This window comes from Megalobrama amblycephala, linkage group LG8, assembly GCF_018812025.1.
Source record: "Megalobrama amblycephala isolate DHTTF-2021 linkage group LG8, ASM1881202v1, whole genome shotgun sequence".
Classification (NCBI taxonomy): domain Eukaryota; kingdom Metazoa; phylum Chordata; class Actinopteri; order Cypriniformes; family Xenocyprididae; genus Megalobrama; species Megalobrama amblycephala.
In genome coordinates this window covers 3,462,590-3,525,000 of record NC_063051.1, presented here as the reverse complement: position 1 = coordinate 3,525,000, position 62,411 = coordinate 3,462,590, and the positions used below count along the sequence as shown (strand labels likewise).

Here is a 62,411-nt window from a genome sequence, read left to right as displayed (position 1 = left end):
TTAAGAAGACCTCAGATGACCAACACCTGTGAAGAGACGGCGCCAGCTCCTGCGAGGACTTCAGAAGACGCAATCATCTGGATCAACATGCACATTGCACAATTTCTATATCCTAATTATTGTTAATGTAATTCATTTTTCCAGGAGCTCATTGCTTCAGTTAAACTGCTAACAGTGATTGTAAATTAATTGCCTAAATTATTACATTATTAGCTAACTGCATTCTTTAAATTGTAATGTTGACGTGCATTCTCTGTAAAGCTGCTTTGAAACGATATGTATCGTGAAAAGCGCTATACAAATAAATGTGAATTGAATTGAATTTACCCCGAATATCAATGTGTAATTAAACAGTCAACAAAAGGTATTAAATTAGACTTCTAGACGTGTTATATAACTTGTGCTCAAAGGTTCAAAAAGAGAAGAAATCCTCTGTTACTATGGAAACGCTGATCCCAACTAGATTCTCTTGCTACTAAACTGACAGTAAGGATGAGCCACGGGCTGTTTACTAAACATCACATGACGCCATCTGAGTATATCATGGAATATTATTTGATTATGAAATGAATTATTGAGTTACTTCATTGTTTTTAAAGTCAAGTGGGCTGGTTGGCTAAAGAAAGGTTAGTTATAAATGACCTCTAAAGTCTTTTCTAAACTCCCTAAACTTCCCTGCTAAAGACTCACATTTCACCAAAACAATTTCAAATTCACTCTTACAAATCAATCACTCATTCTAGTCTGAGAAAAACTAAACTGTTAATGTGAAACTTTCACAAGAAATTAAATTAATCTATAACACTAAATATGGATCCACTGCAGAAACACAGATGGTTGAAATGAAAGGGTTTGTTGGGTGGATCTGAACTGTGATCCATGTTCACGCTTAATGAAATCAAATAATTGAAATGAAAATGCTGCATTATTTAATTAGTCTTCCATAAAGAAAGGAGTGTTTCCAAGTGGAAAACAGCTTGAGATAAAACGCTCTGCTCTAAACGACCTGATCAATTAGCTTGAAGGAATGTCATTATATGAGCGCTTTACTAATGTGCCTTTTGTCATGCCATACATGAGTCGTGACCTCTGACCTGACGCATGATGAACTGATGAACGCGGAAGTGCAGAGGACAGAGCAAAACAAAACACCGGTCATGAATTAGAAATCTAAAACAAGAATTTTAAAAGAAAATGTCAGAGGATTTTGTTATAAGAGGAGCTGGAGTTTGTTGCCCAGCTCTATTTGTGTGAAGCTTACGCTACTCCTACATCCTGCGTCACGTGTGGGGTCAGAGGTCACTTGACTCGTGATTACAGTTTATAATGTTATAAATATGACAATTTTTCTTAAAAAGTGCATGGCATTGCTTCAGAAGGCCTTTATTAATCCCCTGGAGCCGTATGGATCACTTTGATGATGGATGGATGTGCTTTTTTGGGCTTCAAAATCTCGCCCTCCATTCAGTCCCATTATAAAGCTTGGAAGAGCCAGGATATTTTTTAATATAACTCTGATTGTGTTTGGCTGAAAGAAGAAAGTCATAAATTATGGGATAACTTTCATTTTTGGGTGAACTAACCCTTTAAGCCCTCAGTTTCTTCAGTCCTTAGTCTTGCTTTGATGTTGATATTGTTATGCTAGTGTGTTACTCTGTTCCTGTGTTCATTAAATCTCCTTTTCTCATCTTTTGGATTATATCCACAGCAAGTGTGAAACTAACCCATGAGTACAATAAGAAAATACAAGACTTGAATAAATCAGCGCAGCACATGCTGAAGAGTGTGTCTGATGTCATTCTCACTGTTCTTGCTTGTAGAGTCGGTGGGAAAGAGAGAGTAATGAATGATTCTTTGATACATAAAGATTTCGATTGCATGAGAGAGCTGTGACAGAAGAGATCTCGCTTCTTTCTTTAAATTCCCCACATGGGTTATTCAGCAGAATGAAAATGGGTCTTACTATAAGAGACACTGTAAATCAGTGAAGGAAGAAAAGCTGAGTGTGACCTTAAAAGTCTCTACTTTAATAAAATATACATAGGCTGCTCAAACAGAAGGAGTTGAAGCATGACTGTATAATAGCGAGCTGTTTTCTTGTCTACAGTCATCCCTATAATCAAGAAAGCTTCATCAAACAAGACTTTTTCTCACTACAGACTGTTAGTGTGAAGGCAGGTCAGTGAGCTTCGAGAAAATGGTGTAATTTTGAATGAAAACTAACCCATGTGCCTCATGGAAGAGGCTGTAGATCACCTGTGCTGAGGACCAGAAGCATTAGTCCAATATCAGCCGTCAACGAAATCACCATTTGCACACACTCACGTGATACAGATGTTGTTTGATTAACAGCAAAAGTTGAAGGAATGCTGTATTGAACATTACGCGTCAGTGTGAGTGACGTCACTGCGCGTGCAGGTCCGAGCGCGTGAATGATCCCGCCTCTCGCAGAGCTACAGTACAGTCGCGCCACACGTGATTCCCTAATCAAAAATCCAGTATGGCGGAATCTGTCAGGCAGCGTTTCTGTCGCTTCTGCGCGTTCCGGAGGAATTCAGATGTCTGCCGCTGATTCCGCGAGCCTCCTGCGTCTGCTGCGATACGGTGAGTGAACGAGTGAACGATCGGCTCCGCGCACGGACCGAAAGCATCACGCGCACCGCGCAGCTGCAGTGGTTTGTTATTCTGTCGCTGCTTTGAACAGAATGATGTTTCTACAGCAGCTTCCGTCAGTGATGATCGGACAGATTCACCTTCACTGCAGCGAGCACATGTAAGAAAGCCTCGTCTGTCGAATTCAGATTCTATTGGCGTGATGGTTAAGATTAAACCAGCTTAGACTAGAATTGTGTGATTGTTGTGGTTAAATGAGCGATGGCCAATGATGTGAGGTGGCTTGAGATGGGCGGGTTAGACATGAGGCGCCGTTTTTTGTGAATGAGGCTGAGGGAGGATTGCCATGACTCAACTGACACACACACACACACACACACACACACACACACACACACACACACACACACACACACACACACTCACTCTCTCATGTGTGGTGTTTTAGGGAGAAGCTCAGTATTGGCGGTGACTTTTGTTTCAGGATCAGATGCTGTGGCGCTTGACAGCTGGAAGGAACAGCAACTAACATGCATTTAAAATCGCATAAACAAAAAAATTTAAACAAAGCTCCACCTCATGTTTGTTTAGTACACGAGTTAATGCTGCTATGGGCAATCTTCTATTCTGCATACTTTTATGCTTCTTGTTTCGTTACATGTTGATTCAGGACTTCAGGCGTATGGTGCATTATTATGTGTTCAGGCGTCACGACGAGGCTCCGCTTTCTTGCCTGGAGGACAATAGAAGCCCTAGAGTGAACATAATGCCCACATGGGGAAATCACCCTCTTCAGACGCAGACCGTCACAGCAGATTAGCATAGATGTGCTTCATGACCGACTTTCACCAAACAGCCCCGCCAGCGCCGCCCAAACCCTCCAGAGCCCGTCTGGCGAGGGCAGAGACTCGGGTCATTTAGGGAGGGAGAGAAACGCACAAAACCTGATGATCCGAGAGACCTTGATCCCATTTGTACTGCTCTTACTGTCATCCCAAAGAAAGTTCATTCACTGAACCCTAATCGTGACATTAAATACTGATCATGCAGCAGTTCATATCAGATAAGTTGTGCTGTAGTATATGAGTAAAATGAAAAAGCTTTTATTTATTACATATACATTTTATTTTATGTTTTTATTGATCAACCAACAAATTCGACATCATCCACATGAAGATGGAGACTCGTATGAGCAGGTTAGAGTTATAATAACACAGACTGCTGCTTATATAAAAAAAAAAAATTGTAAAAAAATTGTATTTTGAAATTGTTTGTATTATTATTTATCATTTGTTAGTGATGACCTGCCGGAGGACTGCAGATAAAAATTGGCCTTTGGCTAAATCCGGTGCAATGCATGAAATGGAGACATTTATGTTAAAAATTTTACATGGTCCCTTTTCAAATAAATAAATTAAAAACTGTCCTTTGTGGGCAATACCCCAGTGTGTGTGTGTATACGTCCATCTGTCTGTGTTTTTTTGTTGTTGTTGTTTGTCTGTATGTGTCTATCTGTGTTTGTGTGAGTGTGTGTGTGTGACTGTGTTTGCGTTGCCCTTTGAACTGAGGAAGTTCAGTCTGCTACGTTCTTTTCCACTGGCAGATGTGGTTGTTGTGTAGCTGCTCAAGTGTCTCTGTTTCAGTCCACGGGTCTTTTGTGAAGATGTGAAACCATTCATAAATTCCACGAGACACACTCTTTCATTAGAGAAGCACAGCTTCATGTTTTAAGTTTGTCTGATGCCATTTAATCTCGCCGTTCGTAACGATGGCAGACGTGAGGTTTGTGTGAAGTTGATCGTCTCTCTCACTGACGTTTGGCTTGTTGTCTAAGGAGAGTCTGTGAATAATAACTTTATTTAATGGACCTCTCCTTTCTAACAGCTGCTGGTTGAAACCGCTGCTTTCCTGGAAGTACATCTGAAGATTTGAAAACCTTTTTGGGACAGATCGATCGTCAGCTGCTCCAAATATCATGACCTCCCAAAGTCATTCAGGTAAGTGTCTCTCTTTGTGTCTTATGATTCTGACTGACTTCTTCCATTTGTCTGCTTGTAGTGCGTTTTGTTTTTCTGCTTGACGCTTGCAGCGTGTGAGTAGATGACCAGACTTAAAGCCGTTGTCTATGAAAAGAAACAAAAACGGTCAAAGCTTCTTCACCGAAGCAAGCAGATGATCCATGTTTGCATACGAGTTTCATCTTCTGGCCTGAGTGTCAGTAATCCAGGATTTGTGTAATGATGTAATGGGTTTTCCATCAAACACGGCGCAGATCATCAGCTGTTCTCACCTGTGCCGTTAGTGTTGTGATCTCAAACACCGTCATCTGTCAGTTACACTACAGAAACATTGTTGTGGTTTATAGTAATAATAATAATCAAGCATGTTAATGTGTAGTTCATTCATGAGTGTCAGTTGTTTGGATCTGCTCAAGTGTTTGTAGTCACAGATGCCGATCCGCAGAATGATCTGTTACCGGCAGGTTATAGTTTTATTTTAGAGTTTTTATGTGATAATGGTCAGTGTTTGTTGCTGTCAACCACACAAATGTGGCGGTAAATGTTTACCATCCTTTCGGTCTGTGAAGATTTAATGAGCATTTTATGATTTAACAAATTCATTTTATGTTAATTCTTTTTCCTGTTTCTAAGAAACACAGTTTTCTTGTCACACATTTAATAGAAATATCCCCTTTGCTTTTCATGATCATAATAGCTGCTTACAGGTGCTGAGCATCCTCTGTGGATGAAAGAGATTTAATGAATTACATAATATTCATAATATTTGGCATGCATTTATAGTTTCTTCTCATTTTGCTCATCGTTTGATGTCTCCGTCTTCTGTCAAGTCGGCTTTATTTCTGTAGCGCTTTATACAATACAGATTGTTTCAAAGCAGATTCACAGTAATAAACAGTAAAGTAATGATCATGATGCAGACAGAATTCTGCTTTAAAGCAGCTCTAAAAAAAAAGACAATAGTGTCATTGATCAGCTGAAGTCCGTGTTGATTCAGTTCAGTTCAATGACTATGTGAAGTTCATCAATTATGAAATGAGTTCAATTCAGCTATAAAACAGTGATGTCATCATCAGCTCGGTTCAGTTCTCATCCAATAGTGTCAGTACAGTCAGATCAATAATATTATTGAATGCAACTAAGCAAGCCAGAGGTGAGAGTGTGAAGAAGCCAAACTCCATCAGAAAAACCCCCTGGGAGAAACCAGACTCAGTTGCTCAGTTCTTCTCTGGCCAACGACAAACACGGTGTGATTATGATTCAGGCGGCGTCACAAGTCAGGTTGATTGATTTCGTTCAGAATATTTCATCCAGCTCCTTCTGCTTGAAGATCAGGAATATGTTCATTCAGCAGTATTTGTAGGGATCAACCAGTAAATCAAATGCATGGCTCAGCAAGTCATATTCAACTTTGTTTTACTTCATTTCCTTTTCATGATGGGATGTTGTGTCTGTCACTGTTGTCACATCATTGAGCACAACTCCGTCTCATCCAGCCATCATCCATCAGAGTTCCCCAGTGATGTGATCTGACGTAATGTGACAGGCGTATCTGCAGCGCTCGGATTGTCCTGTTTTATCAGTCCCGTCCCTCCTTATCCCTCTTTCAGATCTGTTTCTAATGTGTGTGTTCATCTAAGCGCTCACTTCAGCACTGAAAGCCTGTTCTGCTGCAGCAGCTTAACTCGGTGATATTTATAGGTCCGCACGGATTCTGCACGTGCGCCAGACAAACGAATGTGCCGATTGTCTCTGTCCCTCCAGACGCCCGCAAATCCCCCCAATCCGTCCATCCGACTCCCCGCTCTGTCTCACATCTGTTAGTTCCTCCTGTAAGGTGTGGCGGCAAACAAATAAAGGCTTCCCAGAGCCTGAGTTTTCAGATCACGCATGGAAGCTTGCTGATTTTAATTGCAATCGGTCCAGACAAACAAAAGAGCGAAGCGAGCCAGCGGGCAGAGAGAGATACTGGATGTTCTGCCAGCATCCAATTACAATCTACACAGGAACCGTCACTGCCGTCCCACCTTTAACAATTTCAGGCATTTGTCTGTGTCCATTCCGGACACTGATGTAAAGATCCTAATGATATTGCATCTAATTAAAGTGATGATGCGGTATGTTCCCAATTTTGCCTAATTGCCGCTTTCAGAAGTCCTTTCATTTTTCAGTGTTTTCATGTCTCTCAATGGCTTTTGGCTGTTCAAGCGTTACCAGAATAGCCATGATCATCGCCTGACAATAAACTATTTTACTAGTTTTCCAGACCATTTTCTTGTACATTGTAATGATTGTTGTCATTTTTACACACACCTCAGGAGGTTTTAAGATGCTGCATCAATTATGGAAAATACTGTAAATTCATGCTAAAGTTTTCTTACATTGTAGGTTTGCTGATGCACTTTAGAAAAAGTCAGTATGTTTCATAATATTTGAACACACCCCTGCTGTGTATAATGTTTTGTAGCAAACAAATTCAGACACCCACGTGATCTTATTCCTAAATGACAGCGATTCATCTATGACTATTAAACCTTTGACAGGTATGATCACAGTGACCTTCAGATCTGCATTCTGAGCCAGAGAGATGTATAGGTCATAGGTCCTATATAGGTCATGTATAGGTATGAAACAAACTTTCTTTTCACCAATCTTTTCATGGTGTTTTCAACCACACCGTATCATTATTCTAGTTCATTCTATTCTAGTCTTACAATAAATCACAGAAGTACTGGAATAAAAGTTTTTATAGTTTGGATATAAACACTGATTTCTATGGTAGTGATCAAAATAGAGGAAATCACCTTTATTTGTAAATAGTTCCCTCAAAAGTAAAAAATATATGCTATAAGTTCGTGCCACAATGCAGCTGGGCGAGCACGGTAGCTCGAAATAATGTACATCCAATCGTCTAAAATCGCTTGAATGTCCAAACTGGCAAAACAAATACAAATGACAAAGTTTAGCGAAAGACGTAAGGCTCACCGCTCGTGCGCCATCACTATGTGTTGAACCAGCGTTCACCTCCGTGTTGCTTTTATGCTGCTGACTGGACGGGGCAGAGTCACGTGGCTACGCATGTGGTAGTATGTTTTTAAGGGGGAAGTATTAACAGGATAAGGAGGAGTTATAGACCACTCTCGTTGCAGAACACACAATCCTTGTTCCTCGCGTCTCCCCAACCATTTCCTCCTCGATATTCATCGTTTCTTTTTCTTGTTTTCGCTGAAGTTTCGATTACTTTTCGATTAATCGTGCAGCCCTAGTCTCGTCCATCTCATTAGTAGACCAGAAAACTGCCCCATTTGAAGGAAAGTGAACAGCACAGTTGCTAAATCAGGATCTGTCCCAGATCAGTTAGGATCTAGTCATATATGACCTCCATTAATGTCACTGTCATGGTTTTTTTTTTCTAGCATATTTTTAAGTCTGTCATGTAGATAATCAAAGTGAGCGTACATTAATATAACAAAACTTTACCAAATTAATTGGACTCTACAAAATGGCATAGCAAGAAGTCCTGTTCATAACTGGCATGAGAGTTTTGTTTTGCCTGCAACCAGCGACTCTGTGCCAATGTGGAGCTGCTCCAGTGTACCAGAGGCCGGATGAATGGACTTTGAGCACAGAATGCACGTTAGCCTTTTAAATGGATGTTGGCCACTGCTTTCTGCTCTCCAGCGCTTCCAGGTTCTGAAACCTATGAGAATGACCCAGAAGAGATTGTTGAATAAAGACATTAGTTTTGTTTTTGCACATAAAAAGTATTCTCGTCTCTTCATAACATTAAGCTTGAACCACTGCAGTCACATGACTGTTTTACTTGAAAGTATATTGCTGTGTATGGGCGAGTCATATACTACCTCTCGGATTTCATAAAAAATATCTTAATTTGTGTTCTGAAGATGAACGAAGGTCTCACGGGTGTGGAACGACATGAGGGTGAGTAATAAATGACAGAAATTTCATTTTTGGGTGAACTAACCCTTTAAACTAACAGAGAACAAAGTCTGATTGTTAGTCTGCCTTGGAGAATGCCACCGTGTGGAGGAGGCCTTTGTGAGCGCCGTTTCTTTAGGTCACGTCAGCTGGATTTGCCCTTAGTGACCCTCTGACAGAGTGACTGTGTTTCAAACGTGTGTGTGTGTGTGTGTATTTGTCACATCAGTATGACTTGGGGATGAAATAATCCACCCAAACCACAGCATCTGGACATATGGCCACCTTCAATTCTTTCCCTGCCAGCAAACATCAGCTCTCAGTTTAATGTCGCAGTCAAAGCCTTTGGTTTAAAAGATGTTGCTGTGGACAAAAGCAGCTGCTCAGTAGTTGGGTGAATGTTTGTGTTGGAAATTGCCTTTTTGCATGCCACTTAGGAAACTTGGCTCAGTTGTGCTGTCATTTTCATGACTACAACAAGGCTGACATGTAGTTTTATTGTCTTGTGGTTTTCTGAAGGTGCTTTGCTCTATGAAACGGAGCTCAGGTTTCATACCTGTTGCTGTATGGGGTGATGCCTAACCACAGCTCTCTTATCAAGTTAGTAGTCCAACACATGGGCATGCAAAGTGATCCATTTAGTCATTTTGGTTTAAATAACCACAGCATATCAGTTTCACGGATCAATTTCAGGCTGTGTTTGTTCCTCAAGCATTGCATTTCCCATGCAAATCACTAGTCCACAAGTTTTTTTTTTTTTGTTTTGTGTGTCTGTATGGTCTTATGGAACAGAGTGGCACCTCTTGCTCTCGGGCTGATCCATATGGAAGGAAATACCTTAGATTAATGGAGCCCCTCAGCCCCACATATCTCCTCAGATCGATTATTTATATAAAGTTGTATATCTAGTTGGTGAGCCACCACTTTGGTGCTGCTTTGGGAGGTTAGATCTATCTGTAGTTACAGACTTCTTTAGCTGCTCATTGTGTTTGACTGAAGAAGAAGTAGTTTAGCCTTTTATTTTGAACTATAATCATATGCATGTCGCAACCCTGACATGTCCATTTACTGCACGATTGGCTCGTTTGTTGAGAGTAGATAAGATCATCATGGACTTTTTTTCTGGGTGGGTTAGTTTGCTTTTTTGGCTCCTGCTGTTTTACGTTGTAAATGCTAATGTCTTATTTCATGTAAATACTAACATTGAACTTTGTTTACCTAGGGTTAACAATCATAAACACCTAAAACGCGGACGGAATCACGGAATCCAGTCATGAATACGGAATTTAGTATATAACGCGGAATGTCACATTTGTCAAATTTTAGATGAATGAATTAAAAGCAGGTCAGTACACTTAAATCAAATCGCGATATAGACTGTTCGTGAATATTAAAGCGCAAAAAGACTATTTAAATATGAATCCTGCATGCCTGTGTACCTCACGCACACACCTGCGACACTCGCGGTGTTAACGCACGAAATTCATCTCCAGAGTCTCTTCATCAGCATCTAACCGCTTCGCTTGAGAAAACTATCGGCATAAACGCAGAGAAACTCAAAGCTCAAACCCGTCAAAATAAAGTCAGATTTAACTTGACAGAAACATATTAGTGTTGTACAGTAGAATTTAGATAAATTTAATTTAATAATAAATTATTAAAACTATATTTTTAAGGAATAATCTCAGTTTTTCTTTTGTGATTTAATTTTAACAGTAAAGCTCTGTTGTGCAGCACATTTGACAAAAAAGTTTAATTTCATGATTAAAAGATGAATTAAATGGCATTAATTTGATTGCCGGAAAAATTGAAACGCGCAACTTTTCTGAAAAAACAAAACATTTCATAAAAATACATTTTTAATTAATAAATTTTGTTGTTTTTATGAATTCAATTAGTTAGACATTTTTGATTGTTAAAATGTAATTAAACCATTAAAATGGAATCCAGAAAAGTTAAAATGGAAAACAGAATTTGGTAAAAATAAAACAGAATTTGAGGGGAAAGAATAAAATGTATATCCTAGGGCCCTAAAAAAAATGTAATTTTTTGTTAAACTCTTAATAAATTGTTGGTAAATTGGATGTTTCATTATTTCAATTAATTAGACATGCTTTTTGATTACAAAAATGTAATTTAATTTGGAGTCAAAAAAAACTGGAAAATAATAATAAAATAAAAAAATGGGATCCAGAAAAAGAAATTTGGGAAAAAATAAAATGGAATTTGGGAAAAAATAAAACGTATTTCATAGGGCCCTATTTACCCTAACTATTACAGTTCATATGCAGCCTTGTTGTTATGAACTGTACTGTTTTCCAGCAAACACAATCGGGCTCAGCTGGAGACGGTGGCGGATCTGAGGCGAAGCTGCACCTGGGCTGCGTCCTTCTAAAAATAGATGCTTGCATATAAACAGAATTCCCTGATGCGCGCGGCTGCGATGGGGCCTAATTAGATGAACATCAAAGCAGTTTCCAGGGGTTGTCTAGTCCTTAGAAATTTCCCAAAAATAGAAGCTTGTGGAGGATTTGCAGCCCTGGGGAAATTTCCTGTTATTTTTCTCCTTATCTGGATGGAAACCCGTGTCAGTGCTTCTGCTCTTGTGTTACAAAGGAATCAAGGTTAATGAGCTGGTAAATATCATGCCAACGATCGCTGGTAAAAATAACCAGATATTTAACTGAGATGTATGTTGTTGCGTGTCACATTGGAAGGAGAAAACCGGTCTGTGTCTGCTTGCGTACTGATGACTCCCGCCGTACTGCTTCATGCCGTTGACTCCATCCATCCCTCGCTCTCTCTGTGTCTCTCAGGGGTTATTTATAGCCGTGTCTTGCTGTGTTGGGCTGCTGTGAAGAAGTGAAAAGCCTTTTCATGTTCTCTGTAATTACCATCTGCTGCAGGGGGTCGCTGTTGCAATGTCTGTTGCATTGGTGCTTTACTCCTCATTTACACTGTTATTTACCACACTCAGCTGCCGTCATTGGACCACTTTACTTGTAGTCTTCACTTGTAATGTCTGACTTTAAAGGCCTCCGTACTTTAAAAACCTACGAGATTGGCTCAAAAGAACAGTTTAACAAACAATGACCAGTTTAAGTTTAACGAACAATAACCACCATCTGTGCGTTTTCAGGTAAAAGGTGAAATATCTGAATGTTAGAGAGGTAGAAACTTTTTTTTTTTTTTCTCCACTGGTTGAACATCTACTGAAAATAAGAAATATTTATGATTTATGTGTTGCTTGCAAAACATATATTTCCTCCGAAGGACAGTGGAGAATATTTAGCCATTGAATCATGTTCTGTCTCTGTCTTTTTGTCTCAGACTCTCAGATGGATCAGACTGTGGAGCTTTTGAAGCCGTCGGCGTTTGACCACATTCCCGCAGGTAACTGAACCATTTCATGGCGTTTCTCCAGCTGCAGTGATCCTCAACCGAGTTAAAACATGATGTATACAAATATTAAAATACAATCAATTATACAGAGTTGGATAGTTAGAACACAGGAATAAATTCTTTACGTTCTGAATGGTGGAAACACGCTTCCCATATTTCTAGTTGTTGGTGTCAAGGTCTGTGTGTGTCCAGTCAAACTGTAAGTATATTGGCACAAATTCATCTGTCATTTGGTAGAATCTCGTCAAATTAGACAGATTTTATTATTAGACTTTCCACTGTTCATCTGCCAACTGCCAGTGTGGCATTGTGAGGACGTTTATTCAGTTTACTTTAATATACATTTTTTCCAAAACTGGATGATTGTGAATCAGTTCAGTGCATCACACAGATCATTCGAACGTGTTGTGACTTTATCTGTTGTGTCTGTTGGTTTGTTTCGTGTTCTCAGCACTTTTAATGCCGGCTTGATATATTCATTTCATCCCAGCGTAACGCCTTGATTTAGCACACTGAATTATAGATGAGGTCTTAGGTGGCGTACGGAGATGGAGACAGACGAGCATCAGGGTTTCAAAACAGCAGCATGAAAATTACAATAATGCTTAAACCAGCTCTGTTTTGTTGCGTTTGGGTTCAATCTTCATGTAGATAGCGTAGCACTAGATCATGTCGATCATGTTTAAATGCTCTGTGAGTGTGACCTATTAATATCATCACCTGGACATGGTGTTATGACTGCTAATACATCAGAGATGATGGTGGATTGATGCATATTAAGGAATAAACAACCTAAGCTCTTTGTTCTGCGTCGGTGATCAAAAAATGTGCTGTGTCCCTCGTCCCTTAGTTTGTAATGCGGTGGAAATGTGTTGTGCGGCGAGGGCTGGAGGACGAGCACGTAGGGTTGTGTAGGACTCTCTGACTAACGCAGGCCTTGTCCAAACCTGCTCACCTCTGATCAATGAAACACACGCCTCTTCTGTGTGTGTGTGTGTGTGTGTGTGTGTGTGTGTCTGGTTGTACTCAGCCACAACAGTAAGTTTGTGCAGTTTGCAGAGCAACTAAGGATGCTGTGCACAGGTTCACGTCCTTGAGACACTTCTCACAACACACAAAACAACACAGTCTGTGGAACATGTATTTCTGTCTTTACACTGTCCTGCAGAAATGAAGGTGTTTCTTTATTCACTGGTTCTAATGGCTCGCTAATGTTGTGACTCGCTCAACAGTTTAGCCACTTGTTTAGTTCCCTTTAGCTGAGTCTTCACAGATCTCCTGACACAAATGACATCGGGCATTTCACAGAACATCCATTAGCGCTAACGAGCAGAGATCAAACCATCAGGAAGGCACACATCAAAACCACAGTGCTGCGGCATTGTGGGACAAAAATAGCCCAGGAATATGAAGCGGCATGGCGGTGGAGCTCATAACCGGAAGAGAGACTGAGACGAGACGGACGACATGCGGCGTTGAGCCCTTAAGGTGACAGACGTATTGTGAGCATGATTGATGATGCAAGGGATTGTTTCGGAACACGACAATCCCAAAATCCTGGAAAGCCAAAAGGTCTGAAATGTCTAAATGTCCAAATGATGTCGCCGTCATTTCAGATCAGTTTAGTCCTATGAAGTACATGGTTAAGTAAAGTATAAAGATATCTTCGCGCTGATCATTTGATCTCTGAGGGTCTGTGAAACGGTCTCGACTCGGATGAGCCGTACATGTCTCCGATCTCACGGTGTCCCGATTCGTCACTTCATGTCTAAAGCTGAAAATAAGCCATAAGATGATGAATAACTAGCAGGAGGGATTGAGAATGAAGCATTGGCCGTTTAGTGTGTCTCACTGAAGATCACTGTCCACGCTGATGGCCGTCTGTCTGAAATGTCTGATTTGCAGGGAAGAGTTTATCTCGTGTGAGTCGAGTTGCTGTGGTCGGACGCGATACGAAGCTTTTGAGAGCTCATCAAAGCTGCACTGCTGCGAGACTGTCTGGACGCTCTGCTCTTGGCAGCAAGTTTGTCTACCTGCTCCAAAACCCATTAGTGAATTAGTGAATTAGTGAAAGCAGGAATGCGCTTACGTAACTAAAACTCAACAAGGATGCTAGTATCAGTATTTAATCACTCACGTAAGGAGAGGTGTTTTATTTTGGCTGTCGTAGCAGTGAAACGCACGTCTTTTATCGCAATGATCTCTGAAATGAGCAAAAATTCTTAGTGAGATTTATTTTTGTGCTCATCTGTAAAGTGCATCTTTACTCTCTGATTTCTGATGACTGATTAGCAATAGCTATTGATTGTGATGTGTGTTCTGTGTATGTGGCATTAAAATTAAACTCTTACATTTCAGATTGATGCGCAGCACGTCATGCTTTACAGAAGCAGATGAGGGTGTAACATTAAAAGGGGGTGGTGTGTGTGTGTCAACAGTCTCCATATGAGAGAAGAGCATGTCATGTTTGCTCTGGGACGGCCCTGTGATGTCATCAGAGTCAGAGAGACAGCCGCGCGCTGAAGATCAGTGTGTTAGTTAGAGACAGACTGCAGCGGAGGCAGACAGGAGCTGTGCCACAGACGGGCCGGTGAGCTCCGCTTCATTCTGACGTGTGTCGCTGCTCTTTATTCTTCTCATGTCATCAATGCGTTTGGTTTTGTCTGTTTTCTTGAGTTACTTTTTATTTTCATGTGGTTTTTGCTCTTTTAATTATTCTTCATATTTGAGGTTTCAGTGCTGCTGATCTGACCATGATCTTGTGTGTGTGTGTGTGCGAGTGTTTGTGTGTGTTTGTGTGTGTTTGTGTGCGAGTGTGCATGTGTGTGTGTGTGTGTGTGTGTGTGTGTGTGTGTGTGTGTGTGTGTGTGTTTGTGTGCGAGTGTGTGTGTGTTTGTGCATGTTTGTGTGCGAGTGTGTGTGCGTGTGTGTGTGTGTTTGTGCATGTTTGTGTGCGAGTGTGTGTGCGTGTGTGTGTTTGTGTGCGAGTGTGTGTGTGTTTGTGCGTGTTTGTGTGCGAGTGTGCGTGTGTGTGTGTGTGTGTGTGTGTGTGTGTGTGTGTGCTAGTAGTCTGTCTCCTCCTGTGTTTGGTTGTGTTGCTGCTTGTTTGTCAGTAGTGTTCTGTAATTCTGCTCGTCGACACTCTACAACAGTGAAGCTGACGTCATCATGACAGAGACGGACACTTGAACACTCGTGTTGTTAGGGTTTAGTGTGTGTTTGTGTGGTTGTGTATTGTGGCTCTAATGTCGTAACCTCTGCACTGCAGTTATTTGAACATGAAAGCAAAATCTTAAAGTGCCACACTGTTAATTTCCCAAGAGCCTCAGAGCTTGAAAATTTGTTACAGCATCATTTTGTGTGTGTTGAGGCACATGCTCTAGATGGAGTTTCCACTGGTCGCGTGTCTCTTGTATCTGTCCAGCTCTCTGCTCGTTAGAGCCTGGACTCTGCTCTCATCTCGACACTGTGTTTTTGTCTTGTTTTCTGCAGTGGAGTTGAGTTCGGCTCTGCCCGTACGAGTTCCTCCTGCCGCCATCCCCATGGACCTGCGCGTGGAAGCGTCGCCGGCGCTGGATTCGACACGCCGTGAGCAGCAGCTGCAGCAGGAGCTTCTGGCGCTCAAACACAAGCAGCAGGTGCAGCGGCAGCTCCTCATCGCTGAGTTCCAGCGGCAGCACGAACAGCTCTCACGCCAACATGAGGCCCAGCTACAGGAGCACATGAAGGTCCAGACTCGTTCCTTTCATCAGTGGATCTAGTGAATAAAGCTCAGAGTTGCTAATCAGAAGTTTATGAAAGTCTGTTGAGAGTTCATGGATGATCAGCACTGATCCTTCATCTCAGGTTCCTCCAGATAGGATAGAAATGTTCTCAGAAGTCACTGACTACTTAATGAATGTCATGTGATACATTGAGATGTCTTCATGCGATGCTCGGCAAAGCCGTAACCCTGTAAAATATATAAAGCATAAAGAACAGAACAGTGAAGCAAATGTTTCTAACAATTGTTAAAAAAAAAAAAAAAAACATTGTGATGTCCAGAAATCACTTTTAATAGTACATTGAGAACTCATCTTTATTGTCCTCCTATATCAACAATACAAAATATTGTTAGTCCTGAGATTCTTCACGTTAGTGAATAAATACATAGATCTGCAATTATCATTTGAATTCCCTAACGTTCCGGTGGTAGAACTTTTGTTAACCGTGTCAGAGGTTCCGGGTTCTAATCCGCCCTCGTATAGTTTACAGCCATTTTTGAGAAAAATGTCTCTCTTTCAAATGTAAACTGATGCTTAGCGCGGGAATTCACGCTCTGCTTCTGTGAACAGTAAACCCCACCTACTTGGTTTGATTGGCCATCTCAATAATTTTGACATTGACTGACCACTGATGCAGACCAGTCGCCAGTATAAAAATGAGGGGTGGGGGGGTGCCATTTCACCCTCAATGTCTGTGGTGGTTATAGCCCTGATGCTTGGTGTGTGAATCATATGATATACAGGTGCTGGTCATATAATTAGAATATTGTGAAAAAAGTTCATTTTTTTTATTGTAAATTGTTTTTAAAAATGAAACTTTCATATATTCTAGATTCCCTACATGTAAAGTAAAACATTTCAAAAGTTTTTTTATTTTTTTTATTTTGATGATTAGAGCGTACAGCTCATGAAAGTACAAAATCCAGTATCTCAAAATATTAGAATATTTCCTAAAAACAATCAAAAAATGGATTTGCAAAACAGAAAAGTTCAAGTTCTTTAAAGTATGTTCATTTGTACACTCAATACTTGGTCGGCAGCACATATTACAGCAAATGACTTGCTCCTAGCACAAATTACAGCATCAGTGAAGTGTGGCATGGAAGTGATCAGCCTGTGGCACTGCTGAGGCACTATTGAGCCTTCAGATCATCTGTATATTGTTGGATCGACTGTTTCTCATCTTTCTCTTGAAAATATCCCATAGATTCAGAGGTCAGGCATGTTGGCTGGCCAATAAAGCTCAGTAATATCATGGTCAGCAAACCACTTGGAAGTGGTTTTTGCACTGTGGGCAGGTGCTAAAGTCCTGCTGGAAAAGGAAATCAGCATCTCCATAAAGCTTGTCAGCAGATGGAAGCATAAAGTGCTCCAAAATCTCCTGGAAGATGGCTGCATTGACTTTGCACTTGATAAAACACAATGGACCAACACCAGCAGACGTCACGGCCCCCCAAATCATTACTGACTCCAGAAACTTCCCACTAGACTTCAAGCAGCTTGGATTCTGTGCCTCTCCAGTCTTCCTTCAGACTCTGGGACCATGATTTCAACATGAAATGCAAAATTTACTTTTATCTGAAAAGAGGACTTTCGACCACTGTTCACTGTCCAGTTCTTTTTCTCCTTAGCCCAGATAAGATGCTTCTGACGTTGTTTCTGTTTCAGAAGTGGCTTGGTAGTCCTTTTCCTGAAGATGTCTGAGTGTGGTGGCTCTTGATGCGCTGACTCCGGCTTCATTCTACTCATTGTGAAGCTCTCCCAAGTGTTTGAATCGGCTTTACTTGACAGTATTCTCAAGCTTGTGGTCATCCCTGTTGCTTGTGCACCTTTGCCTACCCAATTTCTTCCTTCTAGTCAACTTTGCATTTAATATGCTTTGATACATCACTCTGTAAACAGCCACCCCATTCAGTAATGACCATCTGTGACTTACTCTCTTTGTGGAGGGTGTCAATGATTGTCTCCTGGACCATTGCCAAGTCAGCAGTCTTCCCCATTAGTGTGGTTTCAAAGAACAAGAGATACCCGGAATTTATACTGTAGGGATGGTCATTTAATGAAACTCAAATGTAAATATTCTAATATTTTGAGATACAGGATTTTGGACTTTCATTAGCTGTACGCTCTAATCAACAAATTAAAAAAAAAAAAAAAAACTTTTGAAATTTTTTACTTTACATGTAGGGAATCTAGTATAAATGAAAGTTTCATTTTTTAAAATAATTTACAATAAAAAAATTAACTTTTTCACGATATTCTAATTATATGACCAGCACCTGTAGATGCACATTTGTACAGGTTTGTTGCTCGGTGGTGATGCGTCATGAATTGCTGCTTGCTGGTTATGATCCTGACACCTGACACATACTGTCCTTGTCCCTGAACTGTAACCGCTACAGCTGTTCACCTGTGCGTGTGTTTCTTTCATCAGCATCAACAAGAGCTTCTGGCCCTCAAGCATCAGCAGGAGCTCCTGGAGCATCAGAGGAAGATGGAGCAGCACCGTCTGGAGCAGGAGCTGGAGAAACAGCAGCGCGAGCAGAAGCTTCAGCTCCTCAAGAACAAAGAGCGCGGGCAGGAGAGTGAGTTCATTACGTAACCGCTCTGAGTCTGACGTCGCTGTTTTTCACTGTCGTACCTCTAATTTAGAGACTGCATTTGATGCCAATAATAATAGACGGTGAAATCTAAACCGAGCGGTGATCATGCTTTCTTTGACGGCGCCGGTGCGTGGATCTTTCGTAATTCCTGTGCTTTGCTGTGAACAGGTGCAGTGGCCAGTACTGAGGTGAAGATGCGCCTGCAGGAGTTCGTTCTGAATAAAAAGAAAGCGCTCGCTCAGCGCAGTCTCAACCACTGCATCTCCAACAACCCGCGCTACTGGTACGGTTGAGACACGTCTCGCACAGCACGACTTCTGATCTAAGAACATTTGCTGTAGTTATTGATGCTCACACTGTTAGTTATTCAGGCTAAAACTGATCAAAACATTTCAATCAGAGTGGGAAAGGTGACGAGATCAGATCCATACAGACTAGTTTTTCACACCTTCACCAGGAGTGGTTAATCCTGTGATGCCAGCGTTCAGAATCACAGACTGGCAAAGGTTACAGGTCTCGACACCATCTGTAAGTTTGTCACGTTCTTGTGTGACGTCAGTTTAGTGTCAGTTTTCATCAGCACAGCTAAATGTAAATGTACATTATTTACCAAGAATAATTTCTAAACAATTAAGTGAGGAGGGATCCAGCAACACTTGAAAACTTTTCTTGTGGATCACAGTGTTGGTACAAGTTTCAGCTTGAAAGCCTTCATCAGGATATGTCAACGATTATGTTTTTATCATTTTACCCATTGGCTTATTGGCGTTATTGTGTCAGGGAGGTGAGAGCAGATGGGGAATGTGGAGTTAAACTTGCAACCCAAGTGTCAGGATCATGTTCACTACTCGCTGTGTATATTTACAATGATTCACAATATATTTACAATGATGATCTTTACTCTGATGTTAAAACTGGAGAAAATCTTACAGGTCACAGTTTATCATGTTCATGTTTTTCCCATCGCTTGATTTTTGATTACTGCTTTCCTCTTTCTGTCTGTGTGTCTCTTTCTCTGTTCAGGAAAACTCAGCACAGTTCTTTAGATCAGAGCTCCCCTCCTCAAACCACCGCTAGTAACTACAACCATCCTGCCATGGGCGTCTACGACTCCAAAGACTTTCCACTGCGCAAAACAGGTACTTCATGCAATACAAACACTCTCATTCTGTCAAGTATTTGAACAGGATGCAGGAGACGTGTGGGGCTCACTGCAGAGATGAGAAATATATATCACCTCATTCTGTTGTGTGTTATCAGTCCTTTTGCAAGGTGACAGAAATAAGGGCTCTGTTTTGGTCAAAATCTTGTCTTGAGTGACTTTTGACATGAACGGATCTGAACCCTTCAGAGGAACCGTCACCGGGTGCTGCTTGTACTGTATAATTATTCACTTAGTGGTGAAGCCGGTGCTGGAGATCAGCCACGGTTTACTCTGGCCGTCAGGAGCGCATTCCTGTGTGTGTGTGTGTGTGTGTGTGTGTGTGTGTGTGTGTGTGTGTGTGTGTGAGAGAGTGTGTGTATATGAATGTGTGTGTGTGTGTGTGTGTGTGTGTATGTATATGAATGAGTGTGTGTGTGTGTGTGTGTGTGTGAGCTAATGGAACATGATAGACGGCGGTTAGCGTGTGTTTTGCCACAGACAGCAGCTTCTGCCGCTCTACGCCGATATAAGATGAAACTCTCCGGTAGCTGGAAATGATCAAATGTCTCGTCACGAGCAGCAGCTCTCCTCAATAACCTGATTCATTCTCTGCGGTTTTCCCATCTAGTGACGCGTTTGTGGAATTTGCTTATGTTAATGGAAAGCCGTTCGTTGAGAGCCTCCTGTATTTCACAGGCCATCTAAGCCATGCGCATCATTTCCAGCAACGCCGAATGAATCGACAGCGCAGCCTTTTCTTTCAGATTGTCCCACAGCGATAAATCTACTGCAGGGTGGAGAGTGACGTCTGTCGCATGCACTGACTGCAAACTGTTGATCACCTTCTCAACTGAGAGAATGTCACACATCATGATCTGACCCTTTGTGTGGTGAAGAAGTGCTGTAATAACTCACTGCTGGACAAATGCTGTTTCATCAGTGTCTGATGTGCAACTGTGAATGGAATGTATTTACTGAAGTCTTCGCCTTCATGAGATGTGATGTTGCTCTGTATTCAAATGTTTGTGTTTGTTCTGTGATGCTTACCGAATCTCTCTCTAGTTCTGAATGAAGCATGCACTCTGTGAGGCCGCCTGTGTAAGCAGTTCCCTGTTGTCTTTGCAGCGTCTGAGCCGAACCTGAAGCTGCGCTCTCGGCTGAAGCAGAAGGTGTCGGAGCGCAGGAGCAGCCCGTTACTGCGCCGCAAAGACAGTCCCATCAGCACGCTCAAGAAACGCTCTCTGGACACGACAGGTGACGTGAGAGACGCGCTCTTGCTCGCTGACACCTGGACACCTGGGTGTTTTCACACAGACAAACTCCTCTGTCTTTCTCTTCTTCTGCTGGTCTGTAGATTCGGCATGTAGCAGCGCTCCTGCTTCAGGACCCAGTTCCCCAAACAACAGCTCTCACGCAAACCTGTGCGAGAACGGCATCAGTGTGACCGAGGTGAGACTCGTGTGTTTGTGTGTGTTTTTCAGGTGTGTGTGTGTGTGTGTGTGTGTGTGACTGTCACAGTCTGTCACACTGATGATCTAAATCTGAAGTAAGGGAGACGTATAAAATGTCAAAATGTATAAAATGTCAAAAAGTGCTGTGCATCCTCAGGACCAGGACTGAAAACCACTGAAGAACACTGAAGAACATTGTGTATTACACACACTAAAAACAAAATCATCTTTTTCTCTTCTTTTAACCTCTGCTCTAGCTTGTTTCCTAGTCTGTCTTTATAATAAAGCTGACATTGTGCTCTATGAATACTGCTGGCTCTATGACAGGTTGTTTATGTTGCTCTATTGTAAGTCACTTTGGCTAAAACGCATAAATGTAAATGTGCTTCAGTCGTCTCACAGGCCATCTGCTCGTGATTCGGTCAGTCAGCTGTCGCTCTACACGTCTCCTTCACTACCCAACATCACCCTGGGTTTGCCCGCCAGCGCTACCAACAACGTGAGTTTTCAAACACGGCTGTCCATTACTTTTGTCTTGTTTACTAGTAATAATATGCTTCCTTCCTAGCATCATTAAAATGAGATACATTTATTTGACATAAAAACAGAAAACGTTTCACAGAATATTTCTAGAAACGATTAGCAAACTAGAAGCAGATAGTTTTCTCTTAGAGACTTTTTGTTACAGTGGTTTGGAAAAATGCACTTAATTCAGAACAGATGCTCTGAAGTTTTGGATTTGCTTTTTAAAGGATGTTTAGATATTTTTACTGGAACATAAACATACTAATTAGAGTGTAAAATTTAAATGAAGAAATATTATTCACAGTTAATGCCAATCTGATCTGTGTGTGAGAAACTGTCACGATCAGTCTGAGGCGTGTGTTTGAGCTCTGCACTGGTTTGGTCAGCGCTCGTCTTCCTTTTGCTTCATTATGTGATGCTTAGGAAAAGATTGAGTTTCATTTTGTCATTTCTTCAACAAGGTGACGTCTACTCAGCCGGACAGCGAACGTTTGTCCGTGACTGGTTGTCCCATAAGCACTCCGTTCATGGCCGCCTCTCACCTTCCGTCATTCCTTGGCAATTCAGACACTGCAAACTCCCACAATGCACTGCTGCAGCACATGGTCCTTCTGGAGCAGTCAGCCCCACCAAGTCCTTTAGCCGCAGGTGAGTAGAGCTCTGTGGTTGGGTAAAGATGATGCAGCCCATTACAAACCTCTTGATTTGTGCATTTGTCGCTGAGCGTTTCCCAGGGCCGCTGTGAAAGCATTACATAAACCTTGAGATGTGTGAACAGGCCGCTCTTCATAACCGTGTCCGAGTCTGGGGTCCCTCCAGTTAATTAGATCAGTGTTCCGAGTCGCTCGCGGCAGGAGGTCAGAGTTGAGGAACACGGTGTGCCGCGGAGCGACGGGTCTGTCTTCGTGCCAGCGCCGCGTGCCAACGAGGTTCGCTCGCGCAGGCCCAGAAGAATACGTCTCTAATTCCCTGAATGGGAGCAGGAGTGAAACAATGAACCTCTCCGAGACCTGGCAGAGCCGAAGCCGTTTTCAGCTGCCAGGTCGGCCACGCATGGATCGTTGTGACGTCTATGGAGAATCCTGAATGAATGAACGTATTTTTCAATGTCAAGTGCTTTTGGAGGCTTCTGAGAATCCAGCTGTCATGAGTGTGTGTGCTTGTGTTCACGAGGAGTGTGTTCTGCGCAGGTATGGCGGCGGCTCCGCTGCAGTCCCCGTGCCTGCAGAAGCTGCGGCAGCACCGGCCGCTCGGACGCACGCAGTCGGCTCCTCTGCCTCAGAGCAGTCAGGCGCTCCAGCAGCTGGTCGTCCAACAGCAGCACCAGCAGTTCCTGGAGAAACACAAGCAGCACTTCCAGCAGCTTCACATCAACAAGGTCAGATATCAGACTTTTCACCCTTTTCCTACCATGACAGATTTAATGTCTGTAATGTGATTCGTGTGATTCGTGGAAGCCTAACATCCTGTATGGGTATTAGGCGTCTGAAGCTAATGTGCAGGAAGTCATTAGTCTTAAACAACCTGTGAAATCGGCTGTGAAATTCTGCTGCACACGAGATGTGGCCAGATGAGGTCAAGGTTTCATATCGGCTTGTTCAGTGTTGCTCTGCAGCGTCACTCGCTGTGTGCAGAATACTGGAGTGTGATTGGCTCTTGCTGTGGATCCGGAGGTAAATGTTCGTGCCACTGAACATCAGTCTTTCGGCAGCTGGTCTCCTGCCGGGAGCTTCTTCTCACTCTGGGAAAATAGAAACGCTTGTTTTAAAGAAAAGATAAAGACGAGGCAACAAAAGAGGCTCTGACGTTAATAATGTTCCTCTAGCATTCGTGAGCTCGGGCCTTTGATTTGGGATATGGCAGCCGTGACGACAGGACTTCAGCTGGAGCTTTTCCAGTGTTACATTTTTTTCTTGATTCATTTATGAGTTCAGCAACATAATCAATGAAGTACTGCATGAATAAAATATTCGGTCACTTGATGTTAAAAATTCTTGTCTTTATTGAATAGGAAGACCATGGCACTAGCAACACAGAGGTCATGGGTTCAATTCCCAGGAAACTCACATAATGATAATGAGGTCACTTTGAATAAACCGTTCTTGTCAGTCCCGCTCTTCGTTACGCCCTTGATTGAACCAGAGCGAGTCCGTTCACTCAGCGGTCAAGGCAAGACTTTATTTCTCGCTGTCCTGAATGGAGAGCAGTTGTCTTGCCTGTCTAACTGAGCAAACACCCGGAAACTGTGCAAGAAACCATGGTGAAAAAGTGGAAAACAGTTAAAAGGTAGAGTGGCGCTAGCAATGGCAAGGTCATGAGTCTGATTCCCAGGGAATTCATGAAATGGCAACATGCAGACCTTTAATGCAATGCAAGTCGCTGTGGATAAAAGCATCTGCTAAACGACTAATAAACTCAATATGTTTTCAGCATTAACAGATTTATCTTTTCTCTGCCTGGCTGTCTGTTAGATGTTGAGTAAACCGAGTGATCGGCAGCACCAGAGTCACCCAGAAGAGACGGAGGAAGAGCTCCGAGAGCAGCAGGACGCCACACAGACGGAAACACTTCCCATGAACGTCTCCATTAAACAGGAACCTCCTGATCTCACAGAGGAGCAGAGACAAGAGGAGACAGAGCTGCTCTTCAAACAGGTGAGAGAAACGCCTGGAGTTCAAGGGGAGAGATGGTGTGTTTGCTGTTTCTGTCGCCCTCTTGTGGTTGTTGTCAGTGCACATACCTATAGAGTGTGTGTGTGAGTAGCAGGCCCTTCTATTGGAGCAGCAGAGGATCCATCAGCTCAGAAACTACCAGGCATCAATGGAGGCGGCTGGTGCGTCAATCAGTTTCCCGGGGCACCGCCCCCTCTCCAGAGCCCAATCATCTCCTGCGTCTGCCTCGTTCATCAGCGCGCAGGAACAGCCTTCCAAAGCTCACTTTACCACAGGTGCATCGCTCCATCCTGACACTTTCTCTCTCTCTCTCTCTTCCTCTGTGCAATTTTAAAACTTTAAAATTCAGATTGTTGAACTTTTAAATGAAAGTTTCTGCGTGTGCATTTATTTATTTTTGTTTTTAGGTCTGGTGTACGACTCTCTCATGCAGAAGCACCAGTGCATGTGTGGAAACACCAACACGCATCCCGAACACGCTGGGCGCATCCAGAGCATCTGGTCTCGGCTGCAGGAGACGGGTCTGCGCAGCCAGTGTGAGGTGCGACACGCCCGATAACATGATTCCGCCTACATCACTCATGTTTATGCTGCGAGCCGTCGGTCTGGGTCCAGTATTCATCTTTGATCACAACTTTGGTCAAAATTACTGGCCAAAAATATTTTTTGCTGGCCATCATTTTTCTTAAAAGAAAGCTTTATATATTGCTGTCTCTTTGATATTGGAGTCATTTGTCTGTTTTTGATAAACGCCGCCAGCTGTTGCTTGATACATGAGCTGAGTCCGTCTCCGTCTCTCACTGAAACTCACCACAACTTACATAACAGATAATCGTGTCCTAACCAGACGAGATGTGATAAGATTCTAGCGACAAGCAATTTGTCTGTCCACACCAGAAACGACACGACAACGAGACGTGACAATATCAGTCAAAAATCACAGCCAATCAGAAGAGAGTGTGGGCGGAGTCCCTCTGCAAGCCACTGCACTCGCAAACAAATTGATAAATAATTAAATTAATAAATATTACATCATTTTAACATTATTAAAAATACATACTCTGTTCACAGTTTGAATGTGTTTAATTTATTTTCAAGATCTGAGGTGAATTATCCATGTCAGTACGGCTACAAATGATATTCATACTCACATTAGATGCTTTCAACATTAAATAAAACACATAATCAGTAGCTGAGATTATCACCGTCATACTTTGTATGTTGTTGTTCCAGCCATGACATCGCAGAAAGAGAAGCCGTTTCTAAAATAGGATAAAAACTGATTAACATGGAAGAGACGTCTTTTATCACGTGTCGCGGCGTCACGTCTGGTTAGGACACACTGTTGCAGTTTAATTCAAACACTGTATTGTGTTGCGATAATAAAGTTGATCTGGCGAGTAATGCTTTATTGACGAGTGTTCATTTTGGAAGCTGCTGTTGGATTATTTACCCTGAGCTACATGAAGTGCACTTCCCATGACGTGTCAGCAGGTGGTGCTCTAGTGCTCTACTGAATCTCTCTGTCCTTTGATTTTCAGTGTATCCGTGGAAGAAAAGCCACATTAGAGGAACTGCAGACGGTTCATTCTGAAGCCCATGTCATGTTGTATGGGACCAACCCACTACGGCAGAAACTGGACAGTAAGACTTTTACAACTCTAAAATAAAGATCTTGTCCTCATGACCGAGACAGAGACAGAGAGAGGTCTGTAGTGTGATGAATCACTGATGAGTTGCGCTCTCTGTCTGTCTCTCTCGTCTCAGGTTCGGTCATATCCATGTTCGTCAGGTTGCCGTGTGGCGGTATTGGGGTGAGTAGAGACATAAACCTCGTCTGTCTCAAGAATCTCTTCATCATTTGTGCACAATTAAAGGACGGTTTCTGGGTTGTTTCTCGTCTGTGAAGGTGGACAGCGACACTGTCTGGAATGAAGTCCACTCGTCGAGTGCAGCGCGTCTGGCCGCCGGTTCTGTGGTCGAACTCGTCTTCAAAGTGGCATCAGGAGAGCTGAAGGTCACGTCTGCCGCTGTCTTTCGCTCTTTTTTCTCTGTATGTGCGTCTGTATTATTTGACTTACTGTGTTTCTCCCCTCACTGCAGAACGGCTTCGCTGTGGTTCGGCCTCCGGGACATCACGCGGAGGAGAGCACGCCAATGTGAGACGCACCTCTGCGTTTGTGTGTCACTCTTTCCTTTCTTCATTTGTCAATAACGTTGGTGCTCTCATCCAATCACAGGGGCTTCTGTTACTTTAACTCTGTTGCCATAGCAGCAAAACTCCTACAGCAAAGACTCAATGTCAGCAAAATTCTGATTGTTGATTGGGTGAGTTCATTTTGAAAAATTACTTTGCACTAAGATAATATTTTCTTTTCTCTCCGTTTAACATTTAATGTTTTTTTGTTCAACTACATTCAGGACGTTCATCACGGCAACGGGACTCAGCAAGCGTTCTACAACGATCCCAGCGTTCTGTACATTTCCCTTCATCGATACGACGATGGCAATTTCTTCCCAGGCAGCGGCGCTCCTGAAGAGGTAGTGCCGATGTTATGAGCGAGTGTATTGTGGGAGTTTTTCTTTTCCTTACTTTTCTTACACTGCCTTTCAACAGGTGGGAAGTGGGCCGGGAGTCGGTTTCAATGTCAATGTGGCGTTTACTGGAGGTCTGGAACCACCGATGGGCGACCCAGAATATCTCGCTGCCTTCAGGTAATGGTGTTTCTCAGTGGCGCTTGTGCTAAAAAATAAAAACACACTGATTTAGTAATGCAGGACTGAATGTATGCTAATTGTTAAATAACCCTTTAACAAGTGATATAATAACGTATCTTTACTGCTTAGCTAAAACATGGAAAATTCAGCGTTTAAAGCATGCCATAAGGTAGGGCTGGGCAATATGGCCAAAAACTCATATCTCTGTATTTTTGGGATGAATAGCAAAGCAAGATACGTTATAACCTCAGTATTTTCTAAAAAATTTTTATTTGAAAAATATGTATTTAATTTAAAAAATGTTATTTCACATCCTGCCCAATATTGTCCTACAAACAATGTTCATATTGAAGGCTATAAAAACAAACAGTGAATGTAACAGTGTATTTATTATGTGTAAAAAAACTAAAAACTAATAAAAACTAATTAAAGACTAATTATTAGGCTATTTTACTGCTATCATAAAAATACATTTACTTGTAGGGTTAGAATTCTACATATGACACATTTATGTTCACCACCAACAACAAATATTTGAGCAAAATGTATATTTTAGTCAGAACTATTTTGCTCCATCTGTTTCGTGCTCATTCACGGCTTCGCTTTCCAACATTTACAGAATATGTGTGTGAAATGTAAGTTATGCACTGAGGAAATTATTGGATGTCACTTCAGCTTAAAGATTATTAATAGAGGTATGTTTAGCTGCACAAGTTAAGGTTAAGAATGATGATGAAAGCACATTAGTGCGAACCCTCCGGGAACCCATAGAGATTGTATTTCAGTGCCTGCAGTTCGAAAAAAATTCTTTGTATGGAAGTCTATGAGGACAGTCTGGGTGATTCTCGGCCACAGTGAAATCCCCCAAAAAGAGGCGGTACTCCACAGAACGTGACTTGACGCTGATTGGACTATATATCCAGAGGCAGTTTCTCATCAAACATGATCTTCATTTGCATAAGTTCATCAGATCATTTCATCATGGATCAGTTGTTTCTGAGTTCGACTGATGGGTTCAGACTTCAGGATGTGCTTAGTGTTTAAGTTCATGAAACACACACACACACACACACACTCACACACACACACTCACACACACGTCTGGTTCACTATCTCAGTGAGGACTCTCCATAGGCGTAATGGTTTTATACTGTACAAACTGTACATTCTCTCTCCCTACACTAACTCTGCTCCTAACTCTACCCATCACAGGAAACTGTCTGCATTTTTACATTTTTAATAAAACATTGTTTAGTGTGTTTTTAAAGCTATTTTAAATATGAGGACTCATGAAATGTCCTCATATTTCATGTTTACATCGTAATACCAGTGTAATACCCATGACATTATACACATTTGTGTCCTCATAAATCATGAAAACAAGCACACTCTCACACACACACACACACACACACACACACACACACTCTTATACACACACACACACACACACACACACACACACACACACACACACACACTCTCACACACACACACACACACGTGTTGTTTGTAGAGCAGTATGTGGACGGATCAATGTTGAGCACATGTCCAACAGGTTTGTCAGACCAGATGATAAATCCACAAACAGAGTCACATCTGCATCACTGTCATTCCTGCTCTTGTGGTTTCAAGGGCAGAAATCTGATCTAGACTGTTGAACAGAAAACAGTGTAAATCATCCCGTGTTTCTTGCACACGCACCGAAGGCTCTCTCTATAATGCTGGAACAACACGTGTTCGTCTCAGCCGATTCAAGCGCTTTGGCTGGCGATGGCTTTCTGCTCAAATCACATTTTTAACCAATTCTAATGTAAATTTAACAGTGTTTGTTCTTCACTCTGTCCTGTCATGAAATAATGTCATTTATGCGTGAATATTTAATGAGAGAGAATTCACCGCAGTGTCCATCAGAAGCACTCTCTGACCATGAAAAGAAAATCAAATTTAATCCTATCAACGGAAGATGACAAGCCTTTGAACACTCTGTCAAGAACCAAAGACGTCGGGTTCATTTGACTCGAGCGTCGACCCCTCAGATGAAGTCGAATCACTCGCGCTTTAGCCAAAGCTTGACCGCTGGTTATGATGTTGAGGAGTTTTATTTTGAGCGAGCAGAAGGAGAAGCTTCCTGTTCCAGATGTGGAAGAAAGCGAGTCTCATCTGTTTCACATCAGAGCTGAAGATTCACAGTGAAGTTTGTTCATTAATGTGAAGGTTTGTGTCGCAGGACGGTAGTTATGCCGATCGCTACCGAGTTTGCTCCAGATGTGGTGCTGGTGTCGGCAGGGTTCGACGCTGTGGAGGGACATCCGCCGCCGCTGGGAGGTTATAAACTCACCTCCAAATGTGAGCGCCGCCTCTTTCATCACTATGACCAAGAAACCTGAACTCAGCTTGTCCAGGTATATTCATCATTCGGGCCATTTCAGAAAAGCCAACATCGTTTTGAATTGTGACAGGTTTAGGTTACCTGACCAAGCAGCTGATGGGATTGGCTGGAGGTCGCGTGGTCCTGGCGCTGGAGGGAGGTCACGACCTCAGGGCCATATGTGACGCCTCAGAGGCCTGCGTCTCAGCGCTCCTGGGAATAGAGGTAGTACTGATTGCCCATCATCCTTTGCTTTGTAATTTTTCATTTGAATGAGGTTGTTACAGGCAGATTTGTGGTTTTGATCACGTGTTTGTTTTTGTGTCGAACAGCTAGAGCCGTTTCCAGCAGACGTCCTGAAGCAGAGACCCAATGAGAACGCGGTCAGATCCATAGAGAAAGTCCTAGAAAGTCACAGTGAGTCTCTCAAATCTTCATTTCTTTTCACAAAGAATCATTGACTTCTGTCAAATGTCTGATCCCTCAATGTTCGAGGTTCAATACATCTTCATCTGTGTCAAATATCATGTGCACATTAATGTACTTACAGTAGAAGTCTACAGGGCGAGTCAGAAGACTGTTAACGTTACACAATAGTTTGATAGAAGCACCTACTGACGTCTTGACTGTGCAAATCAATCAATCAATCAATCAAATTTTATATACTATATAGACGCCTTTATCCAGAGCAAGATGTACATGTTTTCAAAACCCGGGAATCGAACCCATGCTGTACAGTTTGATCTACAGGAAGGAGCAAAGTTATAACCCAACTTGTTAGCCTGATAACCTTTGCATGGTTTGCCACAAGAAAGACTGTTTATGTTGGGAAAAACACAGGATCGATGACAGTTACTGTGTCATTGTGTTCAAACAGTGAAATTTATGCTAAGGATTACATACAAGCGCTTTGACAAAAATTATCAGCTGCTTGTAACGCCGCCAGAATATTCCTCACTCCATAGACTTTGATTGGAAGCAGGACTTGACATTAACTTTTTTGCTCACCAGCCACTGTGGCTAGTGGTTTTCCAAAGTTACTAGCCAACTATTTCATGTGTATTTGACTGTTTAAGCAGCGAAAAAAAGGAACTCTGTTTAATACTGAGAGGCGGCTTTATGTGTGCAATACGCGCAATCCCACTCCCAAATTCAAGACCTGTAACAACAATATTCATCCTGAGCAAATGAAACGAGTGAGTGAGAGTGAGTTTGATATGTATCAAAAAAAGTGGCTAGTAGGAGTGACTGTGTTACTCACCACTGCTGAAATACACACACTTTTGATTGGCGTTCATGTCAAGCCCTGGCTGGAAGAATTCTTGCTTCTTTTTACAAATTGTTGAAAGTATTTTAACCACACATGCTGTCAGTAGAGCTGAACTGACATTGGATCCTGTACGGTTGATCTATTTGTGTGTTTGTGTAGGTAAGTACTGGAGGTCCGTCCAGCAGCCCGTGTCCGGCGTCGGCCTGTCTCTGCTGGAAGCTCAGAGGGGCGATTCTGAAGAGAATGAGACGGTGACAGCAATGGCTTCTTTATCTGTGGCGGTCATGGAGAAAAGGTACAAGTGTTTCCCCCTCCTTTCATGTCATCATCTCATCTTGCCTTTCGTCCTCTCACACCATCCGTGTTGCGTTTCTTCTCAGAACGGAGGATGAACCCATGGAAGAGGAGCCGCCGATGTAGGGGACGTGAGTTTACCAAACCTCCGAGCTCTTCTGGGTCTCGTGTGACGGAGGCTCTCGCCGAGGCCGGCGTCGAGCAGCAGGAGAGCAGAGAGAGTCGTCAGGGCGCAAAGGCTAACTCATCGTGTTAGCGCTGTAGCCCGCTAGCACTGTGGCCCCAATGCTACGCGTTCAAGCTGAAGTCACTTGAGATGTTTGTTTTTGGAGATTTCTGTCTTATTGGCCCAATATGTCGCAGATGTCGAGGGCCGTTTAAATCAGCCAGCAGATCATTCTGACAGAAGGATGGACGGAAAACAAGGATCCAAGGAACCCACCACAGGCTCTGGAACACGCTGTTTGTTTAGCACTAAACGAGACGAACGTCACCACCACAAGCACTACAGTGATTCACCACACGGTGGCGCCGTGACTCGTCTGTGCCACTTTACTGAAGCTTCTGTGAGAGGGAGTGCCTTTGTTGAGATCGTGTGGAACTACGAATGAATTCTGAGAAACGTTGCCTTAAGTCAGTAATGTAATGAACACATTATCCACAATTCCAGTGGGTTGATGTTTGGAGGAGAGAACACCTTTTTCAGCATGTTTACTTGGACAGCGGTGTTCACGCTTCAGTCCTAAACACTTTTTCTAGCAATGACTCTTTGTTTGTTGTCCGATGATCTGTACAAACGCTGCTGTAAGTGACGCCCCAGAACTTCCTGTTTCTAGTGATGCTTTAACGCCAGTGGCTCAATGTCAGGCGACGGAGCTGCGTATAAAGCAGCTGAAGGCAGGCGTTGTTTTTTCAGAGTGGTTTATTGACCTGCATGTGCATTACAGGAAAAAGCTACAAAACAACTGGAATGAAATGGAGAACAGAATTTCTGACCAAAGCATGAGTTTGCATCTTGTCTTGCACCTTTTTCTACACAGTCTTGAAAAGTGAGGTGTTCGACACAGATTACAAGACCACAGTATGTTAAATGGTTTTGCCTCTGTGCTCAAACTCATTCTACTGGATTTACATGGGGAACAAACATCCAGACTATAGACTATCATGTACCAAATCAGCTTGTGTTCGTAACCTCTTCAGCTCTCCAAACAAACCGTTGCAACTTCGATAATGTTGGAAACCCCCAAGCATGCGGTGGGATTGGTACCTACAAGATCAATACAATATGCATGTGAAATGTTCATTTTATTTGCCTTCCAGAGCGTCGCTCTCAAACGAACCTTGAGCCGTGTCTCTCACAACAGTTTCACCTCCAAAAGAATTGAGTTGGTTCGTCTTACTTGTCAACTGTTAAAACGCTAATTTTTTTTTGTCAGTTACTGGTTATTTTTTAGGTTTTAGAAATTAATTCCTTTCCTGTCATTCCTGCTTTGTACAGTTTTTCTTTATTCAGAATATTTGTATTTTCACTTGATTGATGCTTGTTATTGTTTGTGCTAGTGGATTTTAGTTCCATGCATTACTTTTGGTACCATGTACTTTGAGCTACATGATGAACACTTTTTAAGCGGTTCATGGGTTTTCATGCATTATCACAAAGACTGATTGTGTACTTCTATATTCTGTTCATAGTAGATTTGTATATGAAAGGAAATCTAAATATATGAATATGAAGAACTGACATTCACCTGTGTTTGTGTGCATGGATGTAATATTTTGTAAGCAGCACATGTTGGTCTCAAATATACAAAACCTTGTTTTGTTTTTTTAGGATGGTTTAAGAATGTATAACAGTCAGCGCTGTCAGTGGAACTAATCTGGCAAACGCACTTGGTTGATGGTCAGTGATTCATTCATTCATTGTTTTTTTGTTTGTTTTTGTTTTTTTTAGATGAGACGGTATGTCTATGACAGTAATTGAAATAATTAAAAAAGCATTAATTCAAAGAATTTTGATTGTTTCTTTTGTCAGACAGTACCACAAACAAAGGATCTGTAATACACATGGTTTGTTTAATTGTATTTACAGTACATGTTAAAACTCCTTCTACTTTGTTAGTTTTGAACGACGTTGAAGAATAAATAATCATAGTTCATGACCTGCAACAATACACACGTTCAGTGTGTGATGAATTTCTATATAATTACATTATATAGAAAATGTCTTGAGTTTATATTGGCATCCTTTTGTAATCAGACAGTTCAGGTTTAAACTACTGGACTGTGAATGCAGGTCTTCACAATTACACATCTATCAGTTCTGTGAATTTTTAACCAATCAGTTCTGGATGAACGTACCTCCGTCACATCAATGATCATGTGAAATCATCAGACACAAAAGAAACAAAAGCCCTTCAAACAGAACGCTGCATCTCTCCTGACACGTTCAGTGATGCCACCACATATAGCCAAGGATTTGAGATGCCCGTTTATATTATTACTGCAATATACAATATACAGTGGGTACGGAAAGTATTCAGACCCCCTTAAATTTTTCACTTTTTGTTATACTGCAGCCATTTGCTAAAATCATTTGTTCATTTTTTTTCCCTCAATGTACACAGCACCCCATATTGACAGAAAAACACAGAATTGTTGACATTTTTGCAGATTTATTAAAAAGAAAAACTGAAATATCACATGGTCCTAAGTATTCAGACCCTTTGCTGTGACACTCATATATTTAACTCAGGTGCTGTCCATTTCTTCTGATCATCCTTGAGATGGTTCTACACCTTCATTTGAGTCCAGCTGTGTTTGATTATACTGATTGGACTTGATTAGGAAAGCCACACACCTGTCTATATAAGACCTTACAGCTCACAGTGCATGTCAGAGCAAATGAGAATCATGAGGTCAAAGGAACTGCCTGAAGAGCTCAGAGACAGAATTGTGGCAAGGCACAGATCTGGCCAAGGTTACAAAAACATTTCTGCTGCACTTAAGGTTCCTAAGAGCACAGTGGCCTCCATAATCCTTAAATGGAAGACTTTGGGACGACCAGAACCCTTCCTAGAGCTGGCCGTCCGGCCAAACTGAGCTATCAGGGGAGAAGAGCCTTGGTGAGAGAGGTAAAGAAGAACCCAAAGATCACTGTGGCTGAGCTCCAGAGATGCAGTCGGGAGAAAGTTGTAGAAAGTCAACCATCACTGCAGCCCTCCACCAGTCGGGGCTTTATGGCAGAGTGGCCCGACGGAAGCCTCTCCTCAGTGCAAGACACATGAACGCCCGCAGGGAGTTTGCCAAGATGGTGAGAAATAAGATTCTCTGGTCTGATGAGACCAAGATAGAACTTTTTGGCCTTAATTCTAAGCGGTATGTGTGGAGAAAACCAGGCACTGCTCATCACCTGTCCAATACAGTCCCAACAGTGAAGCATGGTGGTGGCAGCATCATGCTGTGGGGGTGTTTTTCAGCTGCAGGAACAGGACGACTGGTTGCAATCGAGGGAAAGATGAATGCGGCCAAGTACAGGGATATCCTGGACGAAAACCTTCTCCAGAGTGCTCAGGACCTCAGACTGGGCCGAAGGTTTACCTTCCAACAAGACAATGACCCTAAGCACACAGCTAAAATAACGAAGGAGTGGCTTCACAACAACTCCGTGACTGTTCTTGAATGGCCCAGCCAGAGCCCTTAAACCCAATTGAGCATCTCTGGAGAGACCTAAAAATGGCTGTCCACCAACGTTTACCATCCAACCTGACAGAACTGGAGAGGATCTGCAAGGAGGAATGGCAGAGGATCCCCAAATCCAGCTGTGAAAAACTTGTTGCATCTTTCCCAAAAACACTCATGGCTGTATTAGATCAAAAGGGTGCTTCTACTAAATACTGAGCAAAGGGTCTAAATACTTAGGACCATGTGATATTTCATTTTTTCTTTTTTAATAAATCTGCAAAAATGTTAACAATTCTGTTTTTCTGTCAATATGGGGTGCTGTGTGTACATTAATGAGGAAAAAAAAAGAACTTAAATGATTTTAGCAAATGGCTGCAATATAACAAAGAGTGAAAAATTTAAGGGGGTCTGAATACTTTCCATACCCACTATCAGACAAAATGATGTATGACAGAATCTAAACACACCGACACGATGTGGATGAAGTTATTGCTTTTTTAAGAATGGAGGACAAATAGTGGAAGAATAGTGGAAGAATAGTGGGGGGGGGTTATGTAACTTCAAAATTGTGACAGTAAATGGTTACAGTACCTGAACAACAAGCTGTGAAAACTTATAAATGACTTTCATCCAGAGTAACAGACAGACAGACAGACAGACAGACAGACAGACAGACAGACTGACTGACTGACTGACTGACTGACTGACTGACTGACTGACTGACTGACTGACTGATTGATTGATTGATTGATTGATTGATTGATTGATTGATTGATTGATTGATTGAAGACAGCAGATTCTCCTGAATGGTCACTGTATAAGAGTTGTGTGAGGTTAGTCATAAATCACTGTCATAATCACAATATCCATCACATATTTTATCAAACATTTTCTCTTTTCTTGGGTTTACATGAAGTCAAACAATAAAAGAACAACTATAAACATCTCCATAAAGAGTGTCCACATTATTTTCACATTGTAATAAGCTCTTTTTAAACGGCACTAAATGTTGAAGAATTGATTAATTCTGATGTTTAAACCTGCAGGAAAACTCTGTTGCCCTCATCTGGATCCAATATAAAATTGCACACTGATGTCAGATCAACATGGAAAGACTGTAGGCCTGTATTGGAGGACATTGAAAGTATCTGAACCATCTGAATCTAAAGTCCTTGAAATCAGTGTAAATAAAAGACAGGGAGAAACTTTCAGATACAATGATTTTCTATACAGAAATTACAAAATCTTGTAGCTTGAAATTGTGACATCTGTGATTTGCAATGATTGCCAGATTGTTTACAATCTCTGCATTTGGATTTGGATAATAGAATATGCATATTTTAAACTTACAGCCCATATGATACATGTGTTGACGGCTGATCGCTTGATATACAGACAGCCGCATTAGATGAATATAATGGATCCTCAAAAAAGTGAAAATGAAGCGAATGACACACACACACACACACACACACACACACACACACACACACACACTAATGCAGCTCCTAGCAACAGCGCATGCTTTCAGTCACAGAATGTGTTAGAGAGAGTGAGACTTCATCAGTCAAATATAAAGCGCTGCTGCACAGATAATGTTGCAGACTTTTTATAGCTCAGTATTCTTCACTAAAGCATTTACAGATATTTAGCAGTTTAGATATTTTGATAAGAAATCAATAATACACATCTTAGACATGCAGTTATCATGAACCAAACAGTTACTGAACAGATGCTTGTTAGAAAGCGAACAGAAGGAAGTGACAGCAGGATAAAGCCACACTTTCACACACTTTAGTGAAGCTTTATTAGAGGGTTTCTTCAAGGTCGTAGTTACTGGAGTTGAATATCTGTGATAAAAAGGGTTTTTAGGCAGTAATAAAACACAACGATAGAAAGAATCCTCTCTCACACACACCAGCACATATTCAGTCTTCAGTCTAGGGTTAAGGTTAAGGTTAGGCTTTCAGTGGAGAAGAAATGCCACAAATGAGCATAACTGTAGACTGAACCAAACCCTAACCCTACCTCTGAAAGAAAAATTTTGAGCTGTTTCACATTCACTTTATACTGTATATTCATAATATATTTACATAACATATGAAATTATTTTATTTCATATCTGTCATACATATTTTCTGGTTGTTGCATCTCAAATAGACCACAATATCCCAGTTAAGCCACTCGACAATGACTCATAATCTTCCTCAGAACTCACTATCAGCTGAAGTTTCCAAAAAGGTCAAGAAAGAGCGGAACGCTTTCAACAGCCTCAGATGCTTCCAGCTCATCGCTGAGATTAAACAAATGATGAACAATCAGTCAAATTACTCTCTCCAGATCAGCTCAACTGAGAATGTTTTTCCATCCAATTAGTCTAAACAAACAATCCAGATGTGTGTCAGAGCGCGTTACAACTGAACCTCAGCGCTGAGCGCCGGGTCGAGCTCCCAAACACGCAATTAACCACCCACACTCATTTTACACCGCTAATTAATGACAGACACTAGCACTCACACACATCTATCTAAATGAAGACACAACTAAACATTAACTTATTTAGAATTGTAAAATATTTTATTGATGAATAATTTTTCCGAATGAAGGCGTTCACTAACGTCACCAAAAGAAAGTATTCAACTGAAGATACATTACAAACTACCAAACTAGAGCTCACACACACACACACACACTGGACCTGGTTCTGGATGGGTTAGTAAAGAACTCTTCAAGCTCTCTCTACTTAAGCGCTCCATTTGTTGCCATGGCAACGGCACCATTCCTGGCAAAAGTTCTGCCTCAAACCGCTCTCAACCTCCATTTGTTTAACATATGAAACAAAAAATACAGCAATCCCCCAAGGTGCCAAGTGCTGACCCTTCATTAGGGTCATTCTACTGCCAGTAAAAATAAACAAATCAATTTAGCAGGGGATGTCAGTGCATATCTGAGGGTTTATTGATTCATATCTCTGTTTAAGCCTGAGGGCACATCGAGAGAACGAGAGAGAAAGAGAGAGAGATGAGGATTTGAAAGAAATTCTTGTTTTAAAAATGATTGAACTAAGGGACGAGTCGAAACATTCTAATGTTCCCTCTAAAGGCCCGATAAACTCACGGCAAAGTCCTTTTTCATTCTTCGCTTTGGGGTGAAAAGAAGTTTGACATATATGGGCAGCGATATACTGCCAATGAACATCCAAACGCCATCCACACTGATGAGAATGACCGTTAAATGAATATGTTAATATATGCTGTGCTCTTTCCTCTCAATAACACAATAAACACACAACAAAAATGACAGCATGGAGAAAACACTAGCTAAACATGTAACTGTGGTTCTGTGAATTCCGGATGACTGCCAGGGGCAGTGTAAACAGAACCACAGTTACATGCATAACTAGCGTTCTGTTTCATTCCAACTGACCACTAGAGGCAGTGTAAACACTATGGATGACATACACCAACAAAGTCATGAGGAATGCCACCCACCTGATGAAAATTAAGGCCGCTCCTGAAGAACCGCAGAACTAACAGCATGATGAGCAGCAACCTTGACTTAAAACCGTTGATAAAACCGGGCAAACATGCATAGAGAAGCCCAAGTAGTGGCAGTCAGATATCCACCAAGGAAACTCCTCTAAAAACAGCCCATGAAGATGAGATGGCCCTAGTGGAATGACAGGTTAGTCTTGAGGACAGTGGTCTCCCTGCTGCTTTATAAGCCACCATAATGCCCTCCACTATCAGATTTGACAATTGACAATGAAGCACCTTTCTTCACACCACCATAGCAGCGAAATAACTGGTCTGACTGTCTACTGAGCAGTAAAGTTCACATAACACTTCAAGGCACAAACAGGACACAAAAGTTGGGCACTTGAGTCAGACCCTGAAGAAGTCTGAAAAGAGGCCAGTTCAATGTGCTGGTTTATGAAGGAAGGAGGACTTTCAGAAAAAAGAAGGATTCGGTCATAGGACCACCTCGGAGTCATCCGGCATCCAATGTCAGCACAATTCACTAACAGACAGTGCGTGCAACTCACTGATTCATTTTGCAGAAGCAATAGCCAACAAAAAGCAGTCTTCAAAGACATCCATTTAATGTCAATGCTTTACAAGCATTGCAATGCTTTACAAACTGGGATAAGCAAAGGAATGCAAGCACAAGTGGCAAGTCCTACACAGGAAAGTGAGGATTGCAATCCTTCCTGAGGGGAAGCTTCCATGGATTGCCTGTCAGAAGTCTCAGCAACAAAGGAAACCATGGTCTGGCTGGCCAACGTGGTCTCACGAGTAGCACTCTGTGCTTGCATAGGGAGATCCTGTGTAATGTCTCCTATAACAGAGTGATAGGTGGGAACCCATATAGTAGACAGTTTGGCCATTCGTGAGACAGTGGATCCTGACCCAAGGGACTTTACACTTCTGTCCTTGTGAACCATAAGCGACAATGAGTGGTCATCTCTGAAGCAAAAATATCCACCTCTGCTCTTCCAAATCATAGCCAGATCTCCTGCACTACATCTGGATGAAGCCTCCATTCTCCTGGATGTACTTGATCCCTGGAAAGAGCATCTGCCGTCTGGTTGTATGCTCCTGGAGTATGAGTTACCCTCAGTGAAGTAAGTCACGGCTGACACCATGTCAGGATCTCGTAAGTAAGCTGTAGAGACCTGCAGGATTTGTGCTGCCCTGGTGGTTCAGATGGAACACTCTTAAGGTATTATCGGACCGAACGAGAACATGGCATGACTGACATGAAATACTTTAGAGCCAAGAACACTGCACGTAGTTCCAGCAGGTTGAAATGTTCTGTGGCCTGGCTCAGCATCCAGCGCCCACAAATACCCCTCCAATTCCATGTTGACCCCCCATCAGTCAATGACGATGTCTGGTGTGATCTAGCCACAAACTGTTGTTCCATAACTGTAGTTGTCTGAGGTGGAGTAAACCCAGGGGAATTGGAGGGGTATTTGTCTATTAGTCATAGGACCACCTGCAAAGACACATCCGGGCGAAAGTGAGCCAAAAGTTGCAGAACGTTCGTCACATGTTCCTGAGACAGGAAGGCAGACATTAGGCAGGAGTTCAAGGTCAATCCTATGAACGCAGTGGTCTGTGTTGTAATCTTTTTCCCATTCACAGAAAAACTCAACTTCTGCACATCTCAAAAGTAGTCTGGAGTCTTGTACAGCCTGCCTTTTTGAGGGGGCACAAAGAGGCCAGTCGTCCAAATAAGGCAGAATATGCATGCCTCTCATCCAAAGAGGAGACAGAGCTGCACTCACACACCTTGTGAAGATTTGAGGAGCAAGGGAAAGACTGAAAGTTAGAACTTTGAACTGGTAGGCTTGATTCAGGAAACTGAAACGCAGAAACTTTCTGTGAGGAACAGCCACTGGGACGTGAAAGTATGCTTCTTTCAGGTCGACAATTATGAACCAGAACGTCGTCTGTGACCAGTGGTCTGCTGTGTTGGTCCTTCAGTACTCCAGCTGTTCTATAGAAAAACGATCAACCGCCAACCTGAGGCTTTATGTGTGCAACTTTTAGTGGTCGAGGGTGAACGCTGCAATTGTCGATGAGGTGGCCGAAAAACTCCAGCATCCTCAGTAACACAAGGCCTTTGAAGGGGCTGTGACTGAGGTATAGCGTGCCGGTGGAAATGTTGTTCCAATATGGCATAGTGATGTCGGGTCTGAACTGCTGGCATCCTAAAGGTAGGGTTGTGCTGCACCTGCGTCAGCTGACGCGTGGCCTCAGACAGCTTTACCCTCTTTTCCAACATTTCCGGAACATTAGGACCAAAAAGATGTCCAGGAACAAATGGAAGATCTCTCAAGGTTTTCTTACAGTCCTCAAGTGGCTGTGCTTGGACAAGCCACACTTGGCGGCGGGCTGCCAGAAGCATGGCTGTAAGACTACCCAGCTTGTGAGTCACAGGGCCCATTGACCCATTGCCAAAAGAGCAGTTTGCAGAAACTTTGAAATAGAGGGATCAACATTTGCTGGTTCCAGCGTACTGGTAGCAGCAAGAAGTAACTGACAGATTGTGTTTTCCACACGAGTAATGTAAGCAACAGACACAAATGCCTTTTTTAGCAGGGAATCTGTACAACCACATTGAGCACTGGGACATTGCACATTCCCTCGTAGAGCCTCGTCAGAAGACACCACCAAAGCTGCAACAGGCTGCTCTATTTCCGGAACACGACTCACCCGATGGAATCTGCTTCAGCCATAGATGCTAACGTCCGAGCAATCTTTGAACGCCGCTTATGTGGACCAGAACCAGAACCAGTGAGGATATTTGAAAATTCAGCCACAAAATTTTTACATGTGACATGGCAAAAGAAGCCGCAGATTTGGCCTGTCTGAAAAAAACATTTGTTTGGGCAGATTGGACTGTCAAGTCCTAGACAAGCAATTGCCATTCGAAGTAGAGCCAAAGTATCTTCGGAGGAGGACTAGGCTTGTCCAGACGACTGAACTGACCCCCCACTAGACCCCTCCGCTGCTGGATAACTAGTGAAAACAGGTGATGGTTGTGCAGCAACATCTACAGCATCCCCATGATCATGAAAAAAAGAATCTGAAGCACTCGTATAAAGCACATCCATATCAGAATGATGTGAAAAACCAGGGGAATCAAGAGACTCTTCCCCAGCTCCCTGATTCTCAATTTCATCCTTCTGTGTCATTGTGACGTCCCCCAGCCTACTAAACCTACTGGTGCACCTACCTTCTAATTGGTTCACACCCATTAATTACCAACCGTATAAAAAATGGTGTTATATTCCTAGAGGACAGGCACTCTCTGGGGAACATTCCTCAGGGGTGACTCATTTTTGTGTTGACCTGGTGCATGTAGCATAATTCACCTTCAAGTCAAGTCACCTTCATTTATATAGCGCTTTTTACAATGCAGATTGTGTCAAAGCAGCTTTACATTGATAATTGGTATATAATTTTTCCTTTTAAAGAATAGTGTCAATGCAGGCAGATCAAAAGCACTGTTGAATAAATGTCAAGGATACTGTTGAATATCAAATGTCAAGTCAAATTAAATTAAATTAGGGCTGCACGATTAATCGTATTTTATCACGATAACGATATCTGCTTCTCTCGATTGATTTTAAATAATCGTCACGATATTGGCCCGCTCTATGAAAATGAACATAATTTGGAAATATTGGAAGTAATATTAGGAATTTCGCTGTTTTATCTTTTGAAGTTCCTAAAGGTTTTACCAGTTTTCATAATGTTGATCAGCTAGAAATGATTTTTCTTTGCTTTACGAATTTGCCGGGCAATTTGAATCTGGTTTGTCTTATTGCAAACGAATTGTGTTGCTTTAACATCTAATGTGAATACATATTACAAAGCGCTCACCAAAACCATGTTTTGTATTGATTTACCATCTAACGAAGTTATCGTAGTTGGTTAAATTTAAGTCTTTGTGCCACCTACAGGCTTTTTGGGTGAAGTGTAGTTGGTAAAGAACTTGCAAAATAGCCATAGTTACATTACTCTTTTGATAGAATAAACATGATTAATAATCGTGATTATAATTTTGAGGAAACTGTGGCACTGGCTGTCGTGTCGATGATGTCTTCACAATGGATGATCTAGTCGACTCGATCTCTGCTGAAACAGGGCTGCGTTGTGGTCGTGTCAAGGCACCGGTCCTCGGTCTCATCTGGAAACGGCCCCGAATCCGGTTGGCTACGGTAAACCTCGGGATAAACAGAAAGACTAATATTAGCGTAGATGCCATTCTTTTTCTGATGTAACAAGTACATCTGGTGTTATAGGAAGTGTTCCTGGTTCCGGCTGAACTAATTTATGCAGCCTAATAATCCTTTAACGGATTTGAAAATATAAATATATAATGTGTTATGTGTATGCCAGGTTAAAGAGATGCGTTTTTAGTCTAGATTTAAACTGACAGAGTGTGTCTGCATCCCGAACAATGCTAGGAAGGTTGTTCCACAGTTTAGGTGCCAAATAGGAGAAGGATCTACCACCTGCAGTTGATTTCGATATTCTAGGTATTATCAGCTGGCCTGAATTCTGAGATCGCAATAAACGTGAAGGACTATAATGCATTAAGAGCTCGCTTAGGTACTGGGGGGCTAAACCATGTAGTGCTTTGTAAGTAATTAGCAAGATTTTAAAGTCTATACGATGTTTAACAGGAAGCCAATGCAGTGACGACAGAACTGGGCTAATATGGTCATACTTCCTAGTTCTACTAAGGACTCTAGCTGCTGCATTTTGTACAAGCTGTAGTTTATTTATCAAGCGGGAGGAACAACCACCCAGTAGAGCATTACAGTAGTCTAACCTTGAGGTCATGAACGCATGAACTAACTGTTCTGCATTCTTCATTGAGAGCATATGTCGTAGTTTAGATATATTTTTAAGATGGAAGAAAGCGGTTTTACAGATGCTAGTAACATGGCCTTCAAATGAAAGATTGGTATCAAAGAGCACACCCAGGTTCCTAACTGACGACGAAGACTTAACAGAGCAGCCATCAAGTGTTAGACAATATTCTAGGTTATTACGTGAAGAAGTTTTTGGTCCAAAAATTAGAATCTCTGTTTTTTCTGAATTTAGTAGTAGGAAATTACTGGTCATCCAGTTTTTTATATCAGCTATGCATTCTGTTAATTTTGTGAATTGGTAAGTTTCGTCAGGGCGTGAAGAAATATAGAGCTGAGTATCATCAGCGTAACAATGAAAACTAATGCCATGCTTCCTAATGATATCTCCCAAGGGTAGCATGTACAGAGTGAAAAGCAATGGTCCTAGTACTGAGCCTTGCGGTACTCCATATTTAACTTGTGATCGATATGATATCTCATCGTTTACTACTACAAACTGATAGCGGTCAGATAAGTATGATTTGAACCATGCCAATGCAATTCCACTAATGCCAACATAATTTTCAAGTCTATTTAAGAGAATATTGTGATCGATAGTGTCAAATTCAGCACTAAGATCCAGTAACACTAATAGAGAGATACAACCACGATCTGATGATAAGAGCAAATCATTAGTAACTCTAATGAGAGCAGTCTCAGTACTATGGTACGGTCTAAATCCTGACTGGAAATCCTCACAGATATTATTTCTTTCTAAAAAGGAACATAGTTGCGATGAAACTGCCTTTTCTAGTATTTTTGACAGAAAAGTAAGATTTGAGATCGGCCTGTAATTGACTAATTCTTTAGGATCAAGTTGTGGTTTTTTAATAAGAGGTTTAATAATAGCCAGCTTAAAAGTTTTTGGTACGTATCCTAATGACAAAGATGAATTAACAATATTAAGAAGGGGATCTATGACCTCTGGAAGCATCTCTTTCAATAGCTTAGTTGGTATAGGGTCTAACATACATGTTGTTGATTTTGATGATTTAACAAGTTTAGACAATTCTTCCTCTCCTAAAGCAGTAAATGAAATGAATTTTTCCTCAGGGACACTACAATGCAATGTCTGACACGATACTGTAGTAGACGGTTGCATGGTTATAATTTTCTCTCTAATATTATCAATCTTGCAAGTAAAGAAGTTCATAAAGTCATTACTGCTGTGCTCTTTGGGAACTCTTTTAGCCACTGTATCAAATAAATACCTAGGGTTGTGTTTATTTTCTTCTAAGAGTTTTGAAAAATAGGCAGATCTGGCAGTTAAGGCCTTTCTGTAATTCCTTTGTTATTCTTTTTGTTTTGTTTCTGATATACCCCTAGATTTTTCTGTTTATTGTTTTTGTTTGTATAATTTGTTGAATTTAATAAATCTTTTTCTGGAAATTTGATTTCGTGGTCTAATCCCTCTTTTATGTTACGGCTTATAACGAGCAGGTCGTAACATAAAATTGGGGGCTCGTCCGGGATTGCTACATGTTCAGGTAAATGCAGAGTATGAAGATAATTTGAGGAATGGCTTGGGGTAAGTCTTTATTTGTCTCAACTACGGTGGAGTTTTTCACCCCGGAGGGTGTATGTGTGACAATCCCTGGCGAGGTGGCTGACGGGATTTGTAGTTCTAACGCTCTAGTTTGTTGGCGTCTCACGCTTCAGTTTAGCGGCGTCTCATGTGTGTTTGTATTGTTGTTGTGTTTGCTCTGCTGCCTCTCTTTATAAAGATGTCGTCGGTGATCGAGGATTTCTTCGCATTTCCTTCAGAAATCTTGTTGGATAGATGTACGAAGGAAGAGCTGTTGCAGATTGCCGAGCTCTTTGGTGTTGAGGTAACAAGTAATGATAAGAAGCTCAAAGAGACGCTGATGAAAGTTGTGAAAGACGCACTTTACGAGTTGGGAGTTTTAGAGGTAAGAGCTCAAGCTATTAATCCTGATGTGTCTTTAACCTCTCCTCTTTATGATGCCGATCAAAATGCAAAGTCTAGTGAGATGTCTTTGCAAGAGAAACGGTTATGTGTTGATGCAGAAAAACTTTGTGCCGAGCGTGATGCATGTGCACTGAAAGAGAAGGAGTTGGAAAAGGATTTTGAGATTAAGAAATTACAACAGCAATTAGGGTTGCGTAAAATGGAGTTACAATTTGAAAAAGGGAGACAAGAACGAGAGTTCCAGTTAAAGAAACTTGAGTTAGAACTGAATGCAAAAGCAGTTGAAATTCCTGTTCAAGCTTCATCTGATGAATTCGCGCACACTGCACCTATGTTTGACGTTTATAAAAACATTCGATTAGTGCCGCCGTTTTTAGAGAAGGAAGTGGAGAAATATTTCCAACATTTTGAACACGTTGCAGAGTCGTTGAAATGGCCAAAAGAATTTTGGACCTTACTGTTGCAGTGTGTTTTAGTGGGGCAAGCACAAGAGGTTTATTCAGCGCTGACTACTGAACAAAGTGGTAATTATGAAATCGTTAAGTCTGCTATTTTGCATGCTTATGAATTGGCACCTGAGGCATATTGCCAGAAATTTAGGAGTCATGTTAAGTTTGAGAAGTGCACTTATCTTGAGTTTGCTAGAGAGAAAGATAACCTGTTTGACCGCTGGTGTTCTGTAAAAATTACAACAAAAGAACAGCTTAGAGAGCTAATTCTTCTAGAAGAGTTCAAAAATTGTGTCCCAAGTGCTGTTGCTATGTATTTCAATGAACACAAAGTGACTAAATTGTCTGATGCTGCTCTAATGGCAGATGAATTTGTCCTTACTCATCAAGGTTCTGTTCATTTAAATGAGCTGACTAGGTCAAAGTTGAGCATCTCTGTTAAAAATAAAAAGATGGTTGCACGACCGAATGCTGTGTCAAATTTTGCTGACAATACTTCGGCAACGCGCACAAAAGGTGAGATGGTTTGCTTCTATTGTAGAAAGCCAGGACATAAAATTTCAGACTGTGCTGTTCTCAAAAAGAAAGAGAGAACAGTTAAACCTGTTGGTTTAATTTCTAGGTCAAGTGTGAACTATAGTCCTGACAAGCAGATTGGGCAGGTGAATGTCACTGTAATGGAGAAAGTTAAAAACAGTGTTGACTTTGGACCATTTTTCACTGATGGAAGTGTTTCTTTGCCTGACTGATGAAATGGCTCCTGTTCGTATCCTTCGTGATACTGGGGCGGGACAGTCGTTTTTGCTGGAAGGACTTTTGCCTCTGTCTGAACGTACTGCCACTGGGTCTCATGTGTTGGTTCGAGGGCTTGAAATGGACTACATGGAAGTTCCTCTACACCGCATTCATCTTAATTCCAGACTTGTGTATGGTGACGTGGTCGTAGGAGTTCGTGCAATGCTTCCTATCCCTGCTGTTACTTTTATACTTGGCAATGACTTAGCTGGGGGGAATGTTTGGGAGAAGTCAGATGGTGGTGTTCCACCTATATTAGTTCCTGTTGTGGATAAATTGAATGGATCTTCTGACTGTCCTAATTTATTTCCTGCTTGTGTAATAACTCGAGCAATGGCCAAGAGACAAATGTTTGATGAAACAGAAAATGTTCTTACTGATACTTTTCTTGCTTCTGCAAATTCCTCTCAACCAGGACCCAGTACTGTGTGTACTGAAGTTGAAGATGTGAACCCTATGCATGAGTTACTGTCTGATGGTGAACACTGGAATTAAGATGAATGCGGTGTAGAGGAACTTCCATGTAGTCCATTTAAGTCTGACTCCGTGTCTCCTTCACAGGTGTAGCAGATGTGACAGGCTGAAGCAAGTGAAGCAGGCGTTTTAGCTTCTGCCATCTCTGAAGAAAGCACAGAAACCATCTTAGAAAGTGAATTTTCCTCAACACGCGAATGTTCATCACTTCGTGATGTGGCCCTCTGAAATGGGAGGGGAGCGCCGGCTGCCACAGACGGCTTGCGCTTCCGAGTGCGCAAAGGGGCTACATCCAACTGCCCAGGTTTCAACGTTGAATTAAGGTCTAACTCAGCAAGACAGAGCCGTTGTTCTGACATAGGTAAAAAAGTCTGGGTCCATGATAGCCTCTCTCAGACGTTGAACTGTTTGGGAATTAGGGCACAGCTTACAAGTCAGTGGAAAACCAGTGGCAATAGAGCTGTGAGCCAAAGTTACTTGCTAATAACACCCTCGGATAACACCGTAAGGTTTCAATTTTAGTGGTATGATGGTAAGGAAACAACAAAGACAGTCCGGAAAAATGATTTTAAAAATTATACGATTCCCTCGGATGAACCAACAGGTAATGCCAAGTATCTCACAAAAAGAGAAAATATATCTAAAATGGCTGATGGATTGAACCGAGGGGCACAGAGTATAACATAAATTTGAGGAAAAACATTCAGAACAGCTGAAAGAGATTGTTAACTTATTGTTTCAGAAAAACACCAGCCACCGGATTGCACCACGAGGCACAGAGTCAAGTCAAGTCACCTTTATTTATATAACGCTGTTTACAGTGCAGATTGTGTCAACTTTACAGTGGTAACAGGTATATAATTTTGCCTGCACAGCAGCTGTTAAAGAAAATGGTGTCAATGCAGGCAGATCAAAGCACTGTAGAATATCAAATGTCAAGTGTCCCCAACTAAGCAAGCCAAAGGCGACAGCAGCAAGGAACCCAAAACTCCAACAGGTGACATCAGGTAGCAAAAAAGTGTTAAAATGGAGAAAAAAACCTTGGGAGAAACCAGGCTTAGTAATTTTTTATATCAGCTATGCATTCCGTTAATTTTGTGAACTGGTAGAAATATAAAGAAATATAGAGCTGTGTATCATCAGCGTAACAGTGAAAACTAACGCAATGAATACTAACAGAGTGTTACCGACAAAGCAATAGAAAATCAAATAGAAAATCAAAACTCACCAAAATACTGCTAAAATACTCCAAATCCGTTGAAGTGGTGTAGATGCACACTGACACAGCTTGTAAGGATGATATCTCGCTGCTCTTGTAAGCTACACTTAACAGTGCAAATATATCACTCAACCAAATACAACCTATTTCAACCAGGCGAGAAAGCGAAAGAGGCAGAGTGCTGAGCTACTGTGGCTTATTCTCTCTACCTATCTAGCTGGCACTGCAATAATCCATAGTGTTCACACTGCCTCTGGCGGTCAGTAGGAATGAAGTCAAGTCACCTTTACTTATATAACGCTTTTTACAATGCCGATTAACAGGAAAATAATTCTGGCTGCACAGCAGCTCTAGAAGAAAATGGTGTCACTGTCCAGCTTAAGTAAGTTCAGTAGTGAATCATTCCTTTGTAAAAATCAATAGTTATTAATTTAGTTCATTTATCTATACAGCGGCTCTGGAGAAAACAGTGATGTCATCATCCAGCTCAGTTCAATTCGCATACAATGGTGTCAATGCAAGCAGATCAAAAACATTGCTGAATATCAAGTGTCCCCAACTAAGCAAGCCAAAGGCAAAGGCGACAGTGGCAAGGAATGTAAGAAAATGGAGAAAAAAGCCTTGGGAGAAACCAGGCTCAGTCGGGGGGCAGTTCTCCTCTGGCCAACAACAAACAGTACATGATTATGATTCAGGCAGCGTTACAGGTCATAAGTCAGATTGGGATCAGAACAGTCAAAATATTTAATCCAGTTCCATCAGGTTGAAGATTGTATTCTTCACGCCAGTATGGATGGTTTTGTTGAGGACCTGTGCCACTGGCTGTCATGTCGATGAAGCCTTCACAGGGGATCATTGACACAATCTAGCTGACATTTCAGGGATGCGTTGTGGTCGTGTCAAGGTGCAGGTCCTCCATCTGATCTGGATACGGCTTCCTGAACAATGCGAGGAAGACTGTTCCAAAATTTAGGTGCCAAATAGGAGAAGGATCTACCGCCTGTGCTTGATTTTGATATTCTACGTATTATCAACTGGCCAGAATTCTGAGATCTCAATACACACGAAAGACTATAATGTGTTAAGAGCTCGCTCAGGTACTGGGGAACTAAACCATTTAGTGCTTTGTAAGTAATTTGCAAGATTTTAAAATCTAGACAATGTTTAATAGGGAGCCAATGCCTTGTTGACAGAACTGGGCTAATATGGTCATACTTCCTGGTTCTAGTAAGAACTCTAGCTGCTGCATTTTGGACCAGCTGGAATTAAGCATGTTTATTAAGCATGCAGGGCAACCACCCAATAGAGCATTACAGTAATCTAGCCTTGGGGTCATGAACGTGTGAACTAACTGTTCTGCATTTTTCATTGAGAGCATATGTTGTGGTTTAGATATATTTTTAAGATGGAAGAATGCAGTTTTACAGATGCTAGAAATGTGGCTTTCAAATGAAAGATTGGTATCAAAGAGCACACCCAGGTTCCTAACTGACGTAGTAGGAGGAGTAGGTAATTACTAGTCATCCAATTTTTTTTAATCAGCTATGCATTCCGTTAATTTTGTGAATTAGTAAATTTCATCTGGGTGCGAAGAAATATAGAGCTGAGTATCATCAGCGTAACAGTGAAAACTATCGCCATGCTTCCTAAAGATCTCATCGTTTACTACTACAAACTGATAACGGTCAGATAAGTATGATTTGAACCATGCCAATGCAATTCCACTAATGCCAACATAGTTTTCGAGTCTATTTAGAAGAATATTGTGGTCGATAGTGTCAAAAGCAGCACTGAGATCTAGTAACACTAATAGAGAGATACAACCACGATCTGATGATAAGAGCAAATCATTAGTAACTCTAATGAGAGCAGTCTCAGTACTATGGTATGGTCTAAATCCTGACTGGAAATCTTCACAGATACCATTTCTTTCTAAAAAGGAACATAGTTGTGATGACACTACCTTTTCTAGTATTTTTGACAGAAAAGGTAGATTTGAGTTCTGCCTGTATTTGATTAATTCTCTAGGATCAAGTTGTGGTTTTTTAATAAGAGATTTAATAATAGCCAGCTTAAAAGTTTTCGGTACGTATCCTAGTGAAAAAGATGAATTAATGATATTAAGAAGAGGATCTATGACCTCTGGAAGCATCTCTTTCAGTAACTTAGTCAGTATAGGGTCTAATATACATGTTGATTTTGATGATTTAACAAGTTTAGACAATTGTTCCTCTCTATAGCAACGAATGAATGGAATTTTTCCTCAGGGACACACTGTCTGTACAGTGTACTGTATGATGTGATACTGTAGTAGATGGTTGCATGGTTATAATTTGCTCTCTAATATTATCAATCTTGCATGTAAATAATTTCATAGTCATTTCTGCTGTGCTGTTTGGAAACGTCAGATGTTGAAGCTTTATTTCCACTGTATCAAATAAATACCTAGGGTTGTGTTTGTTTTCTTCTAAGAGAATTGACAAATATTCAAATCTAGCAGTTAAGGCCTTTCTGTATGCAAAAATGCTTTCTTTCCACAAAATGTGAAAAACCTCTAGTTTTTTTTTCTTCCAACTGCGCTCCATTTTTCTGGCTGCTCTCTTAAGGGCCCAAGTGTGCTCGTTGTACTACAGTGTTGGGCTATTTTCTTTAATCGTCTTTAAGTGCAAAGAAACAACTGTGTATAATGTGCTGGAGAAAAGAGTCAATAGTTTCTGTTGCAACATCAAGTTCTTCTAAGCTATCTGGTATGCTAAAGTGATGAAACTGATCAGGAAGATTATTTATAAAGCAATCTTTTGTGGTAGAAGTGATGGTTCTACCATATTTGTAACCGGAAGTCGGCTTTGCAGCCTTGGATAAATGTAGTATACTCAAGACTAGATAATGATCGGAGATTTAAAAGCAGCAGCTTTACAATATAAATCATGAAAAAAATAGAAAATTTCAATTAGAATCACAGCTTCAGTTTCTACTATAAAGCGACTCTCCAGTGTGTTCATGTTTTCACTCACATCTGACCTGGACAGACTGAACAGAAGAAATACTGGAGAAGATTTACACCTCAAAGAAGGCGGAGCCTCGGCGCCACACCCACTTATTGCATCATCATCACTGACCAATGGGAGTTCAGAGGTGTTTACCAGCCGGAGCAAACTTTTCCAGAATGTTCTTTTGGCAAGCTGTTTTAAACTCCTGAAACAAACACAAAACGAACTTTGTTTTGGCCTGATTTTTTTCAAAATTAAGTCACACAAGTATATCGGGTCCTTAAGCAGTTCACATTTCATTCACTAATAAATATTCACTGCTCCAGGACGGCTGCTGCCTCCGTCAGTGGGTCCTTTTAGTGTGGTCTATTACTTATAAAGAGACACAACAGATGTATTGTGCTTTAACAAATAAACACTACCGGGAAATGAAGCACTTCAACCTGATACTCTGGAGAAAGTGAAATGCACAATGCTGCCAGAGACACCCCGATGGTCGACAGAATGGACGCCGTGGTCCCATGAAAATAAACGAATGATACATCATCGTTTTGAACTATTTTCAAGACATTAAACATCAACAAGTGGTGTTTGTGTCAGATTCATTTCATGAGAGCATACTAACATGCAAACCAAGATGCTTATGAGTGTTTTTGCACAGAAGCAGCTCTGCAATTGCGATGGCGTCTTTCTTCCCGACAGCAGCAGGGACAGTTTGCAGAGGCGTCGACTCATGACTATTCATCAGCACTCAGATCTCGCCAGAATATCCAAATGACACCACTGATATTCTCCAAACCTCTTCAACAGACTGATCTCTCCTCGCTTATGGGAGCTTTTGAGTGTGTGTGTGTGTAAAAAGAGAGTTATAGAATAAAAAGGATGGAGACACCTCCAATGGCTGTCATCCACCTCCATCAGTGCTGAAGGAAAAGAGGAGAGCGATGATGGAGGATAAAGGAGACGCTCGTGAGTCACAGAGACACAAGCAGAAGCAGCTGCTGCACCACAAGGGAAGGTCACTAAGGCTGGGAACTGAAAATGCATTTACTAACAAATGTAAGAACGTGAAAGAATCATGTCAAGGCCAGACGTCGTGGCCTCCGTTGCGATCGGCCGTCACAAACCCACGCACTCCTGCCCACCATCGCCCGTCCCCAAATGAATGGTCACAGCTTCACTGAATTGAGTAACCCTGAGGTGAAAGGCATGAGAAGAGTTAAAGTCAGCTGTGAATTTACAGCAACAGTCACAAATCCCTCCCGAGCGGTTACAGCTGAAAGGTCCTGTCAGCCTCTGATCAGTTTCATGCTGAATTTGGACCGTCACCAGATATGACATTTAGATGAAACATAACAACAGGGAATCTCTGTAAACATGTTTGTATCAGCAGAAAGCACCTCAAAGGCAACTGTACGCGTTTGTGGGGACGACAGCCTCGGCAACATGATAACGCTGCTCTGTTGCCTGGCGACAAAGAGAGGGCCGAGCCTCTCCAGACTGTCACAGTTCTGAAATTCAAACTTCACAAGCTGCTCTCCTTCTGAACTCAACAGGGCTGGTTTGTTCCACAACTGCACTTTGACATTTCTAACATTTCCGGTCATGAGACCTATAGCTTTCTTTTAGGACTAGTGATGGTGCTACAGATGTTCTGAACGCTGAAGGAAGCACATGACTTCATGACTTGAGTTCATCATCAGGGCTCATGGGACCTCGACGCGCACATTCGTCCTTCTGAGCTGCGCTTCATTTACACTACTCTGGGTTGCCATGGTTTCTGCAGTAATCTTTGAGTGAGTCCTGGAGCTTCCTGCCAATCAAGGTCACGGCGCGACAGAAGCACGAGTCCCAGCGGACGACAAACCTCCCGTTGAGCTCAGCACGCCACATCTGAGATATAATAGCAGTGGAAACGGGCTCTAAACCCTCAGAAAGGCAAGATCCACTTTCCCTGAAATGAGCAGAAAAGCAGATTCAATGCGAGGGATCTGCTCTGAACTCTGAACACTATTTCCACTGTCTCTGCATGTCAGTAGTTTGTTGGGATGAATAAAGCACGATCTCGTCGCCACCTCTCATTCTCTCGCAGCGTCGGCTTCATGCCAGCGAACGCCCACACAATCCTGTATAATTCCTCACTCAAACACACTCAAATTCACTCAAACCTACAAAGCTGCCACAGCGAGACCCCGCAAAAAACACGGTTATGCTTGAAAAATGGGGTCATTTTGAGAAACATCAAGCATTTAATTCATTAACATCAGTATAATTCAATTATTGCATTCAAATGTTCAGAGTAAACTAGCAGGTCTGCTACTAACAGACATGAAATGAACAAATAAAAGACGTCTTCCTCTTTTTCTTTTTTCCTTTCTTAATAATGTTATGTTCATTCGTAACATTGAAATAATCATGCAAAATAAGATTTATTTGCTCATATTTTTGAGGCTATCATGATTACTATAATTGGTCCAATCAGAGCGATGCTTCAGCGAATGTGTACTTTGTGTTTATTGTGTTGTTTTGCCTCTACAGCAGACTGAACCGTGAGTCAGGTTCACGTACGCCTACGCAGTCGCCCACACACACACCCACGGGCCGTATGCACACACGCACACGCGCACACACACACACACACTACACCCTTCAGCCATGTGAGAAGCCCTGCGTCCATCACAACAGCAAAAACAACCATCAAAACCTGCAGCAGAGACAGAAGCAGGAAAACGCTGCTCAGACACTCCACATTCAGAGATTCAGAGTCTCTCCACTGAGAGACACAGAGCAGGTGTACGGGAAGACGGATAGACCGATTAGGGCGACAACCCAGATCCCATCCCACTTTCTGCTCACTTTCACACTCTTAATAATGTCTGTCTTCTGAAAGCTCTGCCTGCATTGTGCGAGTTGTTCTCCTCTTATCAGGGCTGGTAATTATTTAAAAGCGACTGTAAGTTGACTAGTTCTCCTCCCCTGCAGTCTGAAGTGTGGAGCGACAACATTCATTCTTCGTCTCCCACTCAACATTTTAATGTTAACCAGCACCAGAATGCTAATGAACGCTGACGTGTCGCACTAAACGGACACCGATGATGTTTTTCGGACTAACTTCATGTTAAGAATCAAACTGGTTTCACATGTGATCTGAGCCTGTTAGGGTTCATGGCCGAAACGAGTCACGGAGAATCGTTTCCCGAGCCAAAGATCTGTGCTGGAGTTCAGCTCTAAAATCTGCAGGCTGCTTTATTTAGTCCTGCGGCGAAACATGCAGCTGCTGGCAGGTTGAAGGCGGCTCCGCTCTTCACGCTTCTCTGGTGAAACAGAAACACTTAATTTATTCTAATTTGATTTGACCTCAATGATCCTGACACTTGGTGAAGCTGCTCGCTTTGAAGAGAGAACGGACGCCAAGTCTGATATCGAAGGGCTACAGACAAAGTCAGCGATTAGACACGACCCGGTGTAACGTTCACCGAAACGCATTAAAGCCTGTGTAAGATAATGCCTCTATTAATTAATGGAGGGTGAAACATAATTAGCTGGGGCCGTCCTCCGCCGCGGCTCCATTAGACGGGCGATGTAGGAATGGAAGTGCTCTCGTGGGCGGCTGTCTGTGTAAATGTGCTGTTGTATGTGTACGTTGAGTGTGAGTGTGTGAATCAGGCTATTTGTGAGTGTGTTGGGGGCTGAGAGCCCTTGAGAGAGTGTGTAGGCAGGGGTCCACACACACACACACACACACACACACACACACACACACACACACACACACACACGGGGGTGGAGAGGTATATGGAGTTAAGCCTGTTCACTGCCTGCCGATTGATCACTTGTGTGAATAAGAGAGAGAGAGAGAGAGAGAGAGAGAGAAAACGCTTGACAGAACAAGTGATTTTATATCATGGTGAGAAATACGTCTGCATGTAGAACGCAGCTCACTACAGATCATGCCAGTAAAGGATGACAAGAGAAAAAGAAAAAATGAAAAATAGAGGGCAGTGAAAGGAAGAAGAAAAATATGGAAAGTAAATGGGATGATATGTGTTAGTGCTGATGTCTCAGGTAAGATCTTTGTTTTTGTGTGTGTGAGATGGATTCAGTCATGACACCGTGTGCATCACTCAACCTGAGACTTCATGAAGTCTGTGATTCCAGAGTCAGGAACAGAAAACGATGCAAGAGAAAGAAAAATCTGATTTCTGGGAAGTGCAGCAGGTGATGTGATTCTGTAACTTCACAATCAGAAACACTGTCTTACAGCTGAAGACCCAAACTCTGATGATCCGAGAGCTCCAGAAATCACTCCAGATGACATACAGAATATATATATGTATATAAGAAACATGAATATGTAATGAGACTGTGCGCGCGCGCTGCTGCAGGACTTTAAACTCGTGTTTTTCTCTCTCTCTAGTTTCAGCAGCAGAAGTTCGAGGGGAAACAGTCGCGTTCACGTCAATGAAGGTAAAGCAGCAGAGGTGAATGTTCATTTCATTCCGTTTGTCGTTCAGATCTTCCGTAGGCTAACGTTACATCATTACTGTTGATGATCAAAACCGTCGATGGACTCGACATGCACACACGGGCTCATGGCTGATAAAGCAGAGATTTAGAGGTTGTGTTGAACTCGCCGTTGCTGGAAAGTCGCGATGGAGGCGCGCCGCGAGAACACGGTCGCGCGCTGTATTTTGTCGGGTTCGATTGTGTCGCGAGCGTGGACGCGCATATGTCGCCTAAAATATTCTAGCTAATGTCCAGCGCAACTTACAACCTACTAATGAGAACTAGAGACTTTCTGTCAGAAAGAAACGGTTCGCTGTAAAAATATGGTTTTACAGACGCTTCCCTACTTATCCTCGCAGTTAGGTATGTATGAAAACATTTATTAAATCAGCCACAATTACAGCCTGTCCTCGTCCTGAAGGTCTTTCATTTGGTGTGTTATATATTTTTATATGATTTTAAGTAATTGCGTTTATATTTCCTGTATCAAAAGGAGTCAACTCCATCATTACAGTTTAATCAGGTCCTAGAAACACCTGATCAAAATGATTGCTGCATTTTTACCGCTGTGACATTTGCTTATTGTTAGACTACAATAACTGTAAATCAGCTTAAAACATTCTATGGCCTCAATGCATTAATAGAAGTTAATGCTAGATATGGCAACACTCATGATGAATGTTTGACTCTTTTGATTGACTGAACATGTTTGAACAGATTCATCCAGTAGAAATCAAGCTCTAGTGAGCTGAAGAACCCATCAGTGTGAAAAACACCAGACAAGTGTTTAGATATCTACTTACACTAGCTGAAGAATCATAGGACACATGCTTAGTGAAAAAACTGCTGCACTTTTGATAGACTGACCCAAATGAAGCAAACATCATCATTCAGATACAAGCAATTCAAATTATTATATTTACCACTAACCAATAATAAAAGCTTTTGGTCATACTAGACGTTCATTAGCCCATACTATGCATTTGAGTGCATCTTCATAAATATATTTTGCAAAAACATACACAGACGCTGTCGCCCACACAGAGAATCATGGATTTACAGGAGCAGTCGAAGAAAATCATTTAGAGACTCTGTAATGAAGCATCCATTAGTATGAAATCATAGGAGACACTTTGTAGGCGCTACGCCAGAATCATTCAGGAAAACCATCATGAACTAGTTTAACTAGAACTGCAGTCTACAGCAGCGCTTATCCTGACCTTAAACACATGTGAGGCGGATCTGAAATGTATAAACTGTAGATGTTTAAGCATTAAATTGTGAGTGACTGTAGCTGAAGGCTGTCAGAATATATTACACCACCTCAAGCGTCCTGTTGCTGTTATAACACAGTTTCTACATAATACAAAAATGTTGCTGAAAACCTGATTTAGTGGATCAGATTGACAGACAGGCCTCTGTGTGTGTGTGTGTGTGTGTGTGTGTGTGTGTGTGTGTGTGTGTGTGTGTGTGTGTGTGTGTGTGTTATTGAGTGGGATTGCATTGGAAAGACTGGATGTTCTAGAACTCAATGTCTCATTCTAATGAATTGGCATGTTTTGTACTGCAATTATTACTAATCTGCCTAATTTATTTGAATACTATTATAATTCTCATCTCATTTATATACCAGTGGTTTCTCCAGCACAGCTACAGCAAATGACATTCCTTTGTGTCTCAATGAATGGCATCTCTGACCTTCCCATTGAGAAAAATGCCACAGTAAGCCCCGCCCCGCTGACACGATAGGTCAGAATCGAGCGGTGCCGCCCACCCGAGCTCCCGCCTCTCTTTAAAGGGGCCAGACCGGCAACATGTGACTCGATTACAGCGTGGGAGTAAAAAGGGGAGAGAAGAACGGATCAGGACAGGAATAAGGGGAAGCTGGAGGACAGGAATGAAGGAAAAGAAGAAAAAGTTGGAGATATAAAGGGGCAGGCGAGAGGTTTCCGCTGGACTGGAATGTAAGTACTACATTTTGCAATGTCATCATGGTTTTATTGTGCCAGGCAAGTACAATGTGACTTGTGGCACATTTTTGTGATGGAAAAATGGAGGAATGTGATAAAGTAGGTAATGTGAAGCAAACAAAACGAAAACAGGAGTGTGCTTGTGGACTGATAGCGGTCGGGTCTGACGGCACCTGCCTCACCGGCAGCCCTTTGAAGCAGATTACTCATTAAACTCAAGATGGATGCCGACAAAGACTAACCTTAACCTGCTTCTTCATGCTTTCACAGGGTGAGAGGGTGAAATTCCAGCACTGCTTCCCTGAAAGACACCAACACTTCACACCGGACTCGCTGGGAAGGAGGAGAAAAAACACTTGAGGAGCAACTGAGTGAGTGGAAAACAGGAGGTTTTCAAACAGGTATCTCGTGTCACGTTACGATTGTGCAATTGTTTGCGGACTCAAGATAGCCAGCGAGGAACAGGTTTAGGGTCAGACGAGAGAGAGAGAGAGAGAGAGAGATGGGTAGAAGAGAAAGGAGAGAAAAGCGAGGAACAGAAAAAGGACAGAAAGGGAAGAGGCCGTCCTCACGGATGAGAAAAAGCATCCGACACCCTCCGAAACACACGTGCCGCTGCGTTTGTGAAATATCAGCTTCCACCTGATGGATGGAAGCATCTCGCCTCGTCCGCTGCTGGACGTGATCGTGCGTTCGCCATCGCACCGGAAAGATCAAGGCGAACTCGTTTAGCAATCTCATGAAGCTCAAGGAACATGAACTGGACATGCTAAACTCAAAATCTGGTGTAATAATCTTTCATGCAGTTTAAGGTACATATAAAATGTGGGCTCTTTTCAGGCAAACTATGTGAAAACTTCAAAGGAATGGCAACCAGTAACAGCAGCTTCCTCATATGTTCATGCACACGTTCATCATCGGCTTCTTCAGTTTTCAGCCGGCATCTGCCAGCAGTGACACCGGCTGCAGCGTCGCCATTGTGTTTTGTCCTTGTTCTCTGTGTAATGGCGGGTGACGGCCGAAGCACGCCAGCAGCGGCAGTGAAGGAAAGTGAGAGAGAGGCAGCATGTAGGTGAAGGGTGACGCATGCTTTTATGAATGGGCTGCAGGGACGAGCGCTCTGATTGGTCAGTTCCGCTCCTCTCTGTCTATAGTGAAATATGACACCACGGCTCAACATGCCATCTTAAAATGTGACACACACCATTACCACTGCAGCCCTTATAGGCAGTTTGTGAAGATCTGTCAGAGTAAAACAGAGTTGTAAGATAAGAAATGTGCACAACTACTGAGCTGAAACTCAATCCCTGAACGTCAATCAAGGAAACTCGCACGGCAACGTCGGCACTCCAGTTAGCCAACAAGAGCAGCTGTCACACACTGACAGAGACACACGAAAGGACCTCAAACCCTCTTTACATTAAACTGAAACGCTTCCTGTCTGTCCTCAGGTCACATGCAGGTCATTAGGGAGGAGGAGACGAGAGAGGGACAGCGAGGGACGTCCTCCACCATCTAACCTCACAGGAGCGTGCGATTGTGTGACGAAGCATTTGCTGACGGACGGCACTGATGACAGAAGCGTCACGCTCACTGACGTCCAGCCCTCGTCCTGCCAAATCATGGAAACTTGGTGTGTCATGTGACATCATGGAAACAGGAGATGCTGCGAGTGGAAATAGAGCCGTCACACGTCAGTCATGTGACCAAACGAGAAGGGCGGCATGACGAGGTCAAGATGACAAGCTTCCGTCATCACTGATAATTCAACATTTAGGAAATAATCAAGGTCAGTTGTTTATAGGTGTACGTCAGGGTTCCAGAGCCGCGTGCGCCGTACTCCACGCTGAGTCAGCGCTCCTAATCGGGAACGCTCCCGTCCTGTTTAACTTTCCACGGTCAGTCCCTGAGGCCGCGGCGTCTGTTTGAACTCATTTTCCAGGCCACATCTCACTTCCAGGCTATTATACAATCAGTTGAGATTAATGCACCTGTTTTGGTTGCATTCTCTGCACAGGCAGATCTCATGAACTCCACTCGTCTCCTTTCATTGACAGATGACATTTGCATCAGTGTTGTCCATTCAATCACATCAATCTCGTTAACCAAGTTATCTACCTTCCGTCTAGGCTGCGGGACCGAAGCGAGGCAGCAGAGGCGACAACATCGAGGCGTCCATCCTTTGCTCAGTAGTCAGTGTAGGTCCTGTCGGCCCGTCAGCAGCTACATCTGGCTACTGGGTCTCGGACGGCCGTCTGTCTGTCTGTCTGATGTGATCGAGCGGCACGTTACAACATTACAACTAAATCCAGATGGTGGAGGAAAACAAACAGGAGCATGGGACAGGACTGATGCGACTCTGAACCTGGCATACAGTGTAGAGATCTGTGTTTGTCAAATTACAGCTACATTGTCTGCTGGGTTTCAGAGTCACTTCACACCGACGGAGGCGTTTGGTCATGAAGAACGTTTAGAGATGTTTAACGGTGTCAGTCTGTAAATGATTCAATAAAGTTTGGACATGGTCAGTCTGTCTGAGGAGATATTTGTCAATGTGAAACGAGAATATCTGACATCATCATTCAGTGTCCATCAGCAATGTGTCATTTGAGAGCCAAACAGAAGAAACTCTTTCAACTCACGTGCTCTGCTGTGATACGTGTCAAACACACACACACACACACACACACACACACACACACACACACGAGCGTCAGGCCTCCAGCGGAGCAGATGCATGCGGGACGATGACGCTCTCCGGCTGCTGACTGCAGTTCATTTAACGGAAAGCTGAAACTCATGAGTTTCTTCTGAACAGCAGATTGTGAAAACTACAAACAAGGGGGAAACGAAGGGATTCTTACGCAATAGAGGCCATTACTGACGCAGTGAAAGCTTCACGCACGAGATGCGCTCATGAACACACGTCAGAGACGAAACCGCCTTCGAGTGGCTCCTGAAGCGACTTCTCAGCCGACGAGGAGCAATGCATTAAGAGCGTCATTTAACAAGCAGACAAGCCGGACGTCAGCGGTTTGACGTAAACATCGAGCACATATGTAAATATTTGTCAGTGGAAGACATGACACGAGAGGCTGATGAACTTTAACCTTTCTGGAGGTTTCAAAGCCCGTTCAATAGTAACCGACCTCATGAGTGTAAACAAACGTTACTCAAGTTTGGCGAACACGTCACTGCTAACCCTTCGGCAGGTCTGCCCCCCCCCCCAAAAAAACAAAAAATAATGGCTATGGGGGAATGTACGTTTTACGAGTCGTCGTGTTGCGATGCTTTCATAAACACAAGGACTTTCACGTATCTTCACATACTCAACACAAGTGCATGAAAATGTTGACAACTTGTTTAATAACTCATAAAACATTCTTCAAACAATAAAACAATTTTATAGTTTCTGTACAATGCTTACTAAGCAGTTTAATTCTATATAGAAAATGCAGGAGTAGTTTAAATGACCAAACTCCTTCAAATTTAATGGCAGGTACTCTGGGAAAAATAACAGCATTCCATCCACAAATATCTTCAAGCAATAAATATGTATTTATAAATAGTGTAAATGTACATCAGGATTAGAAACAAACGAGGAAGGAAAAAACACAGACAATTTAAACTTTATTCCTTACTCTATGTGCAACCCATTTTTCTTTGTGACTTGGCTGTTATGTTTTTTCCACAATTTTTTCCTTTTTCTTACCTAAGAAACAAAATATCGAACATGGTGTCAAAATAACAAGACAGGTAAAACATAAAAGCAGTAAAAAATTATATATATCACCTAATTCTTCACATTACAAATATTTTTTTGTAGATTTTGCCATCCAAAGTCGTCGTAAAATCGCTATCTACCATACAAAAAGCTAGGCTAGCGCTCCTTCGTGAAGGCGAACCCTTGAGACACAAGGAAAAGATTTCAGGTTTCAGCATGTTAACAAAATACAAAAAGAACGTCTCGAGTCAGTAGTCTGTAAGTGACGATGCCAGTTGTGATAGACACTATGTACAAAACGAGTTTCCCATAATTCCTCCCCAGTTTTCGTGATTAATTTCTCACGTGAAGCAGAGGCGAGCCGCCCGTTCAGGAAGAGGTGTAGAGAGGAAGTTCGCTCACTACCGCTCCCCGCAGGCCATAACCACACGCTGCAGTTATAAACCGGTTGCATAGACACACACACAGCCGCTTGAGTCGACGGTCCCGTGTGCTCGCGACGGACTCCAGCCACGCGAGAGACGACCACGACTGTCCTGAATATCAGAAATGGACCGTTTGTAGAGTTCCTGTAATGCGACATTATCCACATGTAGAGCAACTTAATGTCAAGATGAAGATGAATGCAGAGCAGGAGCCTGAAAAACACAAGGTGAGCAAAGAGCGTTATTCCAGATGCTGAAGTTATCTCTCTCTCACACACACACACACACATGTTGTGTTTCTGTGAATTGTGGGGTCATTCCATAGGCGTAATGCATTTTATACTGTACAAACTGTATTTTCTCTCCCCCTACACTAACCCTAACCCTAACCCATCACAGGAAACTGTGCACACTTTTACTTTCTCACAAAAACTTTATGATTTATAAGCCTTTTGAAAAGTGGGGACATGGAGTAATGTCCTCATAAGTCACCTCTCCTTGTAATACATATGTCATTATACACATTTGTGTCCTGATATGTAACAAACACACACACACACACACACACACACACACACACACACTCACTCACTAGACTTGTGCCGATATTCGGTAATGCGATAAATCGCGATAATTAACATGCACAATATTGTAATCATGGGCACTTCAGAATACCGTAAATAATAATTTATTACCAATTATTAATTTTTTATAAGGCAATTAAGAATTCTTTACCCATCAATCGTATACAATGCACAACACCGCTGTATTCTGCGTCAAAAGGACACGCGCTCAGATGTAAACAATCCCAACGTGCATGTGGCACAGGGCGGAACGAGTGAAGGAGACGAGCTGAATGAAAGTGCGCGTTCACTCTCTGACAGCAGAGGGCGCTGATGGAACAGCAGAAATGCAGCGGTTACCACGGAAACCCCGGAAACAAAGTAACTGCGCTAGTGAAGTTTTTAAAATGCTTCAAACAGCCATTCATTTTTTTGTAATCTCAGTGTTGTTCATCACAGCACCAAATACT

At 42.2% G+C, this 62,411-nt stretch overlaps 2 protein-coding genes and 1 long non-coding RNA gene across 11 annotated transcripts in view; 2 read left to right on the top strand and 1 right to left on the bottom strand.

The window, feature by feature from the left end:
- The first annotated feature begins 2,389 nt into the window (after window positions 1-2,389).
- LOC125273425 (histone deacetylase 4-like) lies at window positions 2,390-32,794 on the top strand. 4 transcript variants are annotated; one of them, XM_048198769.1, is made up of 28 exons: window positions 2,391-2,604; window positions 2,721-2,773; window positions 4,498-4,610; window positions 11,901-11,963; window positions 15,465-15,700; window positions 18,171-18,321; window positions 18,508-18,622; window positions 19,363-19,478; window positions 20,609-20,737; window positions 20,838-20,932; window positions 21,326-21,433; window positions 21,921-22,107; window positions 22,650-22,837; window positions 23,931-24,113; window positions 24,223-24,406; window positions 24,539-24,672; window positions 25,673-25,775; window positions 25,899-25,945; window positions 26,041-26,148; window positions 26,235-26,290; window positions 26,372-26,459; window positions 26,553-26,672; window positions 26,749-26,846; window positions 29,080-29,198; window positions 29,312-29,445; window positions 29,553-29,637; window positions 30,650-30,785; window positions 30,871-32,794. In XM_048198769.1, the coding sequence occupies exons 3-28, from the start codon at window positions 4,589-4,591 to the stop codon at window positions 30,908-30,910; spliced, it is 3,045 nt and encodes a 1,014-aa protein (XP_048054726.1). In that variant the 5' UTR covers window positions 2,391-2,604; window positions 2,721-2,773; window positions 4,498-4,588; the 3' UTR covers window positions 30,911-32,794. The 4 variants fall into 4 exon arrangements, with proteins under 4 accessions (XP_048054727.1, XP_048054726.1, XP_048054725.1 ...); XM_048198771.1 differs by lacking the exon at window positions 2,391-2,604 and adding an exon at window positions 14,411-14,562 and having other exon boundaries at window positions 2,757-2,773; XM_048198770.1 differs by lacking the exon at window positions 2,721-2,773 and having other exon boundaries at window positions 2,390-2,604; window positions 24,226-24,406.
- Window positions 32,795-54,526: 21,732 nt separating this feature from the next.
- On the top strand, window positions 54,527-59,442 carry LOC125273424. 5 transcript variants are annotated; one of them, XR_007186069.1, is made up of 5 exons: window positions 54,527-54,818; window positions 54,912-55,220; window positions 56,893-57,223; window positions 57,500-57,630; window positions 58,681-59,328. It is a non-coding gene; the product is annotated as an uncharacterized LOC125273424 (long non-coding RNA). The 5 variants fall into 5 exon arrangements; XR_007186065.1 differs by adding an exon at window positions 59,359-59,442 and having other exon boundaries at window positions 54,533-55,220; window positions 58,681-59,018; XR_007186068.1 differs by having other exon boundaries at window positions 54,541-54,818; window positions 55,171-55,220.
- A 1,136-nt stretch (window positions 59,443-60,578) lies between these two features.
- The window catches only part of kdm6al (lysine (K)-specific demethylase 6A, like), a 32,274-nt gene continuing 30,441 nt past the window's right edge, over window positions 60,579-62,411 (bottom strand). For both annotated transcript variants that reach the window (XM_048198763.1, XM_048198764.1), the window contains one exon: window positions 60,579-61,591. In XM_048198763.1, coding sequence (XP_048054720.1) covers window positions 61,562-61,591 — 30 coding nt within the window. In that variant the 3' untranslated portion in view covers window positions 60,579-61,561. The remainder of the gene's footprint in view (window positions 61,592-62,411) is intronic.

Coding starts and splice junctions, on each gene's coding strand:
- LOC125273425 (XM_048198768.1), top strand. CDS start 4,589: ATGACCTCCCAAAGTCATTCAG. Junction 20,738..20,837: donor ACGCTCTCTGGACACGACAG/GTGACGTGAGAG, acceptor GCTGGTCTGTAG/ATTCGGCATGTAGCAGCGCT. Junction 30,786..30,870: donor GTGGCGGTCATGGAGAAAAG/GTACAAGTGTTT, acceptor GTTTCTTCTCAG/AACGGAGGATGAACCCATGG.